This window comes from Humulus lupulus, chromosome 4, assembly GCF_963169125.1.
Source record: "Humulus lupulus chromosome 4, drHumLupu1.1, whole genome shotgun sequence".
Classification (NCBI taxonomy): Eukaryota; Viridiplantae; Streptophyta; class Magnoliopsida; order Rosales; family Cannabaceae; genus Humulus; species Humulus lupulus.
In genome coordinates, this window is record NC_084796.1 from 191,989,236 (window position 1) to 192,061,324 (window position 72,089).

The 72,089-nt window shown below is 40.0% G+C and overlaps 1 pseudogene; it reads right to left on the reverse strand.

Moving 5' to 3' along the window:
* Positions 1-26,383: 26,383 nt before the first annotated feature.
* Positions 26,384-54,114, reverse strand: LOC133832757 (nuclear pore complex protein NUP93A-like; annotated as a pseudogene).
* Positions 54,115-72,089: the final 17,975 nt, after the last annotated feature.

Sequence of the window (72,089 nt, forward strand, 5' to 3'; positions counted from 1 at the left end):
ACCTCCCCACAAATCTGGCATTAAAGTCTGCAAATAGAAGAATGGGGAGGTGAGGAAATAGAACTCTAAAAAGCTTTTTAGAATAACGCTGGTCGAGTATAAAAGTTAGGCTTTTATACAACGACATTCTATCAAAAAGCTAGTTTTTCTACACGAATAGTTTGAAAAGCGGATCAAAGGGTGAAAGTAAAAAGTTTTTCTGTGAGAGCTTTTTCAACTCCCCTTAGGGCGGGAAAAGTTTATTTTTCAACTGGCTTAAAAATCGAAATGTTACTTCGGTTTTACGTCCTAAAAAGCATGATCCTGGATTTTTAAACTAACTCGTAACTCTACTACGCCTACAAAACATTCTGTCTACAAGCATTTTAAACCAGAAACAGAGAGACTTAAACAGTATACCACCAGAAGCATGCATCACGAGAAATTAGAAGCATGGGGTTTCGAAAACTTACCAAGAAAAGTGATCGTGAAGGTGGAAGAAAGGTCTTCGGAGATTAAAGAGTCCGCGGTCTGAGTCTTGGAAGTGCAGGAAAATGGTCTCCGTAGAAGATTAAAGCTTTGGTTTTTAGGGTTTTCTGCAAAGATAATGGCGTGCGTAAAAAGAAAGAAGAGGCTCCGACGGTCTTATATAAGTTTGTCTCTGATATTAAAAAAGTGTCATCATTAGTTTTCCTTTTCAAAGTATGGGGAAACGTGATGGCCGTCGAAATCGTTTCTGGGGAACTGAAAAGACATGATTAGACAGAGGTGGGTTGCTTTTTTCAAGAACACACGAAGGGTTCTGACACGTCAGGAGGGGTTACCGAAGAGTCGTTCGTTCAAAGTTTATTTACTGTTCGTAGTAAATAAACTTTGGGGGGCAAATGTTATCCAATAAATTAGCATTGGTGACGTGGAAAATAATCTCTTGACACGTGGCTGATACCTGGAAGCGTCTGCTAGAGTATCGACCAGAAGACACAGTAGAAGCAGGGCAAGCCTGTCTTACCCGCGACCAGTCTGGTCGGTAGTTCCGCATACAAGGCAACATTTATGGGAAGATCTTTATGAATCCCGAATTTATCTCATACAATCTTCTGGATATCCGATTATTCAGGGAAGAATATCTGTAACAATCTCTTGTAACCCTCCTTGAGCCTATAAATAAGAAGAGATAGCACAAAGGAGGGGACTTTTTCTTGACTTTGGAATCATAGGAAACGATAGTAATTCTCCAAGTAAATCTGTATTGTTCTTTAGAGGAGAGTGAAACTCATTGAACCCTGGTTCTTTGATCACCCTTTTGATTTTATATAAATATTATTCTAAGTGGAGGTAGGTCATTACCAGGATCCTGGGGCTGAACCACTATAAATTACTGTGTTTTCTTTACTTTTGTCATTGCGTTCTTCTCTATACATTCGTCCATATCAATCACGTTTTGACTCCGTGTCAGTTGGCCAAATCTTGGGTCAACAGAGATACCCTTTGGATTTCAAATTCCACCAACTCCCATGGCTGTTACCAATGTTTAATTGGATTAATATGGAATTAAAATTGATATTTGGGAGTTATTTGGATTTTTAGAACCATTCAACACATTTGAAAAAAACTGAAAATTTGGCCTGAAATGCACTTGTGGCCACGGCCAGAGCTCATTTTCAGCACTTGAAAATGTGTTGTTTTTCCAAACGGTTCCAAACCCTCCCAAATGATTTTGTAACTCCCAAAACACATTATTGGGGTTAAAATCATATCTCCAATAGCCATATTTCATAATGGCTTTATGAAATCCAATCTCAAATGTGTAACATATAATATACACATTATTGGGTAATATTTGGGAGTTACAAATTTGTAACTGATTTTGTAACTCCAAAATATGTCACATTTGGGCACACACATGTGTCCAATTTTGTGACTCTCAATAATATGTTACAAGGTGTGACAAATCACATGTATGTGACGAATCACATTTTGTCACATTATTTAATATAATATTATATTATATGAAATAATATAACATTCCCCCACTAGATTAAATAATCACTTTTTGTAACACTTATTTAATCAATCAAACATTATATTAAAATATAATATTCCACCACTTGATTAAATAATCACTCTCTATAGAAACCTTTGCATTGGTGCATAAAGTAAAATGTCTTTCGACTTGAATTTTACCTTAGTGTAATTATCAAAAAGTTTGTTGAAATTTTGGTTGCCGAAGCATTGAACCACTATCCCTTGATAACAAACCGGTGATAACACACACACCTTTGCTATGTTCACTTGAGACCTCAATGTCTTGCTTTTGCATTGTTAATGGCCATGTGCACATTCCATTCATAGACTTTTCTTGAGAATGACTCCCGATTCTCATGAAGGGCGGCACCACCCGTAGGTCTATATAGGTAGAACTCTTACAGTATTTTGTTACCCTAAAATACTTGTCTTTTCAAGACTGAGTTCTATTAAAAAACCTTTCGGTTTTAACCCTCATTTTGGTAACACACTAGTACTCATATCTCAGATGGGACAAAATTTGAGTACTACTATCTATTCACTTGATTGACTTGTTATTACCTATTGAACCTAGTACTAGTTTGGTTACTAGTATTAAGATGGGTTACCATCAACCGTGAATCTCTTTAGGGAGTCTAAGTTCCACCCCTTGAAATGTAGAAATGATTCCATTTGAATCATTTCTTTTCTCATGTATGCATACTTAGACACTCACATTATTTTATTCAAACTTTGTTGCTAGCCATAGTTTGATTAAAATATTTACCCCTTTAAAATAGTGATTTTGACCATAGTCAACACCCCCACTATTTTATAGTTTAATATCAAAGATAAACATTTGAATATTAATTCTAGAAACCTCTTTGTTTCTAAAATTCTCCTTTATGTTTTAAATTAATTCCTTCTTGAATCAAAATATTACAAACAGTAACTTTAGACACCAAGCATGTCTAGATTTATCCATTCTATATATAGCGAATGTGATTTAGAATGTGGAATTCCAAATCACCTATTTGATAGGATGACCAAATTAATGAATTGATTAACAACAAAATAAATTGATTAACTTTGGAGCATCACCCCCACATTTCTCACATAGTGATAATAAAATACCACTTTAAAATAGTATTCTCTTTATTTCTAATAAGTCATTTATCCTCCAAGATAAATCTAGACCTATGATTCTCAAAGTTCATCATGAGTCCTTAAGCTTCATGATAAACACTCAATAGATCAAGATAAAAAACCTCAATGTTTATCTTGGTTCATTTACTTGCTAAAGCAAGACACACTTATTTGAAAGTAACTTTCACTTGGTTGCTTTCTTTTATATATTTCACAAAATAAAATGTGAACACAAGTGTAATGTGAGAATTTCTCAAACAAATAATCGCATTATGAAATAATAGGTCTACACACTTACCTATTATTTTAACAAGTTCATTTTGAAACTTTGTTAATGTCCCACACAAATGTCTCATAGCAAAATAAAGAATCGTCATAGAATAATACTTTAATTTTATTGATAGCTTTCAAGAGTACAAGCTTTATTACAAAATAACAATTTTCCCAATAAGGCACATAAACATGGTAATCATGCTAGGATCTCTTCTTCCTTTTCTATAGCATTTACCTCATTCTCATGTGGGTCTTTTCGATACCTACACACTCTAGCATAGTGCCCGGGTTTTCCACAAACAAAACAATGACCTCTCACGTCTTTGAATTGTCCATGATCTTTCTTTGGACCTAAAGGGTTCCCACTACCCCTTTTGTTGTTGTTGTTGCCCTTTGGATGCTTGTGTGAAGCCGCACTGGCCTTGGAAGTCTCATCTTTAGACTCATTCACACCCTTGTCTCTTATTCTCGATTCCTCTTCAATTCTAATGTGTTTTTGGATCTCTTCCAAAGTGTAATCCTCATTCTTATGGAGGATTCTTTTCCTATAGCTCCTCCAAGTTGGTGGTAATTTTGCCATTATTGCACCAACTTGGAAGGCCTCGGGAAGCTCAATCTTGAGAACTTTCAACTTGTTCACAATCACTTGTAACTCATGAATTTGAGGTAAAAGAGTTTTCCCATCAATGAAAGAAAATTCAAAATATTGAGAAATTAAGAATTTTCTTGTACCTTCTTCCTCAGCCTTGTACTTACTCTCTGAGGCATCCCAAATCTCCTTCGCAGATTTGGTATTGGTATAGAGATCATATAGCCTATCGGATAGAGCATTAAGGATATGACCCCTACAAAGAAGGTTGTCATCTTCTCTCTTCCTTCTTTTCTCCACCTCTTCGGGAGTGTCTTTGTCGGATGGCTAGGTTAGAGATGCCAAGGATGACTCAAGGATGTAGGCTATCTTGAGTGTTGTCAAAAGGAATTTCACCTTGTCTTGCCACCTAGTGAAATTGGATCCATCAAACCTATCCAACCTCACTAAGTCTTGGTTCATGATCTTTATGGTCTCTCCTTCCATTGAAACAAAAAGGAATAAACTTTTGATTGTTAGAGAATATATTTTATTGCTCAATGGAAAAGTGGAAAAACCAAAAATACAACTCTATGCAAAAAATACAATGGACAAGATGATAGATAAATAGGTTTACAACTCAATGACCAACAATACAAGTAAATGTAGAAAAGAGAGAAAGAAGAGAATTATTAGAACTAAAACTCTAAAACAAGAGATACCAATAAATATGTAAATAGAAATAGAAGAAGAGGATTACAAACTCAAAACAATAATAATACAAGAAGAACAGCTGAATAAAAAGATCAATGAAAAACACAAACTCACACCCAACCAAAGTGTAGAGTAATGGGGATCACCAACTTGAACAAGGTTCAAAACCTTTGTCCAAAAGCTTATTTCCCCCTATTCTCTAAGCACTAAGGGATCTCTCAAGGAAATAGCTCTCTGGAATAATCAAGCCTCAAGGTGTATTTTTCAGCCAAGTTCTTTGTGGATGAAAAATGGTGTGTCATACAAGTGAGCATTAGTCGATCGGTTAGAACCTCAACCCCGAGTTCTATGCCCATGTCACACCATCACCAGGAAACCATGTTTGATGATTTTCCCAGGGACCATCAATGAGTCAGCCGGCTAGTTAGAACTTTAACCCCAAGTTCAGCTCCACCTTCGAATGCACCCAGGATAGCTCGCGATGATTCAAGAAGGAGGTCTGGGGGGTGCTCGCATGGCCAACCTGCTCCGGCTAGCCCTCCCGCGAGCGATCGGATCGCCAGACACAGAGGGCTTGAGGCACTGGAGCAGAGAGACTGTGGGATAGTTTGGTCCGACCTGACGGAACTAGAATTGCATCACCGATCAGACATCCTCCTTCACCGATAAGATATCGATCCTCTCCTCATCCTACTCGAGACATTCCCACATATAGAAACAGTAGGAGGAATCTTCCTCCCGCTGCTCCTACTCATCCCCCACGAGCGCGCGGAAATGTCCCAGATCCTCACCCTCGATAGCAGGCCCTGAGCTTCTCTAACAGGAGTTATTGGACCAAAAGCCACCAAAGTGGCAGATTTGGTGGAGATCTGAGAAATCATCCAAGTTTGGCACAGAGCCCCCAAGCCGACCTGCGGAACGACCTTCGAGATCGCCTCAACTCGCAGAGGGGGGATCCGACCAGAAATGAAAGTCATACTAGCCGAGAGGATGGTCCTTCCGAAATACGTGACAACGGGAATGTCCCACCAAACCAAGCTCAAGCTTGGAGGGACAATAACCCGCCTAACGCGTACAATGGGACAGGGGCTGTTGAATAGCCCCAGAACAACCAAAGGATCAAAGACCAAACCCTTAAAAGGTTAGTTCAGATGGATGAGCTAATGAAGAGACTCCTATCAGAAAATGGAAAAGATGAATATGATTCGGGGGACGAGCCGAGTTTTTTGCCCCCAACATCGCAGTAACAGCGTACTCGCAAGGTTTCAGGATGCCCCATCTATCCAAATTCGATGGGGATGGAGATCCGTTGGATCACTTGGGGATGTTCAACACCCTGATGATGGCCCACAATATAAAGCCCAGAAAAATACGCTCTCTAGTATCCGTGAGGTCGGCATAAGTCGCGTAGATTGGTTTGAACTTCTCCACGAGCTGGAGGAAAAGATGGAGGTAATATTTCTTCAAAGCATGCATTGAGCGTATTTTAAAAAATTAATACCAGCCAGGATCATACATATGTAGATATATTAAATCAAACACAAATAGATTAGATATTACCTCTTGTAGCCTATCAAGAGTCAACAAATCTTTTTGTATAAATCAACGATCTTCCTATCCTTATTCTAAAATTTCACACGATGATCTTCCAGACCAATCCTCAAAGACACAAGGACGTGTATGGGTACGTAGGATTCAAAATATTGATTTAGACTCTCTAGATGTACTCAGCACAAGAGATCTAGAGGATTGAGAAGAGAGAGGCTATAAAAATTTCTAGAATTTCAGGTTTAGGAAGTTCTGTCGTTTCTTTTCTTGAGAGAGAGCTTGATAGTCAAAACAACTTCTGAAAACTTATACTTCTTAACTGAAAGTATCGCTTCTCTCAGGTTTATAAAGATAATTAACTAATTTAATTAATCTTTATTTGATTTAAAATAAAACTGATAAGTTATAACCTATTTAATTATTTTATTTAAATCTTTTTTAAAAAAGAATAATTATATATATAATTAAATAAACAAATTATTTGAAATTCAAAATTCAAATCCAAGGGATATTTCTATCCCTGAGTGGCACCACACACACTCACTGTACAGTGAGTGTGTCGTGAGCCACATTAGATTTTTCCCTATGGTATCCCCAAAAAACCAATGTAATGACGTGGCAATTTGAGGTGATAGGTGACAATGCATTTATACCAGGTGGCACATTGATGATAAAAAAAATGTGCTACCGGAGGGAGTGTAGAGAATTAGGAAATGACCAACTGGGAAGATCTTATATTGCATCACTGGCGGGAAAAATCACTGACCAATGATGGCAAGTATGGTTGATCTGATTGGGAAAATCACTGACTAGTGATGGCAAGTATGGTTGCCTCTGGTCGGGAAAATGTCGACCAGAGACTTCAAAAGAGCATCTCAGAGAACAGGTCGACTAGAGACTTCAGAATCTCAGGAGCTTACTGACCAGTAACCTCTTTTGTAGATCTCAACAACGTCTTCAGGAAAAATGTCTGTAACTACCCTGGGAATTATTCGCAGATATCCCGAAATAATAGTTCCTTTTATTTTTGTATTTGGAATTTGATTAATAATTTGAATTATTTTATTAATTAAAGGTAGTTGAAATGGCTGATGACTGAGTCAAGACTCAGGGCCTTTTGTATACGATCCGTGAGCCTATAAATAGAGGACTCATGGCTTCAATTGGGGAACTTTTGGATTTTTAGACTGAGGAGGTGTAATTTAATTCTATAGAGACATTCTGTCAAAATATTCCCTGCTTGTGTTAGGAACTAGTTTTCTAATACGCAGCGGAATAGTGATGCCGCCAAGTGTACAACAAAATTTTTGTAACATATTTAAACTACCTTTAAATATGCAGATCTATTAATATACATACATTAATCATAAGCAAGAATAAATAACATAAATCTTGATGCCTATCAAGTGTCCTTGCTATCGTTTTGTAAAATAAACGATCTTCCTATCCACGTTGCTCCTAGGTACTCACACCAAGATCTTCTACAACGTTCTCTACACCTCAAGAAGTGTGTGGGCACTTAGAGAATAAATGATGGTATATTTATGATTCAACTTGATGTACTTAACACATGAGATCAAGAAAATAGGTCTGAGATTGATTCTATATCTTTTCCAGGGAGAGATAGAAAAGTATCGTTCTTTTTCTTAGAGCGATTAAAATTCTGTATTCTTTTTTTTTCTTCTTTCTGATAAGTCTGAATTAAGTCGAAAATATTTAAATTTTAAAAAATAAATATGTAACCAATTTATAATTTATCTTTTAATAAATTAATTATCTTATTAATGAAAATATCAAAAACTAACTTTTGAATTTTCCATTAATTAATTAATTAAATAAATGAAAGTGAAAAATCTATTCCTGATTTTTACTGTAGCTCACGCCAGGGACTGTGTGTGTCGTGTAGCTCCCTATAAATTAGGGATATGAGATTTTTCCACAATTATTTAATTATTTATTCAAACTACCTTATTAGATAAAATCAACAACCTGATAATTACTTCAAATTTGAATCTATTATCTTTTTAACTAATTATCACATATAATTAATTGTTTGAATAAATATCAATCTTTTCAATTCAAATCCAATTTGAACTTATCAGATTATTATCTCCCACTCAAATAAATATATATAATTTATTCTACTAATTAATTAAAACCAATTTTAATTAAATACTAATTTCAAAAATTATAATAAATTAATTATTAATTTTGATAATTACAACTAATTTGTAATTAATTAATTAATCACTTTTATCACATAATTACATATTTGGCCCGAAGAACAAATTTCTTCTTAAATATGTCTTTTAACCATTTACCTTTTATATCAATTCTTGCCTTGAATAGTGTTGATAGAGTTGCTATGGGGACCTATAGACCTATAATTCAAAGCTCCAATAAATTTGAGATTATTAATTAAACTCTTTAATTAAATAATCTTAATTTATTAATCTCATGATTACTTCACTATAAATATGAGACTGCATTCTTGTAATTATAGACATTTCATTTACTGAGTACTTAATAATAATAAAGTGTCCATTGATATAATCATTACATACAAATTAACCCTTTAATAATGGTTCATAATAATCGGAAATAAAATTACCGTTTTACCCTTTTAATTATATCTTGTTTCCTTAAGTACCATTGACTTTACTAGTAAAGGTTAATTCATAACTAAATTATGAATTTGAGCTCAATAACCTTTCAGTCCCAAAAGTCAACCCTAAGAGAACCATTATTCAATCTCTTACGATAAGGTATATATTCCATATCTGTATACTATGTCCCCAACCATTTACATTAATGAGTTCCCAAAACTAAAGTTTCCAGCCTGATCATTCTGACAGACCCTAACGAGTGAATCAAAGAACTCATATAACATAAACAGGAGTTCATAGTAACTTCAGGATTAAGATCTATTTGTATATGATCATCAGTTGATATCTTTAATTAATACTTCGAAATGGTATATGACTAAGTATTAATAAACATATCTAGTCCAGTTCTATATATTCTCTAATATATAAATACCTCCACTAAAGTGTCCTACTACACTAGTAATCCGGATCTAGATCACATGTATTCATAATACTAGTGAACCATGTGTTGATGATAGGACATATCTTAACTCGTATAAATTTTGAACCGTCAAAAGTAAACCACTCAAACTCTTGGGTCACCGTACATTTTTTGTCGTTACTAGTAATTGTCTTAGGTCGCCATTAATAGGCCGCTTTTTCTTCAGGCGAGCTAAATCATGGCCACAACAAAGAAAAACGTCATGAACTCCTCTACTTAGAACAAGAATAAAGACAAGAAGATTGCATCCAAATCTCCAATTCCTCACTTTGGCCCAGTGGTGGAGAGGGAGATTGTTGTTGACCATGATGCTTTTTTTGAGGTCGAGCACATCGTGTCCCGAATAACGTCGCAGGGGAAGGTGAACAAAATACTACAGAGCCATGGGATCGAGATGAGAATTGATGGCCTTATTGCCCAACCTCTGTTGGAAGGAGAGCGGAGCTGCTCCCCTCTTCAAGATGACTTCAGGGCTTGGAGTGACAAGCACCTGAAGGTAGGTGCTTTCCTCCCCTTAGACCGGTACTTCATAGATTTATTGAACTATGTCGTTCCAGCTCCACCAAACTCGTATCGACTTTTGGCAGGGTTAAAATATCTGTTTTTGAGGCACAAGTGGGAGGTCCCCACCCCAGCTGATATTATGTACTTCTTCTGCCTTAGGCCAGTTCTGATTAGAAGGGGCGAGGTGATGGCTTTTACTACCTCACTCGCTTCCCCAACTTGGCCTCCATTATTGACCTCCCCAGCCATCCAAATGACTATAAAGACCAGTTCTTTATGTTAAATGGGTTCAAGAATTACTATCATCGATACTTCAACTACCCTCGTAATTCTCCTAACTTTCTGAATTCTGTACGCGAACTCTCTTATCATTTTCATTTTTTTTGAGTTTAATCCCTCTAATTGAGTTCGTTCCTTGTGCAACTATATTCAAGAGGACATAATGGTTTCAGACCCTTGGGGGTCAATACGAAACGCTATCCCATCTTCCTTCGAAGGAGACAGATTTCTGACAGGTAGTGTATGATGTGCTACCATGGTGGCCTGCAACCTGATTCGCAAAGGCCAGACATTGGCAATTAGGACCCAAGGTCCACCTCCCGTTCTTCCCGAGCTTCCTTATCCTCAAGAAATATTGCCCTCCATTGAAGACACCAAGGAGGAAGAGGATGTTGCACCGTTGGTGCGCAAGAGTAGAGCTCCTGAAGAAGATTAGGCTCCTGATCCAAAGCGACCTGCGTTTGGGGCAGTAGCCAGCACTTCCGGCCAAGGTAACCCATATAGAGAATTAGAACGGGCTTCTACCAGTTTTAGGCTAATTCGCTTCAACCCCCATCTGTTCATTAGCTGACATCCTACAGACCCTAACCTGAACACAACATTCCTCTAGTTTGTGGATCATCTGGTGATACGCTATGATCATAGCTACCCCAGATGCATCATTGTGGTTTACAACACCCTCCACTTTAGGTCCTCCATTTTTGAGGAATATGGGATAAATCATAGGACATGGCCATCCTTATGTTAGGATGTATTCTCCCTTGGCTTTAGGTAGTATGTAGATGAGTCCAACTCAGAAGAAGAGCCTCAACCTCTTTGGACCCAGGATGTAATAATTATAGACTCTCCCCCACCCCCGGTAGTCCAAGAGTTAGAGGTTATACCTAGTCCAGTTTATAACCCCGAGTTGATCGTAGTAGATTCCCCCTAGCTCGTAGGGTAGGGTTCTTGCTCTTGTTCTTTTCTTTGCATTACTTTGACTAACTATCCCTTGTATCTGAAGCTTCTGCTCATTCCTATTCAAGTGAAGAGATGGACTTTCCAGATGTCACGAGTTGGAATTTTGACAGTGGAAATGCCTGTGTGGCACCTTGACTCCTCTGAGCCAATGTCAATCTTCCAACCATTCAGATAACAATGGGCACATTTTTCACTCGACCACGTGCCTCTGCACACTTCCGTCGCTCGAACAACTCTGAGTCATGCTGTCAAGCATCTATGAGTGCAACCATGCATCAAGGCTATCTAGCCAAGACACTCACAATATCCATTGGTTTTGACTATGGGAAGGAAAATCCCAACATCAATGCACACCCAGACATTTGCAAGCCAAGGTAGCATGTGTGGCCAAGAGCCAACACCAAGCTGACGTGCCAACGCCTTTCGTCATGCCCCATTCGATACCTTCCAAATAGTTCCCATCACGGTCCAAGGACTCCCATACGTCCATGGTCCAATCCTCAAGGCATCGTGCCTTCACTCATGTTGGCAGGCCCTCTAGACTAGTTGCCATACCAGTAGCACACACTAGACCTCTATCTTACTCAAGCATAGTGCACCCTCAAATGCTTGCATCCTAACAAGTCCCACGAATGACTTCCCGTGCCATCTCGTATCAAGACTCATGGCCATGGCGCACCATGACATCTCTCAGAGGTTTTGGCCATGTTCCATGCAAGCGGCATCCTGGCAAGCCAAGGGAATCGTACCCATAAACCTCTGGTAGCACACTTCGATGCCCTACCAGGGTAGCCCGGTATTGTCCATGAGTACTCCTACTCATAGAGACATATGTGTCCCCTCGTGGTCCTCATATGCCCACCCTACTAGTCCTCCCAACTAGTAGTAGCTCACTTGACGCACTTGCGTCAGGGGGTGGTGGAGAGCTGACACCAAGTGCTCCCCCTAAAAAGAGCCTTATGAGTTGTTAGCCTTCTACAAGGAACATATATGATTTTTGCTTGGGAGACATATTTGACTCCCAGCTCACCAATTCTATGAATCTCCCAAATTAGATTTCACCATTGCATTCATTGAACCTTCAATATAAAACCTACCAAGTCCCGTCCATTTCTGGGCAATATTGAAGAAATTTATGAAAATTCCACTACCATACAAACTAGGCATCAACATGCTCACCAGCCTGCACCCTCGCGTGCGAATTTGACCAAGCACCAACCTAGCTTGTAACATGCCCTCAAGGCCAACATTTTACACCAGACTCCTTGGGTTTAAGGCTGGCAGGGCCGGAGCTTGGTCCATGGTGAAGAGGCCTAGATGGCTAAAGAAACACACCTCCAAGACTGAAACTTCCACCGAGTCTTCAATCAAAGACAAAGGTGCCAGCTCCACTCAGGAACAACAACAACAGACTCAACCCCTATCTCTGGTGACAACAGTCACAGTTCTCGAGGCTCCTCCTCCTCTCCCTCGACTTGTACCTCCTTCAGTTCCCCAAGTGATCCAAGGCGAAGCTCCCTCTGTTCAGATCCTGGTAAAGCCACTCGAGCTGGTAAGGATCCCCGACACCTTTCAGGGGACTGTATATGAGATGGTGAGCCATATGGTGGACCATGTGTATAAAGCCAATGTCAAGGATCTGAAGGCCATGGAGCATACTCCCGAGGATGTTCTCGAGTCCACTATGGGCATGAACCTCACTTTGAGCCCCTTTCATTCTTCTAGCATTTCTTTTTTCTTTTCTATCTCTTTTTTTTTACTAACCTTGTCTTCCCTTTCCCTTTTGCAGCCTGTCCTAGCTCAAATCCGTGTAATCGCTCGGGTTTGAGCTAGGAGTGATGAGCTCCAAGCCACCTTGATCGCCGTCCAAGAGAGCGAGCGGTTTTCCAAAGCCGCCCCGGTTTCCTCCCAGGAGAGCGAGTGGTCTGTAAAGGCTACCCTGACTGCTTCCAAGGAAGGCGAGCGAATTGTTAAGAATCAGGTCGTGGTAGTGAGCCGTCGACTGGACCAGCAACAGGTTGAGAATGAGGGCCTCAAAAAGGAGCTTGCGAAGTCATCAAACTCAATGGAGGAGATGCTTTACCAGTGATGGAATTTCAAATAGGAAGGGAATTTCACTTTCACCCAGCCAGGGTTTTGGGAGCCTTTTCTTGCCAAATTTAAGATTCGATTTTCACAGAAACCCTCTGAAACCATCGAGGCTTCCAATGTTGCTGAAGGGGATGGCGAGAAAGTGACATCCTCTGAGCAAGTCGATGAAGCTGATTGATTCCTTTTCTTTATTTTATATTTTGTAAAGTCCTTAGGGACTAAAACAATTGCCTTCGGGCTCAGATCGAGGTTTTTTTCCCTCCTCGAGATAACTATATGCTTTTGAATACATATTTAACTTTGTGATCTATTCATGTTCCCCTTAGTCTATTGTTTTCTCATGTTTGTGAATTCTTGGATTCTTGTACACTCAAAATCGTAGGGGTTGTCTTTAGATCGGGATAGATTTTTGATGGCTTGACTAACTAATTTTAGTCGATATCTTAGTTGTATCCAAGATTTTGCCCTCCTAACTGCGTTATACCTGTTTGACATCAGACCTCGGACCTGGTCATATCTAGGGGTTGTAGTCTTCTTAATAACATTGTACCTTTTAGGAATTAGGCCTCAGACCTGGTCATATCCAGGGGTTTTGTTTTAGAAATTTCTCAATCTTAGTTCATATTTGCATTTTGAATATTCAGGCTTTAAAAAGTTGTTGAATAATCAATTTTTCCAAACTCTAAGTTTCAGATTTCATTCGAATACACTGAACTCTTTTAAAAGCTCTCTTCGGTTATGTGCCCCCCATGCAACCAGAACTTATACATGTTCTAGGTTGCTTTTACAAAGTGAGCCCGCGATAATAAAACAAAAAAATTGATTACGTAATAATCCAATTATTATTAAAATGAAATGGATTTTATAGATAAGCCTTACATAAAAAATAATTCCAAAAATATTAAAGACAACAAAATTATTGATATTACTTTTGAGATGTAGGACATTCCATGTCCATGGAACTATTTCTCCACTTAACCGGGCAAGCCTGAAGGTCCCTTTGCGCAAGATCTCCACGATTTTGTATGGTCCTTCCCAGTTCAGCCCTAACACACCATCCTTGGGATCTTAATTTGCCAAAACATCCTCCAGAGAACCAAATCACCTAATCCGAGTCTGCGTCCTTTTACCTTTGAGTTGAAGTAACGAGTGATTTTCTGCTGATAATGGGCGAGCTACAGTTGTGATGCTTCTCATTTTTCCTCGATTAGATGAAGGGATGCACTGGGTAGCTCGTGGTTCTGATCTTGATCAAAGGTATTCTATATGTGGGTCGTCACCACCGTCTCAATCTGGAGCATAGCCTCACTTCAAAAGGTCAGAGAAAAAGGGGTATGTCCCGTGGAGGTTCGATGTGAGGTTCTACAGGCCCAGAGTACTTGCAGGAGCTGCTCGGGCCATAGTCCCTTGACTTCATCCAATCGCTTCTTTAAGCTCGTCTTTAGGGTCTTATTTTTAGCCTCGACTTGCCCATTAGCCTGCGGGTATGTACCGACGAAAAACTCTTGGTTATGCCGTATTTCTCACAAAAGTTTGTGAAAAGATCACTATCGAACTGAGTTCCAGTGTCAGACATGATCTTTTTTGGGAGCCCAAATCGGCATATGATATTTTTCACGAAAAAATCCAAGATTCTCTTCGAGGTGATGGTTGCCAGAGGTTCCGCCTCCACCCACTTCGTGAAGTAATCGATGGCGACAACAACATATCAAACTCCTCCTGGACAAGGGGACGAGATCATGGTTAGCTCAACGGGAGCTGCTCAGGAAACTATGGTGAAGTGTTGGCATTTGTCATATTTCTACACATACGAGATCGAGTCCTTTGTCAGCGTGGGCCAAAAATAGCCATGTCTCAGTATCTTTAGAAGCCTTTGTGTATTTCTTGTAAGATGGTTTGCACTTCCTCGGACAGAACACACCGTAGGAGAGGTAGCAAATGCCCTCGTCAATATACAATCCCTTCAACTATAACATATTGCGGAGCTTGATACAACAACTTTCTTGCACCCTTTCGATTGTTAGGTAACTTTCCGGTTGTGAGATACTCCATTATAGGGGTCATCCAGGTTGGTTTTATGTCAATCATTCTGACCTCAACCATTTCTGCTATTATGCTCGAGCTTTCCAAGAATTCCATCAGAATTACATTCAATGTATCCGCATCTTTGGTTGTAGCAAGTCGAGCCAAAGCATCAACATTGGAATTCTGCTCGCGGGGTACTTGCTCAATGGAGCTAAACTCGAATTCAGACAACTCTCCCTTAACCTTGGCTAAGTAGGCCGCCATCTTGATACCGCGAGCTTGCTATTCTCTCAAGATCTGATTGACTACGAGCTGGGAATCACTATAACATTGGATCGCCTTTGCATTTAGGTCTTTCGCCACCCTTAGCCCTGCCAATAAGGCCTCATATTTGACTTCATTATTGGATGCTTCAAATCTAAACCTAAGACCTGTATGGAATCGATGCTCTTCAAGTAAGATTAAAATTATCCCAGCTCCTAATCTGTTTTCATTAGAGGATTCGTAAATGATGATTTTCAACAATTCCTACACCGGTTCTCCTATCGGCCCGTCCTAAAAACCTGTGCACTCAGCCACAAAGTCAGCGAGGGCTTGACTCTTGATTGCTGCATGTGGCGTATATAGTATTTTTAACTGGTTGAGTTCGATGGCCCCTTTTAGTAGACCTCCCGACATTTCAGGTTTTTGTAAACTCTGCCTTAAAGGTTGGTTGGTTAAGACGTGGATAGTGTGGGACTGAAAATATGGTCTGAACTTCCTTGAAGCTAAAATAAGACAGAACGCGAGCTTTTCTATTAATGGATACCAGGACTCAGCTCCGAGAAGTATTTTACTTACATAATATACTAGGTCCTGCGCTCGATTTTCCTATCGAACTAACACAGCACTGAGGAAATTTTTCGTCACAGCCAGATACAGAAACAAACATTTCCCAGACGCCAGTTTTGATAGTACGGGGTGTTCAGCAAAGTGAGCTTTCAGGTCATGAAATGCCTGTTCGCATTCTTCGGTCCACTCAAACTTCTTGTTTCCTATGAGTAAGTTGTAAAATGGGAGACACTTGTTAGTGGATTTTGAAACGAAGCGGTTTAGGGCCGCCACCTTTCCAGTTAAACTTTGTACTTCCTTGCGTGACCTAGGTGAAGGCATTTCCAACAACAATATGATTTTCTTTGGATTTGCCTATTTCTCCCTTGTGTTGACTATAAACCCCAGAAACTTTCCCGAAGAAACTCTGAAAGTGCACTTCCGGGGATTTAGCTTCATGTCATACCTCTTTAGTAGGCTAAAACATTATTCTAGGTTAGATACATGTTTACTAGCATTATTTTATTTAATGAGCATATCATCGACATACACCTCCTTGTCTTTCCCGATCTGTTGTCTAATCGTTGGTATGTAGCACCGACATTCTTCAGCCCGAATGGCATAACTTTGTAGCAGTATACGTTATGCTTAGTCATGAAATACATGAGCTCATGACTGGCGGTAGCGTCTACCAACTGATCAATTCTAGGTAATGGGAAACAGTCCTTAGGAAAGGCCTTGTTAAGATCGGAGAAATCAATGCAAGTTCTCCAGTTCCCATTTGGCTTCAGGACTAGAACGGGGTTAGCAACCCAGATCGTGTATTTTGCTTCCCTGATAAATCCAAATTTAAGTAGACGAGCTACGTCTTCTTCTAATGCTTCTGACTGTACTCTCCCCAAAAGCCTTCGTTTTTGGGACTTTGCAGGCACATTCTTGTCCAAGTTCAAAGTATGCATTATTATACTCGAATTGATTCCCACCATATCTTCATGCGACCAGGCAAAGGCATCCAGGTTCTTCCTCAAGAATTCGAACAACTCTTTCTTCCTTTCAGCTCCAAGATTTTTCCCAACTTTTACAACTCTTGAAGGTGTTTCTGGGTTGATACCGATTTCCTCGAACTCCTCCACAACTTTGAGCTTAGATCTATATTCGCCTATTCATTGATCAATGTCGTCATGTTGGGTGACCTCATTATCCCCTTCTCGAGGTTATGCCATCCAATGGGTAACTTCCATTACTTGGGACTCCTCACCTTCTTCGTCTATGACCATTGCCTGCTGCCCGGGTTGTGATTTTCCCTTCATGGCTATGTTGTAGCATTCTCGGGCGACGAGTTGGTCTCCACATACTGTGCATATCCCCGAGGCTGAGGGGAACTTCATTTCCAAGTGTTGGATAAAGGAAATGGCTTCAAAAACCATCAGTGGGGGTCGTCCCAAAATCGCGTTATACGCAGCCAGACAATCAATTACAACGAACTCATGTATTTTAGTTACAGTTCGTGCATCATCCCCTAGCGTAACCACCAGACCGATTGTCTTTATGGCTGCTGTCCCTTTACCTGAAAATCCATACAGTGTCATTGAGGTCGCCTTTAGATCGGTTACGGATAATCCCATCTTTTCTAGGGTGGACCTGAAAAGCACATTTACTGAGCTTCCATTATCCACAAATATCCTTCGTACCTTTCGATTAGCGAGCTGCACGATTACCACCAACAGGTCATTATGTTGGAACTGAATGTGGCTAGCGTCCTCCTCCGTAAAAATGATTGGTTGTTTTTCCAACTGCTGTTGTTTTGACAACCGTTGCTCCGGGATAAATTCCATACTGTTATGAGTTTTTAGCTCCAGTATATACCTCTTTTGGGATCCATTGCTTGGGCTAGCGAAATGAGGTCCTCTGGAAATAGTAGTTATATCTCCTCCTACTATTGGGGGAGGATCGACTTGGTTCTAATTCATCTGAGTCCTCGGCTGACCTGTCGGAGTTTCCAGAACTAGACAAGAATTTTTCCCAGTAGATTGATTGGGAGCAACTCGGTTTTGGGCGTACTGGGCTAACGGTCCAGCCCGAATGAGAGTTTCAATCTCACCTTTCAGTTGTCACCAGCTCCCATCCTATTTTACGTGTTTGATGGGTTGTTTTCCCTCCAAGTTTGATCTTGGTTAGGTAGGAAATTCCCATTGTCGCATACGATAGACGGACCTCCTTCATGTTGAGTATAACTCATATCATTATTGCAAGTTGGATACCTCCTTTGTGAATTCAAATGATCATGTAGGTCGGGTTGTGGATAGAAACGAGGACTTTGTGCTGAAGTAAGATGATTCCTTAGATTTCTTTCAGACTTGCCCCCAGGCTGGCTCCTCGTCTAGTAATTTCCATTTGTGAAACTTACAGCCCACAGCTGAGATCGAGGACCTGGATTATAAGCATGTGGTTATGGGACGTAAGTTTCTACTGACAAGGGAGGATTTCTCCTACTATTTCCACAAGCTAGAGCTTCTCTTTGAGGGCGCGATGGTGTAGGATGTCTAACCGGTGATGGCAGATGTCATATCATTGAGGCTATCCTCGTTCCATAAGAACAAACTAAATTAACCCATCTCGGTTCTACCCCAATGTCCCGAGTTCTCTGGGGTGCAAAAGGATTCGCTAGGGTGTTTTGCCTCCGTGAATTTGTCCTAGCTCACCCTGGTGAGTTGTTATGGTCATTCTTAGGAATCTATGTGGAAGGCACGGAGTTGGGGGTCGCAGTTCTAACTAACTGACTGACATGCGGATGATGGTTCCTGTGATGATTAGTGGGCTGAGCACTTTGGTGATTTCGCTTTGATGATATAGATCTCGAAATGGCAGTCCTGACAGATCGACTGGGTTTGGACATATTATTACTGTGGGACTTATGGGACCCACTTTTCCTCCTTCCGATATTAGCATCAGTTGCAAGAGGGGGTAACAAAGCCAGGACCTCCTCGATCTGCCTGTTTGCCCTAGCGAGATGGATCCTTAATTGGGCATTCTCCATGTTGATGGCTATTAGATATCCTGGATTAGGATTTGGTGGGTGTGACGCTGAACTCCCAGTGTTTACTTGGCCCACTGGTTGCTTCCCCAGACGTTGCTGAACATCTGGGCCCCTTTCAGTGGGAACAGATGTATGATGTGCCTCCTGCCCACCAGGCTATTCCATTTCGTTTTCATGCATCAATCGAGTAACCACCATGATGAACGTCAAATTAAACTTGTAAAGGATTAAGCACTAATTCACTCTCAACGAAAGCACCAAACCATTGACGCAGTTTTTCGCCAACAATAGACTTAGAAATCTAATAAGAGTTTTAGTGATTATTTGCAAACCGTAATAAACTTATACGAACCCTTTCTTACACACAAAATTTCACGTGGTTCAGTAATTAAAATCCACTTAGTCCACGAGACAATATTATTGGTCTCTCATAATTTCTGCAGAGTTTCAGTATTACAGATAGGTAGTCCCCTTTCCTGTCCATTATCCCTAATATTTATAGTTGAATTTCCTAGACAATTTTGGGTAACCATGTGCATAAATATGGTATACACTTAATACAAATAAGTCCCTTTTATATAGGGATATGATTTCCTAACAAAATATACTCATGTTATCTCGGATAATAAATGAGCAATACAACCTGGGCATTAATGAGCGTATAGAGTGCCTCCGAGCCTCTTGGGATCCTTCAGTATGCATCATGACCAAGTTTCCACGAGCTGAACATATTCAGAGTGCTCTAAAGGGGATTCAACCGCTACTTGTCTTGAACTGGGCCGTTATCCTAAAAGGCGACCTGCCAATTACCTGAATGCCATGCTGCCAAGTCCTAACTCGAGCTTCTCACATCATCATTAGCTAGATGTTCTACTTGTCTGCTTTTTCCATATATTCATCTGCCAACTGTACCCCTAGATGAGTGATTAAATTTGTGCTAATTTTTAGGGTACAACAACAAGCATACAATCTATCATTTCCTAAGATACTTGAGAATGTGCTTTACTGTAATCCAATGTTCCAAACCAGGATTTGATTAATAATGACTCACAATTCCTACTACATAGCATATGTCGGGCCTAGTACACAACATAACATACATAAGTGTAATGCCCTACTACCTTAGAGTCATTATCATGTGATTTTAAATAGCTCGCTAATCGAGGCATTAGACCAAAAAGTGTGGTTAATTAAAATAAAGACTCATTTAAATAGGATTTTGGTAAAAAAGGTTAGACATTCATTTAAATCAAGAAAGTGTTACATTGGGATCCCAAAATACTGTTTAGATGCATATTTATAACTCAAAAGTTACTTTATAGTCGACCTAAGTGACAAAATCAACCATTTATAACACGCTCCTCAAAATACCCCAGTCGTGGCAGCCATGTTGGCTAAACATGTATGCACCGCTCCATGCCCTCCAACTCATGGTTGATCGACCTTTTCATTGCCCTTACCTGCACCGCAGAACACTCGTGAGCCGAGGCCCAACAAGAAAACTTCACAACACAACATACAATAATTTATATCAACAAATACATACTTAATCAAAGACAATAAACAATTTAAAAGTTTCTATTGTAATACACAACAGCGGCTTACGCCGATCAGGGTGCGTTACCAGGCACCACGTTCACGGTCTTAACCGAGCGGGTGTGTACAACACCCTTAGGGGGTCTCGCCCTAGCGGCCTGCATTCAACATGCTTAATATTGATCGCGGCCTTTGTCGTTCCTGACCTCTGTCGCTCCTGGCCTTTGCTGCTCCCGGCCTTTGCCACTCTCGACCTTTTCCGATCGGTCACAATCACATGTATGACGTAATAGTTATAAATAATACACACAACACTAAACACAACATAGCTCTATGGGCACAGACAGTTCTCTTACCATGAGTCCCAAGATAATAGCACAAGGCGATCTAGAGCACGATCCCTAATCCCGAGCCTTAGCGGTAACACCTAGTCACAACGTAATGATAAATAGCCATCACAATCTTAATTAATTAAAAGCCTTCGGAATAACATACTAGCCTTCAAGACATCGAATTCTACTAAACCAGGTAGTAGAATCCTTCTTGAGCCTTAAGATTTAAGTTCTCGAGCTTAAAACCCTATTTGGTCATTATTCTCTATTTGAGCCGCGATCCAGCCCCTTAGGGCCGTGATGCAATACAAGTCAGAGAGCCTTGGGGCTCCCTTATAGGGAACACAGGTTACGGCACGCCTCAGCATGCGCTACGATGCTTGGATGATTTCAGAGGCCCCAAGGCCTTCTAGGTTCATGCGAGCCGCAGCGCCTGAAGAACAGGGCCGCGGCTCGAGCCCCAAAACCCAGAAATTTTATGCATTTTCACTATGTTTTCCTCAGCCAAACTTACCATTTTGCACTCAATTCAGCCCCTCTACCCAGAATTAAACCTTGAATTCGTATCAAGGTAACCTAATCAGCATAAACACCTAAAATCTAACCCTTAGCCTTCCAAAAATCCAAAATCAGACTTATGGTTTGAACCTAAACAAAGCTTGAAAACCAAAGTAGGAAACTTTATAATTCAGTACCAGAAATTCTTACCTCAATTGAGAATTCGACCTGAGCTAATTCCAATCACTATAAGCTTCAAGTTCCTCCAACCTTCAGCTAGTTTTCCAAAGAATTCCTCAAGATTGCCACATACACCAAAGGGGAGAGAGAGAACAAGAGAGAGTGGGAGAGAGGGAGAGATTAGCTTGAGAGAGTTTTTGTTTTTCTTCTGCCTTCAGTTTCTGGTCAGTTCTAGTATCCTAGGCCAAACCAAGCTTATCCCTCAGCTGTAAAATGACCAATTTATCCCCAAGAACAATCCTAGCTTTCTAATACCACCAAGGGAAAAATTGTCTTTTGCCGCATTCTGCTAATTCCTCGAGTGTTCTTACAATTCCCCATTTAATCACCGACATACTTAAATCATCACTAAATCACTACCCATTACCCGGTAATCCCAAACATGTACTATATCCCCAAAATTCCCTTAGGCTCACCCCGAGCCCGACATTCGACCCCATTGTGACTATTCTGCTATTCTGCTCCCTAGAACCGTCTCGGATCACACATCACAAATAAATCTCCACAATTTTGTGGTCTCAAGCACAACACACATATAATTTACATTTATGCCCTCAACGGGCCAAAATTACAAATATGCCCCTATTAACCAAAATGGGCTCACATGCATATTTAATTCACCTAAACATGCATTTCTAATCACATACTCATTTATCCACATAATCACATGCTAATACACATATATCACACGTATAGCCCATTAATCGATCATATAATCCCAATTAGGCCCTCCAGGCACTGTAATCAAGACACTCAACCATAATAAAAGATTCGGGATGTTACAATAAGACTCACAACTGCTAAAACCACTACAAGAAAAAACAGTATTCATAACACTTAAAAACTGCTAACCGAGAGTATTGATAATGCTTCTGAAAATGCTAACATAGCCCTTGTTATTAAAAGTCCTGTCTTTTCTATAACAGTATTCAAATGTTATGTTCGATGTTATCTTAAACTATTCAATAACACATTTTTAGTTGCTATAATATTCAAATAATAACATTTAGTTAGAGTATTTGGTTATAAATTTGAAGTTTAATCTTATACTTTATGCATAACACTTTCCAACTGTTATGAAAACTGTTATATTTGATCATTTTATAACATTTTTAGTTCATTCTATTATATAAATCATAACTTTTTGTCACAATTATAATATATTATACAAAACAACTATAATTAATGTAAATTCTCCTAGTAATAACATTTTGTTATTTTTTAGTATGCATTTTTAATTGTTGTAAAAAGTTTTTATTATTGTATTTTGATTAAAAAAAATCACAATTGATCACAAGTGCAATATTAAATAGGTCAAAACATCTAAAATATTCTATATATATGATAAACCATGAGTATTTTTACATTTGAAGACAAACTACTTCAAACCATGACACTGTCCACTTCAAAAGCTCTTAGTTCTAACTTTAGTTTGAAAGCATACATAATAAAATTCTATAGTCTTGCACATCTTTTGCTTCAAAAGTAAAAAACAAAAACATAACAAGATACACAAAAAGTAAACTATGAAGCTTGCTCCACCCTCCAATTCATCATCCATTCCATTGTGCACTTGTCTTTGTTGTGAGGTTGATTTGCTTAGCTACACAAGAGTTTAAATAATTAATGCTTAAACTTAGAGTTAATAGTAAACTAAAAGAGTACAAAAAGAAAGAAAGTTAATAACCTCATTACGACTTTATAAGTTGGTCATGCAATTACACTAACTACAGAACATAGGCATGAAAGATTGAAGATTTATGCTTGGTAAAATACTCATTAGAAAAGTTAGCTCAAGGGGTAAATAAAGTAGGGTTAGACTTCAAAGTCTCAACCATGTTTCCTAATGAACAAGATACTTATTTACGTAGTCCAAATGTAGGTACGTTGTAAAATTCTCCATTCCAAGTAATCTTGTTTCAAAGACATCAAATTCACTTTAGATGACCCTGAAAGAAATAACCATGTGATGTTTCTAAACAAATTGCTTCAATTCACTATATCTATAGAAAAAAAACAAGAACCAAAGCTCTCATCACATTCTCTACAAGCAAACTATTCCTATATTGTCTTTCTAGACATTCTTGATTTTAAACCTCTTTCCACAAAAATATTCAGTTTGGCCTTGAATGGTAAGAAATCAAGTTTGTCTTCAACATCTCTAGATGTTCATAAAGGCTTCTTTGATGTTTATGTTGGAGAGAGCCAAAAGAGGAGATATGTTGTTCCCATTTCATTGCTTAAACAACCTTCATTTAAAGAATTGCTAGCCATCCAATGGGTGGCCTAACAATCCATTTTAGAGAAGACTTCTTTGTTGATCTTGCTTCACTCTTGAATGAATTGTGATCTACAAATCCATTACAATCTAGAAATTTGCATAGACAATTTTGACTCTTTTTTTTTCTTCTTCTTTTGAGAGAAGAAGAAAATGGTTTAGAAAATGATCTAGCCACTAATTTTGAGAGGTGTGTGTTCACGTTCTCTTCCATTACTTTCCGAAGTTTACTACACTTTACTTAAAGTTATATATTCCAAAAAAATTTAGTACTGTTTCATTCACTTATTGTATATTTTGATGAAATAATTTCCTTTTAATGAATAATGACCTAATTACTTGAGTTGAGATTATTAAGCTTCTTGAACTTTGATTTAAAATGTGAACTCTGCTAGAAAACATTCAGGCAAGGGTTACTTTAGTTTTGATAAGAAAATGTGTGTGTCCCTGTGGATATGGGACATGCCTAACACATCTAATTGCAATTGTATCATGTGATTGCACAAGGATTATGCCTCACTAGACCCCATCTAGCAAATTTCCTCTATATAGTCTAGACCATTCATTTCAATACAAAAGATATATCTGTTTTACATATCTTTTCAAGGTTCTTGAATATAAATACACATAAACTCAAGATCACTACCATCCCAAGTCCTTGAATTCCCAAGTATCAAACATTCTTTCTTTGCTTGACTTAAGCAGTTGCTGAAATAAAGTTACAAATCTCATCTTTTGGCTCTTTCTAAAAAACAAACTCTGCTGCCTTAGCAAAATACTTGGCAGTACTATAGTCAAATTTCATAATCTAATTGTGATATACATGAAAAAAGAATGCTGTAAAGTTCTGGAAGACTATAAAAAAGTTTTCCTGTACAAATCAGATTGATCACAACTTGCATTGTTTGTGTATACATATGTATATATATATATGCACATAAATATGGAACACTATTCACTCTGAGGTAGTTTGGTTAAAAATATATAAAACATCTCACAAAATGATGATGTGTTGTCTCTCAGCAATCTAAAAAGAATTTGGTTTGAGTAATTGAATCTGTAGCATTGTTAGTTTCACATGTACAACCACTTTGTAGAGAAGAATTCATATGGGAAAACCTCACTTATTAGTTTTGTTTGTGTAGAAAGAGGCTGTGACTTTTGTGGCAAGTCAAATGATATTGGTATTGAGATAAGTAAGCAACCCTTGGTATAGCAGATAATGACATGTCCTATTATGCATCAATAAGATTGGAAGAGAAGATAATGATTTTAAATGGTTATGGCTGCTCTAATTTTGATATGAAAATATGTCCCTTCAGATATTAGACATTCCTAAGACATCTTATTACAAATTTTAAATTTTATGTTCTGAGGTTGTTTGGTGGGGTTGGGGTTGGGGGCCAAGAAAAATGAACTTATATTTTATTTTAGGCCAAGCAAACACAATTAAATTATAAAATAGTTATACTAGATAAGTCTATATAAAATCAAACACTATTTCCCCTAGACTAGCAACTAACCATCCGCAAATATCAATTCAACTAATTCAAAAACACATGCATGTTTTCTTCCTTATCTCGCCACATCACACAAATTTCTCAGATCCTACTTCACTAAGACACACAAGTTCTCAACCTTCCGTTATTACCGCAGCACACAACAATGATCTCAGAACCTGCTTCACTATGGATGAATATTTAAGATATTCAAACTCCTCTAACATTTACATAATATTAAAACAAAGGTAAAAGGCATACCTCTTGCAAAATGCAAACAAAAGTAAGAGTCTCTCGTGAGAGATTGCTTGCACACAAAGTATCTTGCCTCTTCTCTTGGAGGCAGCCATAATACAACAAATAGAATTGTATTAAAAAAAAATTCAAATTTATATTAGTTATAACATATTGTGGGTCTTGTAGAGACCTAAAACTATATAAGAATATTTATTGTAATATAGAATATCGGTTTTGCTTCTTGACCATTCTAGTGATAGAGAAAAGTAGGTACAAATTCAATAAAAAGTGAAAAACACCTAAAACCAAGGAAATAAAGTATTAATATGAAATATATACAGACTTACACACCTTGGCATGACCTATATAATAGCCATTTGGTTCAGCAAAGGGAGGTAGAACTTTCCCTCCGGTCTCTTTCAAGTGTTTTTGAAGCAACTTCATTGGTATTGCAACATCTTAGAATGGAGCCATCACTCAAATGAGCCCGATCAAACACAGGGGAACTCAAACCTTGTTAAAAAAATTAAACCAAATAACAAACTCACTATAGTGTCCTTAGATACTACAACTCACAAAAGTTAAATAATAGCTAAAGTTTAAAACACAAAGGCCAGAAGTTGGGAAAGTAGCTAGCAAACTGAAAAAAATAATAGTAAAGACCAACAACAATACAACAGATGTATCAAAAGTAGTTTCCAGATGTATCAAAAGTTCAAATGGAATATTGCAAGCACGGGGTCTAGGAGAACATGTACATATAATATTATATTTATAATATAATCCTATTGTGTCAAGAAAAGAAATGAAAAAATAATATATAAATGAATAAGAGAAAGAAGGCATTCCCGTTGCTCTCCGAATTCTTCACCTTTATAAATCTTTTCATTACCTTTCTATTTTTAAGAATTAGGACTCATTTGTTATAATGACATAAATGACGATATTTATTAGTAAGCATGCCTTTAATGTTTAGGATTCTCTAAACCTTGAAAACCATTCTACAGTAAGCAAACTCAAACGAAGGAAACCAAGATATAGTTGGGAATGACCTGACTTCAGGGTGATATTTGTATGTCTCCACGATCTCATTTCCAGAATGAATAAGGCCAGAGGTTCAAATTTCACCATCCAATCTACCATGTGAGATGGCACATATTGCTTCAAAGAGACAGTTGTTAATTGTCCCCAATGCCATTAAGAATGCCCCAATTCTTTTTTGAATTTCAATAGACTGAAAGATGAGAGATTAATAGTTACAATAAAATTCAAAATAAAACAAAGAATAAGGTCATGAGATAGTTAACTCAGACTCTAACCACATTATTCAAACTTTCAAAAAGTTCTACAAGACAGTAGAAAAATGAGTAAGACCGCAAATAAAATGCAGATGGTGGTGAAGAATGGTCAAATTTGAGATATCAAAATGAGTATGTTCTACGTCAAAAAGTACAAATTGAAATGCTGGACCCAGTATGTAGTTAACAATAGTAACATTGAACAGATATCCAGTTACGTAAGGAAATAATGATTAGAATAGCCGGTTTGATATCAACCCTCACCACGGTGGTTCAGTGGCTTCAGGGACCCTTGAAAAGGGTATATGAATAAACCAATTCCAATGATGGAACCTTTTTACTATAAATAAACCAAGCATTTAAGTTCAATTTCTTCGTGTTCATCCTAGTGTCATCATATTGTATTCTACTAAAATATCATAAATTAAAGAATGCTAGTAGTCATCACCCTCTGCCACCATAATTTTTCATCACCCAAAAATGAAAAAGAAAAATGCCTTGGCACTAAAAAGGAAGGTTCGGAAGTCCAAAAAAGTGCTACTGCCCATGTAGTATGAGCACGTTATGACATTTGAAGAAGAAGACAAAAAAAAAAGAAAGTAAAACAATAAGAAAGATATGTTTCTTTTCAAACAACTCAACTGAAGTCTAGATGTGGCTAAAATTGAATATCATAGAGGCAAAATCAGAAGAAAAATAAGTATGAAAATTATATTTAAGCATTGCTGCAAAAAAAAAAAAAATGCAAGCATTACCTTGTCATATAATCCAGCTTCCCGACACTAGTGAGCAGCTTCAAGTAAGAATTTCTTTCTTGAATTCTCATCGTTCAAAAACCGGCTTAATTGACCTTCTTCTCCCGCACCTCTTGTACCAAGTAGCAGATAGATCCCACTATCTTTCAACAACAACTCCTTTAGGAGTTGTTTTAGCATCAAGTTTTTCTATCTTCGTTGATCTACAATACCCCTTCCAGACCATGACAACTGCCCACCACCAACTGCTGTAGTAGCTTGGGCATAATATTCTAATGCCATTGGAAGATTACCAAGATGAAGATACAAAGCCCCATACTGTCTAATCAAGCTGAATGCCTCTGCATTGGCATCCATCACCCCCATTTTTTGTCCACCCCCAACACCTTCAGAAAGGATTCCATTGTCGGCCAGGACAATTGATATGTGTGCAACATCAATATTATAACCTTCATCTCCTGCTTCCTTAGACAAGTATAGGATAGCTGGTATCAACTGAATGCTTAAAAGCAAAACATATGGGTATACTAGGGGGTCCTTTCCATTTTTGGTATAATATGAGGGATCAAACTTGTTTAGGTAAACCTGCAAATCATCCAGAGTGTATGGAACTAAGCTGTCACTTATAACAACTGATGGGGGACCAACTGCACAGTCCCGGACAGCTGATAATTTAAACCACAAGAAGTCCTCAATGGTATTGAAAAGTGTAGGTAAATCTCTCAACAATCGGTCAATGTGCTTGCGTGACCCAGATATGATAGCATATAACAAATTTTTCTTGTCATATGCTGCTCGACTCATGCGATCACCCATTCTTAACATTTAGTCAAATTCTTCTAAGGCAGCAGCTGCAACTTCTGTAGGCACCATACCCCCAGTGTTGATCCATTCTGTAAGCTGTTAATTTTATATTTTTAAAAAAAAAAATTAAGAAGAATAAACATATAGCCACAATTATCAGATATAAAAGGGATGACACAAAATTATATATATATATATATATATATATATTTATACTAGAGGAGCAAACTAGTGTGAAGAACAGGACTGGAGAGCAACATTTCTTGCTTCATCATAATACCCAATTCTCAGGCAAAAGTATATCTGTCTCAGACAACAAACAAGAATTAGTATGAAAATGAATCAATAACACCTAAACTCAAATAAATTACGCACTAATACATATGTCATACAAATGCATCAAACAAATTCAAAAGACCATTGGTTTGTCTATTTTGTACTCAATGTTGGCCTTGGCATACAAAAGAACCCCATTTTCTGAGCAATCAAGTTCTTATGATATACAAACATGTGTGACAGCATCAGTGTACATACACAAATTCTAAGCAGTTAGGAATTAAAACACTCGTGTAATTACTAGAAAAGTGTAAAGACCAATAAGCAAGAAAATTTATGCCTAAACAGCCTGTTGCACAATAAGAAGAGGGCAACGTAAAGAAGAACAAAGTCAGCCAGACTATTGAGAAAGTATCCCCATTTTATTTTCCACATTCTCAAATCCAACGCCAATACAACATAGCCTCATATGAGTTAAACACAAGTATGAGATGGTTAATATTAATCAACCAAAATATTTAGAAAATAGTTTGAACTAGAACATTTATTGCAGACATGCTGCCAAGTTGTATCAATAGGAGGCTGCCTTCGAGAATCACCTGCATCAAAATCTAGAACTCCATGGTCCCTCAAAAAAATCTGTACTTTTAAGCATCAAATACATTAGACATGAAAAATGCAAGTACTAAAGGTTAAGAGAAATATGCGCTAACCCGGAGGAATGCACGAATTCTTTGCATGTTTCCAACAACCCCACCAAGTTCAGCCTACAATGAGAGTAATCGTGAACATCAAAATAGCAAGTTACCTAAATCAATGTAAAACACAATAGCAGAAGAAAAAATTTGAGCATAAGACATGAGCAAGTAAGGATCAATAAAGCTACAGAATTACTAGAATCTAGGCTACACTAAGCATCATTGGAAAAAATAATTCCCAAAATATTAAAATCCTGCTAGGCAGCAATAAACTGTCATGGTAGAATATTAAGTTATTACCTGGGCAGGATGACTTTGGATAGTATCCATTACATATTTTTCATGACCCCACTCAAGATGGCGCCTTGCACCAATAATTAAAGACATCTTTTTTGACACGCTTTTTGGAGCAGATGAGTCTTCACCAGTTAATGCCTATAGAATAGTGGGAAGAAAGAAAAAAAGACCAATAATTAAAGACATCTTTTTTGACACGCTTTTTGGAGCAAACGAGTCTTCACCAGTTAATGCCTATAGAATAGTGGGAAGAAAGAAAAAAAGATAACTTCCCCTACGAAGAAAATCACAAAACAAGATTGTACTAGACCCTCAAGGGGCAGAGCACGCAATCAGACATCATTTAAGCACCTACACATCTGATATACCTGAATAAGGTGCCAAATCTTCTGAAAATGAACGAATTTTCCACCAGATGCATCCAGACCTAAACTTTCATAAGCACCCTTGAAAGCTGTCGCAGGCTAACAACAGAAACAAGCCATTAGATAGGAACTTATCTCACTCAGCATAAACAAAACTTGAAAACAATCTCTAAAGCATCACTCCGTTAAGGTATCTTTTTCATAAAGTGAAAATAGAATTTAAAGCAGCAACTTAATAATTTGTCAAAAAAACTAAAACTTCACAATTCAAAGCAGCAACTCAGTCATTTGTCAAAAAACTAAAATTAACAATCCACTAAAGATTAAATGCCTTTCATTTAATGGTAGGAATCAAATATATAATAAGATCGATTGAATACAGGGAAAAAATTGTTTCAACTTACTTTAAATGGTAATCCACAATCTCTTGCATCATTCAGATTCTTTACAACTTCAGCATAGACAACTGCCTTTTTCTCAAGGATAGGCTTGTTAGCAAGAGGTACAATGTAACGCCCTACTTCCTTAGAGCCGTCACTAAGTGAGTTTAAAAACGTGCTTTCATCTCGCTAATCGAGGTTTTAGATCAAATAGTGTAATTAAGCTATAAACAGAGGAAAAATCTTAGAAATAGTAGTTTCCATAGAAAATCATAAAAGGTTTACACTTGGGATCCCAAAATACAGTCTAGAAATGTTTACAACATATTAACTAAACCAAGTCGACTAGACGACAAAATCAGAGTTTATTTACAAGCATCTCCCAAAATCCTCTGGTCGTGGCAGCCAGGCTGGCCAAACATGTACACGCCGCCCCACGCCTGCTATACTCACGGTTGGTTGATCATCTCTTTACCCTTACCTGCACCACAGAGCATCTGTGAGCCGAAGCCCAGCAAGAGAACCCACACACAGATAACATATGCAACACATATAAATAGGCCACCAATTGGCTAAACACATACGGCCTAGCTGTCCGAGGCGTTTACCAAGCCCTGGATTTGCGGACCACGCCGTGAGGATATCCCAGGTATCCTTCTAGGGACTCGCCCTGGCAACTCGCACTCCACGTGCTTAACGCTGCTCCCGGCCCCTTGCCGTTCTCGGCCTTGCACTCAACGTGCCCAATTCCATTTCCGGCCCTTCCCCATTCTCGGTCTACACCGTTCCCGGCTCAAGCCGACCATTCACATCATAATACACATAGCATAACAAGCAAGTATAGATTTCTAGCATAATCAGATAAAGGGCTACGCCCCGTAGTTCTAACATATTGGGCTCGGCCCTGCATATCAATCCATTCAAACACACTGAGCTCAGCCCTACATATCAGTCCATTCAAACACATTGGGCTCAGCCCTGCACACAAGCTCTATGGGAACAAGGGTTCTCTTACCTGAGTTCCGAGCTTTTTGAGCACCGATGCCCCGAGCACAGTCCTCCAACGTGAGCCTCGTCAAAACCCTAGTCACAACACATTAACAATGTCCATCCATCAAATTCTAATCCAACAAATAACTTAGAGCCATAACCCTAACCTCCGGGTCCTTGAATTCTATCAATCCGGGTGATATAATCCATCCCGAGCTTTACCCCTTGAGTTCCCAAGCCTAAAATACCCTTAAAACTCAAACTGGCACAAAGGGTCGCGACCCCCACCCACAAGAGCCACGGATACCCTCGAAACAGAGGCTAGCACCTCACTGACCCCCACATGGGCCGCGGCGCGCATGAGCTTCTCGGCTTCCCATGGCCGCGAGCGCACACGGGTCGCGGCTCTCACCTCCGAACCCAGATTTTCCACCATTTTTCCACACCTTTCCTCAAGCTAATTCACCCAAAACTCACCTATCAAACCTAGATATTTAACACATACATACAACCTCAATATCAACACTAAAACCCCATCAAAATCTGCTCCAAAACCCAACTAAAATACTCAAGAACATATCAAACTTAACTAGCATGAATATTCTAGCAAACCAGCAACAATTCTCAACATAATCCCAATAATTAAAGCTTACCTTGCTGAATTCAATCCCTGTAGTTGATCCTTAATCCTCAAGCTTTAATCTCCTAGGTTTCCTCAGTCCAATCCCTTGCTTAAGCTAGCTTGCACCAAAAATTCCCTTTGATATGCCTTAGAGAATGAAGGAGAGAAAGATGTAAATGGTGATATGCTATCCTTAGTTCAGAAAGAGAAATATAGAGGCCGGTTTCCCAAAGCTTCGAAGTAAATCCTCCTTTTTGTTTTATTCAGCTTAAGTCTATATGGTTACCTCAAGGCTCGGGGTACCAAAACGTCCCCGAGGGTAAAATGGTAAATTTCCCCAATATTCCCGCCTAGACATTCTATCCTCAAATATATCTCCAAATATTTATTTTCATGTCCCGATAATCCCATAACACCTTGTACCCAAATTACCCCTCGACTCACCCCGAGTCCGAATCTCAACCCCGTAGTGATCCTCTGGCTAAGCGCTCCCCAGGACTGTCTCGGATGGTGTTGCACAGACATATCACACATATGACATTTATCACATTCATGCCCCTAATATCTAGACGGGGCCCACATGCACATTTAACCCACTAAACATGCATCACTATCATATATCCATATTAATTCACCCATTAACACATTAAAGCATAATAAATCATTTATTGCCCTCCAGGCACACTAATCAAGGCCCCAAGCCCGATTAGCAAATTCAGGTCGTTACAACTATCCCCTCCTTACGGGAATTTCGTCCTCGAAATTATCTGAACAACTCGGGATATCGCTCCCTCATCTCTGTCTCAAGTTCCCATGTCGCCTCCTCAATCTTGCTGTTTCTCCACAGCACTTTCACCAAGGCGGTGGTCTTGCTCTGCAAGACTTTGTACTATCCCCTCCTTAACATAATTTCATCCTTGAAATTTACTTGAACACATCAGGCTGTATACCTCATATCTCTGATGACATTCCTGAAGGTTCAATGCCTTTACCCTTAATCATTAATAATACCCATGCGCGAGTACAATCTTGTTCCACAAGATCTTGTTTGATAACCATACTTTCTTTAACTTTTACCTATACATTAAATCTACAGAACTCCAGTGTCTGCTTAGTACACATTAGTCTCTTCGTTGATTATTCTCAATGTCAAAATACTTATGAATCATCATCCTTACCAGGATAAGATCAACTTATAGGCCCGCGGCCAAATCCTTAGTACGACTTTAGAACTCTTGTCGAAACAAAAATCATAACTCCCTTTTTCTTTCCTCACTATCATACTCTTCCTCGCTGCTTAACTTGGAGGAATATACAACTCCCATTCTGGAACCCCGTACTCCAAAGTTAACAGTTTATAGGTTCCTATAAACTTTCAGATAGGCAGACATCCCCTGCCCTAAGAATTCCAACATCCTTTTTGCTTTTTCTCTTAATTATTACTGAACCGCAGTGTCCACTAACTCTTAATTCTTCGCTTTTATCTTACCAAGTCTTATGCCTTGTCACCTTAGCTGTACTCCAGCATCCAATACCGTGACTGTCTCATCAAAGAATACACCTCCTTTGATATTCTAAAAGTTGCACATTCGATGCTTAAACCCTTAACATAATTGTTAAGCCCTCAGATTGATATCCTTTCTGCAATCAATCAGTAATTCCAGATTACTACTCTGTTTTCTTCGATCTCAGGTCCCTTTCCATAACTTAGAAACCATAGGGTCTCAATTCATCATTACCAATGCCCTATTTCATTACCAATTTATACAAACCAGAGTATGCTATCTTATTCAGCTGAGTCACAACTCCTCCCCTGATCCATCACCTTATTTACTGTCTAATGTGATCCATTCTTATGATCCATCATCGTATCATTTTACTTTTCAATATTCGAGTATCTCAAGTTCTACCATTAGTCAAAACCTCCCAGTACTACAAACCCTAGGAGGTAGAACAACACCCACTTATAATTCCTATCTCCACCCCAAATTCTCTTTGGACCATTCATCCGGTTCTTGTACCTTATCTTGTATAATACTCGTAGGGTTCTTCCCTGTTTCCACAAAACCAAAGCTCTGGATTCCATTATCCAAAGAAAACATATGTGTCCATCACCACACACTAGCACTATACCAATTTCAATTGTTATCCTGTCTATTCCTTTGTAACCTATGGCGCTCTTCTAACTGACACACACCTTCCAAGTAAGAGATCCACCTCATATTAAATCTCCTCCTCGCACAATCGAAGACTTATAACATCAACCTTCCATCTGCTGCGTTCCACTAAATTTCAGTCTCAAGATTATCTTTCTTACTAACAACCCAACACTCAAGTACCTTATGCTATGCATAACTGTCAACTTAACATTCCAAGTATATCAACCATGTTCCATTCTTTCACCTCCCGCGAGGTTCGACCCATCCTCGCGCCAATCTGAGCCTGGGCGTGCCCAACCTGTGGTGCACCCCCACGGTTCCATACACTCATCATAGATTAGGTCCTTTATGCTATCCCTCTATACTTAACCATAACACACATATTTCTGCATCATCAGATACCAATCAACTCTTTCCTTGTCTTCTGAATTCTTATTTGACACCATTCATTCTGTTTAGCCTCAAGTTTTACTGTTCTTCCCATCTCTGATGTAGTTGTCTGCGGAGATACTTATGTGATAGATGACGCGCTTGCCAGTCTTGTTATGCTTTTTGTTCTTCAGACGTTCTTCATTAACTTCTTCGTGACTTCAGATCAAATCTTCTCATACCTATCCTTTCTTCTTGTAGCTCTACTTTGAATACTCCCAACGAAACCCAAACTGACACTTCGTAGAATCTTACCTGTGCTGCTGTAGCTTGAACCATTCTAGAATCTTTGTTACCAACTTCTCACACCTTACTCAGTACAAAATAAAACTCTCGAAATGTCTCTTTCCTTGATTTCCAGTTGGTAATAACCAGGTCATAGATCAACTCCTGGAGACATTGCCCCATCTTGTACCCAATATCAAACTTTTCATTCTTAACCATTGATGCCAACAATTCTCACCATATAATGCTCTGACTAATCCAAGGTCAAGTTTCTTTAATTGCTTCAGGTAATTCTTTCTGTTAGCCAGTGCCATCTTCCACAACATTCTTGATACCAAATCTACATGTAGCCCGACTTTGTAATAACCCCAATCTTTCCTTATATACCTATACAAGTTTCCCCACTGGTTAGCTCAGTTTCCATTCAGTCTAATTAAAATACTCGAAATGATATCCCTTATAATCCATGGTTGTCTCTTAACAGATCCACTTTCACTCTGCCTCTTGTTGAGACTTCCTTAAAACGAACTCTATTGTTCTCATTATGAACTTCTTAATTACTTGTATCCCAATTCATCTGCCAGAAGTTCCTTATTCCTCCTCAATAAATCCTCTTATCCTCAGCTTCTCACATAGCACCCTTGAGGCAAACTCTCTATGTTTAACTCCCTCTCGGAACATTCTCAACACCGTGTTCCTCCAGCTCGTTACATGAATAAAACATAAAACATCCATTTAAGTACTCATCTTCGAGGAATTGGCCTCGAACTTTGGGTGTAACGAGGCTTTCTAGTCTTTTGCTCCCTCACCATGGAAAATCCATCCCAACATACTGAATTATTTCATTTAGAAGTCGTGCCCTCACTCGACATCCTCTCAGGTGGCATCCTCTCCCTCAGGTGCATACCAAATAACCTCCCTGGTTCCTGTCACCATCTTGTTAACTACCTTTTCAATCACAAATCAGGTGCCCTAGCACTGTCTGGGGTCCTTCTACCTCAAAAATTAAGAATTTTTCCTTACTGAATTCTACCAATAGAAGCACTGTCTTCCACATCCATCGCCACGTAGCACTCATGCTCTTTACCTCATTCCACAGATCTCAAATAACATGGCTCTCTCCGCTACTCAAATACCACCGAAGATCTAATACACTGGAGTGGTCCTGTCACCCTGAACCATTCCAGAATTTAATCCTTACATGGGTCATTATTTCCAACCACCACCACTTGCATAAATTTCCAAAGTAAGGTACCCAACTCCTAACACTCACTAACACAGGTTGTCATTGTCTTATCATTTCAAATCAAGCTCATAGATTTATTAATCTCCTCGTCCTTATAACTTCTTTTATCGAATCCCCATTTGAGTACTTTCCAACCCATCACGCCAATATCTCAACCTGCACACCACTTTCTAGTATCCTCTTGCCACACGTACTTAGCACAATCCTTTAGTTATGACCTTTCACCTCCGTATAACCAAGAATGAAGTTAGCTTTGCCCATTCACTAAACAATTCCTAGGTAACCCAAACTTTCCTCACCAACCAGACGTTAACACCTCTTTAGTCTTCCAGTTACTATTCTTTATTTGTCTGTATCCTTATACTGTACCAATACCATATACTCATATGCTAGCGGACATCTCCGGACTTTCAGGGTAGATGGAAATTTCCAACCCCAACTATCATCCGCAACTCCCCTGCATTACGATGCCAAGTCTACTTAACCATCTCAGATGCAAACAATCTGAATTCATCCGCCACCGCTGACTAAACTTCTCTACCTTGAGGTTCACACTCCGAACCAAGCCACATCCAGGTCCAAAAATTACAATATTCATACACACATAAAGCATATTAAACCAAATCCACAATACCAAACATTTAGCTACTCAATTATACCACAACTAAGTATACTCATGTTTCATTATGCCTCCTACAGGCCAATAAAAAGATATTACATATGGATTCAATTTAGGCAGTTAACCACACACACTCAGTATGCAAACCATTATCCCAATATTCATCCACATGCATTAGCAACGCTATTCAGCACACTTCAATCTCTTGATGCAATAATCAAGGGCCAGGCCCTATCAGTATCTCATGCATATGTTAATTCATTCATCATGCTCTATATATAAAATAAGCAGGCAAACAGGGCATTCAAATACATATTCAGACATATTAACCAATCTTACCAACCAACCCCGAGTTAAGCCTGTCACTGACTGCGTGTGTACATGTTCGGTCAATCTCTAGAACCAATAACCTTGGCTCGCTCTGATACCAAGTTGTAACGCCCTACTTCCTTTGAGCCGTCACTAAGTGAGTTTAAAAACGTGATTTCTTCTCGCTAATCGATGTTTTAGATCAAACAGTGTAATTAAGCTATAAACAGAGGAAAAACCTTAGAAATAGTAGTTTCCATAGAAAATCATAAAAGGTTTACACTTGGGATCCTAAAATACAGTTTAGAAATGTTTACAACTTATTAACTAAACCAAGTCGACTAGATGACAAAATCAGAGTTTATTTACAAGCTTCTCCCAAAATCCTCTGGCCGTGGCAGCCAAGCTGGCCAAACATGTACACGCCGCCCCACGCCTGCTACACTCATGGTTGGTTGATCTTCTCTTTACCCTTACCTGCACCACAGAGCATCTGTGAGCCGAAGCCCAGTAAGAGAACCCACACACAGATAACATATGCAACACATATAAATAGGCCACCAATTGGCTAAACACATACGACCTAGCCGTCCCAGGCGTTTACCATGCCCTGGATTTGCAGACCACGCCGTGAGGATATCCCAGGTATCCTTCTAGGGACTCGCCCTTGCAACTCGCACTCCATGTGCTTAACGATGCTCCCGGCCCCTTACCGTTCTCGGCCTTGCACTCAATGTGCCCAATGCCGTTTCCGGCCCTTCGCCGTTCTCGGTCTACACCGTTCCCGGCTCAAGCCGACCATTCACATCATAATACACATAGCATAACAAGCAAGTATAGATTTCTAGCATAATCAGATAAAGGGCTACGCCCCGTAGTTCTAACATATTGGGCTCGGCTCTGCATATCAATCCATTCAAACACACTGAGCTCAGCCTTGCATATCAGTCCATTCAAACACATTGGGCTCAGCCCTACACACAAGCTCTATGGGAACAAGGGTTCTCTTACCTGAGTTCCGAGCTTTTTGAGCACCGATGCCCCGAGCACAGTCCTCCAACGTGAGCCTCGTCAAAACCCTAGTCACAACACATTAACAATGTCCATCTATCAAATTCTAATCCAACAAATAACTTAGAGCCATAACCCTAACCTCTGGGTCCTTGAATTCTATCAATCTGGGGGATATAATCCATCCCGAGCTTTACCCCTTGAGTTCCCAAGCCTAAAATACCCTTAAAACTCAAACTGGCACAAAGGGCCGCGACCCCCACCCACAAGAGCTGCGGCTAGCCTCGAAACAGAGTCTAGCACCTCAATGACCCCCACACGGGCCGCGACGCGCCCACCAGGCACCGCGGAGCGCATGAGCTTCTCGGCCTCCCATGGCCGCGCGCGCACACGGGTCGCGGCTCTCACCTCCGAACCCAGATTTTCCACCATTTTTCCACACCTTTCCTCAAGCTAATTCACCCAAAACTCACCTATCAAACCCAGATATTTAACACATACATACAGCCTCAATATCAACACTGAAACCCCATCAAAATCTGCTCCAAAATCCAACTAAAATACTCAAGAACATATCAAACTTAACTAGCATGCATATTCTAGCAAACCAGCAACAATTCTCAACATAATCCCAATAATTAAAGCTTACCTTGCTGAATTCAATCCCTGTAGTTGATCCTTAATCCTCAAGCTTTAATCTCCTAGGTTTCCTCAGCTCAATCCCTTGCTTAAGCTAGCATGCACCAAAAATTCCCTTTGATATGCCTTAGAGAATGAAGGAGAGAAAGATGTAAATGGTGAGATGCTATCCTTAGTTCAGAAGGAGAAATATAGAGGTCGGTTTCCCAAAGCTTCTAAGTAAATCCTTCTTTTTGTTTTATTCAGCTTAAGTCTATATGGTTACCTCAAGGCTCGGGGTAGCAAAACGTCCCCGAGGGCAAAATTGTAAATTTCCCCAATATTCCCGCCTAGACATTCTATCCTCAAATATATCTCCAAATATTTATTTTCAAGTCCCGATAATCCCATAACACCTAGTACCCAAATTACCCCTCAACTCACCCCGAGTCTGAATCTCAACCCCGTAGTGATCCTCTCGCTAAGCGCTCCCTAGGACTGTCTCGGATCGTGCTGCACAGACATATCACACATATGACATTTATCACATTCATGCCCCTAATATCTAGACGGGGCCCACATGCACATTTAACCCACTAAACATGCATCACTATCATATATCCACATTAATTCACCCATTAACACATTAAAGCATAATAAATCATTTATTTCCCTCCAGGCACACTAATCAAGGCCCCAAGCCCGATTAGCAAATTCAGGTCGTTACATACAAGCTGCATGCTAGATGCACCAGATGAAGCTTGAGGGCTAGAAGTCATCGACACTATCTGACCAGAGCGAGCACCCCCACTACTGCTAAGTATCATGTTAGTTCTAGGTAATGTGGAAATTCGACTCAAGCTTTGAAGACTATCTTGTTTTTCTTTTTTCCAATCCTCCTACAAAGCATTAAAATTTAAAAACCATTAGGATTAAAAGCTCAACAACAATGATAATCACTGCATAGCATATATTTATGCACACATAATTTGTCTATAATTTGTTCATTATTTAGCTCAATGCTATAAACACCTTATAAAACTTCAAAAGAATTTAAAATATATTAGATTAATAACCAAATATTATTCATCACGTATGGGCTCACAATATCATTGATTGATTAGGGTAACATTCTGCATATCCCGTGTGTCATACTGACCTTCAACACTTTCAACATGTAATCATTAAAACTTCTGAGGTTATCCTTTTGAGCTTCTTGAACAGCTGAAATAATTTCCATTTCATGGACCTGGTGCATAGGTATGATTAAGAAATCATTATCAGTCACAAACATGGCCAAAGTATATCAAGTTGTTAGAAGAACAACTATTTTCTCAGAATCAAATAAATTTTTAGGCTTGCTTGCGGCTATATATTGAATGATTCTCTCTTCTTAACAAAATATAAATATATATTATAGAGGAGAGAGAGAGAGAAAGAGACTACAAAACTAATTCACATGCCAACAGTCAGTACCAATGACTTGAATAAACACTTGTATTTTATAAAATTCGAATAATTGTTTTAAGTAGCTAAATTTGTTATAACACTATGCCAACACATTCAAACCACTCTAACAAAATTAACATACAAGGATAGTTACTCCTGAGCAAGTAGAGAAAGCAAAAAATATCTTTTAAACAAACAAGAAAGGATAACAAGCACAGATTCTAACAATTTTAAGACTAACGTACCTGCTGCAGATATTCCTCAACAGTTGTTGCCTCCGCAGGGAAAACATCCTCAAATGTTGTCTTCATAAAATATACAGCAGAGGAAAATCAAATGGCAAAGCAGTTATAAATTTTAAAAATACTGCATAGTTGTTATCTGAAATTCAACAAAAACACCAAAGAACAAAAGTAGGGAGAGCTTCAAAAAGGACATGTTTTACTACAAGAGAAAATAAAAAAGGAAAGTAGTTGAATTTGGATCCAATACTTTTGCAAAAGGTTGTTGAGTTGAGGAAAAGATAACTAAAGAATAAAGGTACAACAACAAACTTATTTTAATTAGTCCTATAAGTCCAATTAAATTTTTGAAAGATACAAAATCTATTTGAGATTTAAAGTGGAAATGGGACAACTTTTTTTGCAACTAATACTTGTCAATAGTTAAACAAGTTTGAACCCACCTCGAAAAAAAAAAAAAAACTAGAACCCATGGAGCAAGATTATATAGAACATGAAACAAAATGTCAAGGAAAGTTCACTTTCAATTCAAAAGACTTCAGATCCCACGCAAGCTGCTCTACATTTATTCCCTCTCGAGCAACCAGCCTTCAAAACCACAAAGATACATGAAAAAACATTTAATTCCAACTTTCAGAAAACTAATACATGAAAATTATGAAATCCTAATATTTGAACAGTTACACCAAACTCACTTTCTAAATCCAAGAAAGACTCACCTGAACTACTCCATGAAAGACATCACCCCTGAGAGCTTTATTAGTTGCAGATACGAGACAACTGTGATACCCAGCGGTTCCTCTACGTCGCACTTTGAACCAATCCCGAAGGGTGTTGCATGCTTCATGACTAGAGCGTCAGAGCTTGGAGTTTGCCAAGACTACGATGGAGAAGGAGAAGAAAAGGAAGGGAAACGGACGAAGGCAGAGAGACAGTAAATAAGAAGAGAAAGAAAGAGTTAACCAAGAAAACATAATATAATATTATTAGATTGAAAGGATAGTGAATGAGAATGATGAGTAAAATAATGGGGGGGGGGGGCAGACTAAAGGCGCCATTATTAATTCACTTGGCACCAGAATTTCGTTCCCTTTTGGCTCTGTGTTTTATTTATTTATTTAGCAAATCAGTAATAACACTTTTAAAAATGTGTAATATTATATTGTGATATTTAGTACAAATTCTTGTAGTGAGCATAGGGATACTTTCTCATGTCCTCTTCCTCCTGAGGTGTCTTTGGACATTGCTCTTTGGAGAGAGTAATTCCATGTCTAGTCGGTAACTGACCTTTCTTGGAATTCTCCACAGGGAACCTTTCAATCACCTTATCCTTATAATTAGCCAGAGAAAGTACCAAGATCTTGTTCTTCCTATCCCTTAGGATTTGGATTCCTAGAACATAGCTCACCTCGCCCAAATCTTTCATTTGGAACTTTTCGACTAACCACTTCTTTACGCTTGACAGTGTCTCTACATCGTTGCCAATGAGGAGAATGTCATCCGTGTAAATAACTAGGAAAAACACCACTTTTCCTTTGATATATTTATGCACACATTATTCTTCGACATTCTGTTCGAAGCCATATGTATTAATTGTTTTATCAAAGGTGATATTCCAAGATCTAGATGCTTGCTTTTATTCTTAAATGGATTTCAACAACTTACACACCTGTTGATCTTCCCCATTCTTGATGAACCCTTTTGGTTGTACCATATGGATACTTTCATGAAGACAACCATTAAGGAAGGTTGTCTTGACGTCCATCAGTGATATCTCATAATCATACGTTGCAGCTATGGATAAGAGGGTGCGAATGGATTTCTACATGGCCATAGGAGAAAATGTTTCTTCATAATCAACACCTTTTCTCTAAATGTAACATTTTGCTACTAGCCTTGCTTTGAATGTCTCCACTTTCCCATCTACACCTCTTTTCTTCTTGTAGATCCATTTGCACCCAATGGGCCTGACATCTTTAGGTGGGTCTACAAGTTCTCAGACCGAATTGGAATACATGGATTCCATTTCTTTGTTCATGGCTTCTTGCCAATTCTCCTTTTCAGGCTCATCCATAACTTCTTTGAAAGTTATTGGATCGTCCTTTTCTATATCAGAAACAAGGACATGTGCCTCATGCTTGTAGCGAACAATTTGTTTCACAATCCTCGCACTATGACGTTGCACTACGGTTTTATTTTTAGAAATAGTGGTTTCCTCAATTTTTCGTTTATCATTTAATGATAACGATGAAGGTGATGGAATCTTATTAGCTATGAGTTACTCCAAAACTACTTTGCTCTGAGGTTTATAGTTATTCATATAGTCGTGTTCAAGGAAGGTCGCATTTGTTGAAACAAATACCTTTTGGTCCTTGAGACTATAGAAGTAACCGACTCATGGTTCTGGAGCATAACCCACGAAAATGCATACTTCAGACCCTGAATCAAGTTTCCCTGATTTAGTTCTAAGAACATGAGCAGAACAACCCCAAATGTGGAATGGTACAAACTAGGTTTGTTTCCATTCCACACTTCAAGTGACATTTTGCTTATGGTCTTAGATGGGACCACATTCAAAATGTAAGTCACCGTTTGACGCACATCTCCCTAGAATGAGAGAGGAAGTGAAGAGTAGCTTAACATAGACTTGACCATGTCCAACAAGGTCCCGTTGGGATAGAATATTGTTTACCCAAAAAACGGTTGCTGATGACGTGGCAAGAATTTCTCGCACGTGGTTGACACGTGGCGGAAGTGCTATTCGACTATCGACCAGAGGCACATTGCTTCGTCAGAGCTTAACTTTTAGATACGAGCAGGCTGGTCGTATAATTTGATTTATTTACTTCTAAGATTGTAATCTTATAATAATTGCATTGAATATTTCCTCATTATTACCTTGATACGCAGTTATTAAGGAAAGATATGGCCCATTGGCCCGTGTAACCCTCCTTGAGCCTATAAATATGCATGAAATAGCTCAAGGAATGAACTTTTGATCTCAGAATCATTTTTGCGAAGTATTGAGAGAAAAAGAGCTATAGTCTATTATCCATCGTTTTATTGTAATTCTTTCAAGGTTTGTGAAACTCAAGAACCCTAGTTCTTTGATCATGGCTTTGAGATCTGATATTAATAATAGCACTTAGTGGAGGTAGGTCATTACCATTCTTTGGGGCCGAATCACTATAAATCCTTTTTCATTAGATCAAATTCTTAATTGTCGTTTCATCTTTTGTCGTATATTTGACTCCGTGTCGTTGACCAAATCAAGGGTCAACATTCTGGTGCTTTCATTGAGAGTTTGATGAAAAACTGTAAGAAAATCTAATGGCGAAAACATCCAAGAAGACTGGACAGGCTGTTGGCGCTGCACCATCCCAACCTCCTCCCCCAAATGTGGCTGAGAATGAACCACATTTAGAGTTTGAAGAGGAGGAGTTAGATTCTGAAACACTGAGGACAACGCTAGGGGTGTTGCAGGATGAGTTGGCTAATCTGAGGGCCAATCAGGAGAATGCTACGGAGACAATGGCGCTGTAGCAAAGAGAAATAGAGCGCCAGTGCCAGGAGTTGAGTGAGTGGCAGGCAGAAATGGATCTTCAGCAGAGGGATGCCATGGCCGCTCTTGAGGCAGCCATCCAATTGGCTCGAAGTCAGACTGTGCCAGCCTCCCAGCCAGATCAGCCACTGAATATGCCACCTCAAAGAGGTCCCAATCCAAGCCCTCCGCTCCAGCCAGCAAGCCTCAAAGGCCGGAGCAGCCGCCTGTGGCTCAGGATGATGTCCCACCTAGGGATCCTGAGCAGCAGCCTCCGTCCCAGGATGGTCGAGGTAATCCCCAGCGCCCGAGGCAGAATAGGGCCGAGCAACCGCCCCGCAACCCTAGACGCCCAGGGGATGAAGAGCCAAATCTACCAGGTAGGGGGTAGCATCCTTCTGCCAACAGAAGGAACACCGATTCAGGCTTTACGGTCAAGGGCCCCCCACGACATTACAATGCACGGGGAACCAACGACCAGCGCATGCCTCCCCCTGACACTCGAGAAATTCTAGGCCGAGGAGGAAATAGCGTAAACAGCCGGTCACGCCGTAGTTAGCCACAATTTAGAGATGGCCATGAATATAATGAAGCCGATTCCGGCAGAAGAAATGCTGGTCGGAGAAACAAGGAAAGAGGTTGTAACGCCCCAACTCCAGGGACCGTTACGGTGTGCCTTGTAAACAGTGCTAAACTCGCTAATCGAGTCATTTGGCCAAAAACGTGTAACTAAGTATGATTAGTGGTTTAGGGATTAAACATTTTGGTTAAGATGCAACGTTTCACTAGAACGTTTAATATATACATTGGGATCCCAAAAACATAGTTTTAAAGTCTATTACAGAAAGATATTTACAACAGGCCGTTCTATGCGGCAAAATAGGGTTCGACCCTAGTTCCTCTTTCAAACCTCACCCAAGTATTGGTCTAGCAGCTGCATATGTACACGTCATCACCTAAGCTCTCCAACTCAAGGATGGTCCAGCTTCCTTTTTCCTTTACCTGCACCACAAAGAACCCGTGGGCCGAAGCCCAGCAAGAAAACTCATATGCTCACAAATAGTCATATCATGATCTCAAATCATGTCTGGCATGCCTAGCATTCATAGCTCTATTCAGCATGCAGACGAATTCAAACAAATGTCGGGGTATCCTGGATAAGAAATCCTGGCCTTCTGATTGGAGGACTACAAAATCAGTCCTAATCAGATGAGTGTCGCAACACTTGAGGTTTCGATAAACCATGCTGAGTGACCGACGAGCGAGTCACTAATTCAAATGGAAGGGTGGCTGTTGGGTAAGCCTCTAGCCTTCAAGCGCTTATTTCAACCATCGACCCTCGAGGTCGGTCTGGCATTAATGCTCTTTGAGTCATTCAATGCTGATAGTCGATTAGATCTAATCTTTGATGGCTTGCGTGATACACGCTAAGGCCGTTCTGACTAATGAGTCAGTGCAACGTGACCAGTGCCCAGTACCACTGCCGAACCTGACTAATGAGTCACAGCTTCACAGTTAATACTAGAACCTTTGCCAAATCTGACTAATTAGTCAGTACCATGCACAAGTAAGCAATGCTATCAATGTGTATCATATGCCAATTATCCAAGAATAGGGCATTCAACATGCTTACTAAACACTTGCTAGCATAATTATGTTCATGCACAAACTCAGAGACTCAAGCTCTGACCAATCTCATATTCATCATTCATGGCATGCCTTAACCTCATGTCTCTCGTGCATCACATGCATCACACTTGATCATCCAGCATGCCTCAATAATAATCATATGCAAATGGGCAAGATTGCCAAGCATTAATTATGCTATCAATGTTTACATTTAAACATTCAACATGCATCAAACATAACCATGCATGTTACATATGGGGTGCAGTTCTCTTACCTCAAAGTCGAGCTAGAATGATTTAAAGAACGACCCTTGAGAACGATCAACTTTTAGTCCTTTAGCGGTCACCTAGTCATAACCAATTATAATCCATTAATAAAATAAATTAATAAATGGTTCACAATCTAAAACCACACTCCCGAGATCAATCCCCCATTCTCGGGAATCTTAATATACTCAAACGGGGCAAAGGAACCAAACCCCGAGCCTTAAGGATCATTCCGAGCCCTAAAATAGGTTTGCTGAAAAATGGACTAGCGATGCAGCCCTACCAAATGGCAGTGCAGCCCTATCAAGTGGCACTGCAGCCCTAATAAATGGCGCTGCAGCCCTATTTCCAAGTCAGAGAGCCCAGCTCTGAGCCCTGCCTAGTGTTGTGCGCCCTAAATGGCGCTGCTGCACCAATTACAGACCAGAAACTTTCTGGTTCATCTTCTTTGCGATTTCTCTTGAAACCAACCCTCCAAATCAATCCCAAACATCACCCAAACATCCAATTCAACCACAAAACATCATCTACAACTCACCCTCATCATAACCCAAGTTAAACCTCAACTAAACTTCCAATAATTCTCAACTAACACATCAAAATCCTTAACTGAAAACTTAATAGAAAAACAGGGTATAGCTCAAAACTCAGGTCCAATTCCTTACCTTAAACTGGTTTGAATCCTTCCCAATGGCTGAGCTAAGTCTAGAATCCCAAAGCTTTGATTTCCCTAGCTTGTTCTTTAATTGGCTCTAAAAAAAAATGAAAGGAGGATGAAGGAGAAATGGTACACGAAAAGGAGAGAAGCATAACGATAAGGATGCTCTGTTTTTGTTCTGTATTTTCTACAGCCTTCAAGTCATATAAATCCTTATGGTCAAAAGACCATAATGCCCTTAAGCCAAATAAATCCCTCTAAAGGCTTCCGAGGGTAAAACTGTCCTTTCCCGCCTATCTCGTTAATTATAATTAACGCTCTCCAATTCCTGCTATTCTCAATATTCTCACATACCAATAAATCATATCCCATTACCCTTTTATTCCCGGCAATGTTCTAGTCATCAAGATGACCCCAAGACTCACCCCGAGCCCCGAACTTAAACCCGTTATGAATAGACCGAACACTTACATCTCATGATCGTCTCATGCCGAATAGCTCGAACCAATCCACCTTATAACGTGGCTATATTAATTAATCACAATCATGCACCCAAAATACACAATTATGCCCACAGTGGCCAAATTACCAAAATGCCCTCATAATTAAAATATGAACCCATATGCATGCATCCACCATCATATAATAATATAATTCACGTAAACATTCATATAATCATTAAATACCATAATAAATCAATTATGGCCTTCCTGGTCTCCTAATCAAGGTCTTAAACTTCATTAGGAAATTTGGGGCATTACAGAGGTGGAGGCAGAAGCCCCCCACCTAGAGAAAACAGGCAAGCTAGCCACAACGATGGGGGGCAACCCAGGCAACAGAACGTCTTTAGTCGGCTAGGAGCTAGCGAGAAGAGATGTAGAGACGATGATTTAAGGGACGTACTTAACAACCACCGCGAGAGGCACGCCGAGTATGCTCCCCCTGCACCGGTGGCCCCAGCAGTCCCAAAAGCTGTTCAGGCTCAGATTGATTTTCTGAACCAGGCGGTATAGCAAATGGTCAGAGGACGAACGTCCCATATTGAATACGATAGGAGGAGGGGCACCCCCTTTGTACAGAGGATTGCTGCAGCTGAAACCCCAGTAAGTTCAAGATGCCAACATTGCCGAACTTTGATGGGTACGGAGTCTCAGTATCTCATGTTAATAAGTTTGAGATACAAATGGATATATAGAAAGTGTTGGAAGATGCCCGCTGCTGGATCTTTCCAGCTACATTGTCTGACACCGCTTAGGAGTGGTTCTTTAAGTTCCCTCCTGCTAGTATAGTATCTTGGGAAATGTTCGTAAAAGAATTTTACGGGAAATTCTACGCGGGTCGCGTACACCCCACAGAGGCCAATCAGCTGGTCGAGATACGCCAGAATGAGAGAGAACCCTTAAAGGAATATGTCCAACGCTTCATGCGAGCAGCAGCTGGAGCCAAGACGGTGGGCGATGAAGGTAAGATGATGGCTCTAACTACTGGGGTTAGGCGCCATTCACCCCTCTGGAGTAACCTCAGAAAGAATGGGGTAAGAAGCACCCAGGAGTTTTTGGATCAGGCTGATCGATATATCAAGCTCAAAGACGTGATTGCCAATGAAGGAAAATCGCCAAAAAAGACAAGGGGCCAAAGGAAGAACCCGCCAAAGCCGCCAACAGATCGGAAAAGCCTAATGGCAACGAAAAGGGCAATGGGAATGGCAATGGTAGGAACAGTGGAAAATGGGCGAACAATGAACCCTCAGCTTCTGAGAATAAACGCTCCAAAGGCAATCGATACGAACCGAGATTCACCAACTACACGGCCCTTGTAGAAAGCTGAGCTGAAGTCTACCAGGCGACCAGCTCAAGCGTGCCTTACAAACGACCCGCAACTATAAGGAAAGATATCTCCAAGAGAGATACGACGAAGTTCTGTCATTTTCACAATGACTACGGGCACGACACCAATGATTGTAACCAGTTGAAAGATGAGATTGAGTTCCTGATTAGGCAGGGACATTTAAGAAGATACGTGCGAGCCCAGGAGGGTCTCAGCAAGAGGCTAAATATGGCAACGAGAAGGCGCCGGCACGCCAATGCTCGCCACCTCTACAGCCAGCTCCTGTGGTAGGCACTTTACTCACCATCTGCGGAGGCCCACCTCTTGCGGGAGACATTGGGAAGGCAAGGGAATGATACGCTCGAACCCTACACCAAGAATAGGACATCGAGATGATTAGTGTGGAGGATCGAGCACCAAAAAAGGCTCGAACAGAAGAGGAATTGATAACCTTCTCTGAGGAAGATGCCTAGCATGTGTGATTCCCACACTCCGATCTGCTGGTCGTAGATGTACAAATTGCCAACATGATGGTGAAAAGGGTGTTGGTCGACACAAGAAGTTCGGTCAACATCCTGTACAAGTCTTCGCTAGAAAGAATGAAGTTGTCCGTCAAGGACTTGGAGCCATGCAACCAAACCATCTATGGTTTTTCCAGTGAAGGGCTCGCCCCAACAGGGTCGATTAGGCTTCCAGTTACAACAGGTACTGCACCTGCTAATAGGACATTACTCACTACGTTCATAGTAGTTAATTGTCCTTCAGCATACAATGCTGTAATTGGGAGGCCAATTCTGGTCGACCTACAGGCCGTCACTTCAATATGGAACCTTGCCATAAAATTCCCAACATATGCATGGGTAGGATGCGTATTGGGATATCAGCGGGAAGCAAGGGTGTGCTACAACGCCTCGATCACCAAGGAAAAGAAGGGTGTATCGAGAGATGTTCCCAGAAAAGAGTTATAAATGGAAATTGATGCTAAGGCCCACTCAGGTGATAATGTCACCAAATAGGACGTCGCCCAAAGTGAGGATAGAGACTTGGATCCTCGCTTTGGGGATTTTGAGGAGGAAATAGGACCCATTGAGGACCTTGAAGAGGTCCAACTCGATGAAGAAAATCTGACCAGGGTTGTGAAAGTTGGTAAAAACTTAGAGACAACAACAAAACAAGCACGGGTGGAGTTTTTAAGGAGGAACCAGGAAGTCTTCGCCTGGTCGCACAAGGACATTGTCGGAATAAACCTAACAGTCATTAGCCATGTCTTGAACATCGACAAGAGTTATCCACCGGTGCAACATAAAAGAAGGCTGCTCGACAAAGATAGATCAAAGGCCTTAAAAGAAGAAGTCAAAAAGCTGAAGGAGAATGGATTCATCAGGGTGGCATTTTATCCATCATGGGTCTCTAATCCCATGCTAGTTCCCAAGCCGAATGGCAAATGGCGAACATGCGTGGATTTCACAGACCTCAATAAAGCCTGCCCCAAGGATTGTTTCCCACTCCCTAGGATTGACCAACTGGTTGATGCCACTGCAAGGCATGAGATTCTCTCTTTCATGGATGCATACTCCAGATATAATCAGATTAGTATGCATCCCCCTAATGAGGATCACACTAGCTTTCGGACTAATACATGGCTTTACTGTTACAAAGTAATGCCCTTCGGTTTGAAAAACGCTGGTGCGACTTACCAGCGACTAGTCAACCACATGTTCAAAGAGCTGATCGGGACAAACATTGAGGTCTATGTCGACGATATGCTGGTAAAGTCAAAGAAGGCAGAAGGGCATATAAAGGATTTGCAGGAGTGCTTCAATGTCTTGAAAAAATATCAAATGAAGCTGAATCCCCTAAAATTCTCCTTCGGAGTACGATCAGGGAAGTTCTTGGGATTTATAGTTAACTCGAGAGGAATTGAAGCCAATCCCGAGAAAATAAGAGCCCTGATCGATATGAAATTTCCAGCGAAGATTAAGGATGTTCAAAGTTTAACCGGAAGAGTTGCCGCTCTTAGTAGATTTATTTCAAAATCAACAGACAAGTGCGTCTCGTTTTTTAATCTACTTAGAGGCAACAAAAAATTTGAATGGATGGAGGAGTGCGAGCAAGATTTATAAGCATTGAAGACTCACATGGCACAACCACCCATCTTGTCAAAGTCGGTCGATAAGGAAACTTTGTTCATCTACCTGACGATCACGGAATATGATGCTAGTGCCGTTTTAGTAAGGGAGGAAGAAGGCGTGCAGAAGGCTGTTTACTATGTAAGCAAGAGGCTAATTGGAGCAGAGATGCGGTACCCACCTATTGAAAAGTTAGCCTATTGCTTAATTTTGGCCTCTAGGAAGCTGGGGCCTTACTTTCAACTCACCCAATCACCGTTTTGACCGACCAGCCTCTACGGCAAGTTTTGTGAAAACCAGAGGCTGCGGGTAGATTGTTAAAATGGGCAGTCGAACTTGGGCAGTTCGATATCTCTTACTTTTCGCGAACAATGGTAAAAGGGCAAGCCCTGGCTGACTTCATTGCAGAATTCACCGAACTTACAGATAGCAAGTAGAACGAAGAACCGGAAGAGCCTGAGTCACAAAACAAACCTCCCTCATGGAAGTTATTTACAGACGGCTCTTCCAATGAGCATCATGCAGGGGCAGGGGTGATCCTGATTACGCCTGAATGGCATCAGTTTCACTATGCAATCAGGTTCGACTTCACTGCTTCCAACAATGAGGCTGAGTATGAAGCGTTACTCGCTGGGTTACGATTAGCCAGGGATATGAACATAAGAGCGCTCGACATCTACAGTGATTCTCAGCTGGTGGTGAATCAAATCATTAGAGAGTACCAGGCACGAGGTTTAAATATGGTTGCCTATTTAAACAAAACAAAAGATCTATTGGCTCAGTTCGACAAATAGACCCTCCAGTAAGTACCTCGTGACCAGAATTCCAATGCTGATGCTTTGGCCAAGTTAGCAAGCGCGAAGGATGCTGATACTCTGAACATAGTACCAGTTGAACAACTATCTGTGCCAAGCATCTAAGCAGAGGAGACCACTTTGGTGATCCAGATGGCGGATACGTGGATGGCACCATACGTAGAGTATCTGACGCAAGGCGTGTTGTCGACGGACAAAAACAGAGCTAGGACCCTTCATCGATAGGCTGCTAGGTATGTCCTAGTAGATGGAATCTTGTACCGGAGGGGATACTCAATGCCACTCCTCAGATGTGTTTCGAAAGAGAAAGCGAAAGAATTGATGAAAGAGGTACACGAAGGCTTTTGTGGGGACCACGCTGGGGGGCAAAGCTTGTCAAAAAAGATCCTGAGGCAAGGATACTTCTGGCCCACAATGAATGAAGACTCGATGGAGTTTGTACGAAGATGCGACAAGTGCCAGAGGTTCTCCAAAATCCCACGAGTAGCCCCTAATGAGCTTAAACAAATGCAAAGTCCGTGGCTATTTGCAGTTTGGGTATAGATCTAATCGGATCTTTGCCCACAGGAAAGGGCGGCGTCAAGTATGCTATGGTTGCTGTCGAATAGTTCACTAAATGGGCTGAAGCTGAGCCACTCCCAACCATAACGACCAAAAAGGTGTTGGATTTCGTGATCAAAAACATCGTTCGTCGCTATGGATTGCCAAGGAAAATCATCTCGGATAACGGCACACAGTTTGATAGTGATTTATTCACAGACTTTTGCGAACGGCATGGGATTATCAAGAGCTTTTCTTCAGTCGCTCATCCCCAAGAAAATGGACAACTCGAAGTAGTCAACAAAATGCTAAAGGATACTCTGAAGAAAAGACTGGAAGAAGCTAAGGGTGCTTGGCCAGAACAATTTCCTGAAGTCCTTTGGTCGTACATAACTTCTCATCGAACAACAACAGGCCATACTCCATTCTCTTTGGCTTATGGGTATGAGGCTATGTTGCCCGTGGAGTTAGATCTGCCCTCACATCACAGAATAACGTACGATCAAGGCTTGAACAGGCATCTATTGATGGAAACCCTGGACTTGATCGATGAGAACGTGAACAAGCCCAACTCTGAGTAGTTGCGTACCAGCAAAAAGTTGCCCGGTATTTCAATTCTAAAGTGCGAGAAAGGAAATTCAATGTCGAAGATCTAGCAATTCAAAGAGTCTTCCTAAACACCCGTGACCAAGCTGCTGGAGTACTCAGACCTAATTGGGAAGGGCCTTACCAGATTGAAGAAGTCCTCCATCCAGGCACCTACAAACTTCCTCGCTTAAATGGAGATCTCATTCCTCGCTATTGGAATGGAGAACACCTGCGCAAGTACTATCAATGAACAATTCTTCTTAAAGGATTGGCTTGTATTAATTTTACTTTTTACAAGTTATGAAAAAGGGTTGGTCATTTTATGTGACTAATCGCTTATAAGTGTAAGATCTTATTGATCACTCGTACAAACACTTTTTGTCCATTTATTACGAGAAATATAAGGGACTGTGCGTTACCAGTCATTCTTGCCAATTATTGTATTTATTACAAGTATTTTCTCAATACGTGTGTTGTTTTGCTGTATTATCGTTTTAATTATTTGCTCCGAGCAGTAATGTTCGAACAGGTTTTGGTCAAGGCAAGTGACCAAGGACCTAAAGCTCCTCGATCACTTGGGGGGCATATAAGGTATCTAGTAAGCAAAGCATATCGAGAGGTATGTAAACACATGATCAAAATAAGTGAAAGCATGCTAGGGTACTTAGAGTATTTTTAAAAAATTTTGTTAAATCAAACCAAAGTACTATGTTAAGTTCGGTCATGCAAACAGATGTTATAATAAAAGGCAAATATTATAATATCAAAAGGAAACCCTTTACACTGCGAGCAGTCTGCTCGGATGTAATTTTTTGTTAAAAGAAAAAAGTAGCTGCCCATGCAAAAATAAAAATTATATTGTCTTTACATCATGACCTGTAGGCCGTGTAATTAAAATATTAAAGAGTAAAAGAAAAAAAAGTAGACTACGAGGCTGGAGGATCTTGAGGGGTGTCCTGGTCGACAATAGTTGTAGCGTCATTGTCTACCCATTCTACGCCAGTGGCGAAGGAGATTTCAGGCAAGGCAGGCACCCTTGCTCTCTCTTCTTCTGCCAAGCGAGCAACGCAGTGGGCTATCTCAGCATGCCTTGTGCACTCAGGAAGATAGTTGAAATTAGCCTCTTGGTTGTGTTTCCAAAAGTCATAGAAACACTTAACCGTGACATTCTTGTACCTTTCCAAATTGCTGGCATTGGCTTTTTCAAGCTTCTCGATCTGGCCCTCCAATGTTGTAGTCTCTTGTCTGCTCGCAATCAAGTCATCCTCGAGCTTTTTAGCCTCGCGGTAGTTGACGCGGTTGGACTTCTTAAAGTGGTCTCTTTGCTCAATGGCCTTGTCCAACATAGTCTGCTTCTCCCTTAACTCCTTAGCCAACTTTTTTTTCTCCTTGAGCAGCGCTGCATTTGTCTTCTGGGTTGCCTCAAGCTGTTCAGCGTATTTTTCTTCGGTAGCTTTGAGTTCTTCAGCGTGCAGTTGCTCGGAAGTCCTGGACTGCTCGGTGATAGCACCCGAGCGGAGCCGGCCAGTAGTAACGGTCTGCATTGCCTGTGATCAGAGCGAAAGTTAAACTGACTGTAATGTAAAAAAGGGCTATCTCCACAGAAAAAATGACTTACACTGGCAAGCTCGTTTAGTCTGTGGGTTAAGATTTGGTCGACGTCGATCGTCTCTGTCCCCGCCATCGCCTCTTGGCAATGTTCATGCTTCAAAATCTTGGCCATCCTGTCTTTGGCTGATCCTAAGGCACGACTCGATATGTCACCCCCTGTGGAAGCAGGAGCAGCCTGCTGAGTCTGGTCGGTTTGAGTCGGTGGAGAAGGTGTCGACCTGACAGGAGCAGGAGGAGTTTGCTGCTCGAGAGGAGAAGGAGGTGGTGTTGCATTTGTTGACGGACCGCTGCTGAAGGGTCTACAGTACGGGATTTCTTGGCCTGAGGCGCTTTACAACTTTCCCCCTGATGCCGCCTGCTCGATTTCTTCTTGATCGTAGGAGCTTAAGTAGCCTCAGGAGCATAGTACATGTCGAACACATTCTCGGAGTCCATGTCTGTCAGAAAACAAAATACACAAACAGTGAGATAGTATAAACAATTGAGTATGTTATGTTAGGAAAAGAAACAAAGAAAATTGTAAGTAAAATACCTGAGCTATCATTTCTGATCGCTACATTATATACTCTACTAGTGTTACACTCATTCTCTGGCATGAAGAAGTCTGAATTTAAAGCATGAGGATATTTAAAATTGCCATCCTCATCGAAGAGGTAACAGGGAATAGGCAGGCTATCTAAGAGCGAAAACTCGGTACCATTCTCGTCCGACGACTCAAGAATAGACTCTGTGGCCTTCTTCTTTCCCTTCCCTAGAGGGGCCGGTGCAGCAGCAGGTCAGGGGGCACCAGTTGGCTCATTGATGGTCACCCCAGTTGCCCTCCTCGGAGGAGGTTATGACACATCTGGCTGTTGTTTAGGGATTTCAGTACTGGTAGCACTTCCCACAGTAGATTCCCTCACATCCTGGTGAGGAGCCAAAAGGTCGAACAATCTCAGATTGGCCTCTGTGACCAGCTGTTTGACACTTTTCTCTATGTCGGTCATGCTGGCTATGAGGGCTGATCGGATCACCATGTCCGCGGTAGGGTCTGGTCGCAACCATGGGCCTGAAACGCGCTAAATTTATAAGGGAAATGCATCAAAAAATTGAAGAAAAATAAATGACCAGTGGTACAAAGACTTTACCTCCTTGTGTGAAGGCCAAGTTGTTCGCAACCATGTCAGTCATCAAAAAGTACTCCAGATGGTACCTCCCCACGTTTGAGATAAAAGTGGTGTCAGATAGGAAACTGCGGCTTGTTTCTTGGTGACAGAAGTGGAAAAACCCTGTGTTTTCCTGGTTGGGGTTGGATTTAAGGTCGAACAGGTAGTTGACCTCATGTGGTGCAGGGACAGACAATTTTTTTATGGCTATAGAGGATATAGAGTGCAGAGAGCATTCTATATCCATTGGGGGTTATTTGAAAAGGGGCAACCCCGAAGTAATTGGCCATCCCCTGGAAAAAAGGATGAAGAGGCAGGATCGCTCCTGCCTCGATGTGATACCTCGACCAGGCGCTGAAAGCACCTCCAGGCAAGTTCGCCCATTGGTCTTGGGTGGGTTGGACTAGAGTCACCCCAGGAAGTCCATATTTTTTAATGTAATTGGCAATCATCCTAATCGTGACTCGGCTAAGAGGGGCGACGTACCATTCAACATCTGGTTGAACGACGTTTCGAAGCTGAGCACGAGTTTGAATGTTGGGGTCAGGGATATTTATTTCCCGAGCACTAGTCGAGGGAATTCTAGCCTGAGGAGTAGGCTGATTTGAAGGGTTGGAAGGTTTCTTTTTATGGGCAGTGGATTTTACTCTACCCATGGCTGGAACGTTTGACTGAGGTCTATTGGGTGGGGTACGAGAAAAAGGAATTTCTGGTATCAACAGCAACGGTTGCTCCTCATCTTCAAGCAATTGGGCTAGCAAGTCGTCGTTGATAGGCCTTTCACCTCCCCACGGATCTTGCATGAAAAGCTGCGAACAGAGAAAGGGGGAGATGAGAACATAAAGCCTAAAAATCTGTGTTGAGAGTTGGGATAACGTTGCTCGCGTATGAAAGTTAAGCTTTTATACGGCCAGCAACATTCTAACAAAAACACTAAATTTTATTCAAGCAGTTTGAGAAACAGATTAAAAAGAAAAAGTAAAAAGTTTTTTCAGAGAAAAGTTTTTTCGACTCCCAAGGGTAGGGAAAAACCTAGTTTTTCAACTAGCCTAAAAATTGATTTTTTACTTCGATTTTACGCCCTTAAATCTACAAACTCGACTACCAAACTGGCTCCTAACTCCTACGAAATGTTACTTCACTACCCTATCAAGCATCTATCGAAATACACACAATCCCCATAACAGTTTCAGCCAAGAACATTCAAAGATTCAAAAATAAAAATAAGTATGAAACATTTTTGCATGGCAACTCAAATGTCTAAAGAGTTCGTGAAACTTACTTAGATGAAAAACAGAGTCTGAACATGAAGTCTGAACACGAAAGCTTTTGAACGTCCGGATGTGAGTTCCTGGGATTTCTGGGCTCTGAAGATGGAAGTTCTTCGCAGTTCTTGGAGAGGAGATGGCGAGTGAAAAGTGAAAAGTAAAAATGAGGATTTGAGATATTGTATATAGTGACTGCGACACGATAAAAGAGGTAATCATGAATTACTTTTTCTGAGCATGAGGAAGTGTGATAGCCGTCAAACAAGTTTTTTGGAAACCTAAAAGGTTTGATTAGACATGATTGGTTGCTTTTTCCGAGATAACATGGGCGGTTCTGACAAGTTTGGTGGAATAAGTGAAGGGTCAGTTTCATAAGTTTACTTATTGCTGGTCGCAATAAATAAACTTGAGGGGCAAATGTTTACCCAAAAAATGGCTGCTGATGATGTGGCAAGGATTCTCGCACGTGGTTGACACGTGGCAGAAGTGCTGTTCGACTATCGTCCAAAGGCACATTGCTTCGTCAGGGCTTAACTTTTAGATACGACCAGGCTGGTCGTATAATTTGATTTATTTACTTCTAAGATTGTAATCTTATAATAATTGCATTGAATATTTCCTCATTATTACCTTGATACGCGGTTATTAAGGAAAGATATGGCCCATTGGCCCGTGTAACCCTCCTTGAGCCTATAAATATGCATGAAATAGCTCAAGGAAGGGACTTTTGATCTCGGAATCATTTTTGCGAAGTATTGAGAGAAAAAGAGCTATAGTCTATTATCCATCGTTTTATTGTAATTCTTTCAAGGTCTGTGAAACTCAAGAACCCTAGTTCTTTGATCATGGCTTTGAGATCTGATATTAATAATAGTACTAAGTGGACCTAGGTCATTACCATTCTTTGGGGCCGAACCACTATAATTCCTTGGTGTTTTCTTCATTTTCATTAGATCAAATTCTTAATTGTCGTTTCATCTTTTGTCGTATATTTGACTCCGTATCGTTGACCAAATCAAGGGTCAACAAATACCATTCTCAAACATGAAATCTTTGAATTCTAAATCTAAATATTCACCACCTTGATTTGATCAAAGTTTTTAAGAGTCTTACCTAATTATTTCTTAGCCTCATCTTTAAATTCTTGAAACTTACCAAAGGTTTCAAATTTCCTAAGCATTAGATAAGTATAACCATATCTTGAGTAATCTTCAATAAAAGTGACAAAGTACTCATACCTACCTCTTGCTTGTACATTAATTGGACCACAAACATCTATGTGTACACACTCCAAAGGTTCTTTAGTTTTATTGCCATTTGCTGAGAAATGACGTTTGGTCATTTTTCCTTATAGACAAGATTCACAAAAAAGAAGAGTTCGAACTCTTAGTTCTCTCAAAGGTCTATCTTTTGTTTACTAATTTATTATGTCTAGTCCTATATGACAAAGTCTAAGATGCCAAAGCTATGTGTCATCCTCATTTGAAACTTTTTGTCTTTTGTTTCCTTTTGGTTTAGCCACTTTAAATAATTCCAAGTTATTTAGCAATTGTTCAATTAATGAAAGCGCTAAACTCCGAATATTCATTTGCATGTCTAAAGGAAAAATAAATAATAATCAAATTATAAGAGTTTGAGTTCGATACATGGGATCCCTATAGAGTTTAAAACCGTTATAGACTTAAAATGAATACAAAAAGCCGACCTAAGTGGCAAAATCAGGGTTCAACCCAAGTTCCAACGAATATCCTCGACCGTGGCAGTCGAGTAGGCCACATATGTACACCCTACCTCTAAAGCTCTCTAACTCATGGCTGGTCCAGCTTGTACTTTCCTTTCCCTGCCCCATATAGTATCCGTGAGTCGAGGCTCAACAAGCAAACATAACCATGCTCATAAGCAGTAAATCATCAGGTCATAGAATTATATTTAGCATGCCTTGCAGTAATAACCCTACTTGTGTATGCATTCAATCCATATAAGTGAATATAGAGCCAAACTAGGGCCCATTACTCTATTCTCCAGATGAGTGACTATAGAGCCACACTGGGCCCATTGCCTTATTCCCTGTATAACCAGCATTAGGGCTGGCCAAGCGTACCAGTGCTTTATCTTTCAGGTGGCCATAGAGTCGTTCAAGCATATATCAGGCTTCTCGGTTACCTTAACCACCTCGGCTTGCATTCAGTACGTTGTTGCCGCCCTTAACTCATAAGTCGAGCCTTTAAACCCTTGACTCATAAGCCGAGCATTTAATGATGTACAATAGATAAGTCCTCAACTTATTAGCCAAGCTTTTCAATCGAATATAATTGATAAACCCTCGAATTATAAGCCGATCCCTTCAATCAGATATAATAAATAACACTCGACTCATCAGCCGAGCTTTTCAATCAAACATAAGAAATAAGCAGTCATTACTTAACACAAGTATGCACAACACAAACAACATGTTTAATAAAACATTCTAGGCATGGTTATAACCATGTTCTATAACCGGGCCAAACCCTAATCAGAGATTGAGTGCAGTTTTCTTACCTCAGGTCTTGAGTGAAAAATGTATGATGACCCCGAGTATGGTCCTCTCTTCTTGAGCCTAACGGTTCACCCTAGTTACAAACATAACAAGGAATAACTATCATGAAATGAACTAATAAAGGCTTCCGGATCGAGTCCTAGCCTCCGGGACCATGAACCATTCCCGATTCTTGGCTTTTTCACATTTTGAGCTGCGGCGCCCCGTACTAAGGGTCATGGCGCTCAATAAGTTAGAGAGTCCCGTGCCCAAATTCACTGGACACGCGCCGTGGCACAACCCATCTAACACCGTGGTGCCAAGGCGGTTCGAGGCATCCCCTGCCTCTCTGAGTTCATGAAGGCCGTGACGCGACCGTGCAAACCCAAAAACTAGCAATTTTAAGAATCGCAAACCTATCCAAAATCGTCCTAAAACACAATTTTAACCAATTTCGACCATAATATTGGTCCCAACAACTCAGAAACACAGTAACTTAAAACACAATTGAAAAATCAAAATTCAATAAAATTTCAAAACTTCAAAAAAAAAAAAAAAAAAAAAACAAAACTAAGAACTCAAAGACTTGAATTACCTTTGTTAGAAATCGATTCCCAGCAGTTTCCCTAAGCCTTAACAACTTCCAAATCCTTTAGCAAGCATACTTCCAAGCCTTAGAATAAAAAATCTCTTCCAAACTCTAAAAACTTAGACAGAGACAGAGAACGTGAGAGAGAAAGAGAGAGTGTTTTGCTATGTTTTTCCTTCTTTATGAGTATATCATCCTAATGGTCCAAAAGACCAAAATGCCCCTAAGGCCAAACTTTCCACTCAAAGCCCACTAAGGGCAAAATCATCATTTTGACTCTCTAATCCCGCATTACTCAAAATTTCCAAATAATTTAGATATACCCGAAATATCTCTATTTTCTAAAAAATACGATTCATACTCCAATGAGTCCTGGTAACTCACCGAATTACAAAAATACCCCTTGGCTCGCCCCAAGCCGGGTATAAATCCTCGTTGTGACTAAACTACTATCTTCCTCGAAAAGACCAACTCGTGCCGAATATATAAAATATATCCACATAATAATGTGGTCTCAATCATATAACAACATATAATCACAATTAAACCCTCATCGGATCAAAATTACAAATATGTCCATTTAAATAAAAGCGGGCGTATTTTGAACATTCAATACACTTAAACATGCATAATCAAGTCGCATGGCCCCCTATTCAAAGCACTAAGCATTATTAGGAACTTTGGGATGTTATAACTATCCCTTATAGAAATTTCGCCCTCGATATCCACCTGAACAACTTGGGATACTGATCCCGCTTGTTTGACTCTAATTCCCAAGTCGCTTCCTGAACCTTGTTGTTCCTCCATAATACCTTAACCGAAGGTATGGTTTCGTTTCTCAATATTTTTTCCTTCCTATCCAAGAGCTGAATTGATCACTCATAACTCAACACATGAGTTACATCTGACACATATTTTCGAAGCATCGAAATATGGAATACGTTATGAACCCATGACAACGATGGGGGTAGAGCCAACCTATAGGTTACCTGACCAATCCTCTCCAGGATCTCAAAAGGTCCCATGAACCCAGAGCTTAGCTTGCCATTCTTCCCAAAAACTTCACCCCTCTCAATGGTGAAACACATAGGAAAACATAGTCCCCGTCCTAGAAATCTGTCTTTATGCTTGGGATCAGCGTAGCTCTTCTGTCTACTCTAAGAAGCGAGCATCCGAGCTCCAATCTTCTCGATAGCCTCATTAGTCCTCTGAACTGCTTCAGGACCCATATATTTCCTCTTACCCATTTCATCCCAATGGATGGGTGATCTACATCTCCTACCATACAACATCTCATATGGAGCCACTCCAATAGTCGACTAGTAGCAATTGTTGTAGGAATGCTCGTAGCATCTACTATAATATCTATATTGTCCTCTCAGATTATCCATCTATCTAAGGATGATAGGTGGTAGTAAACTTCAATTGTGTACCCATAACCTTCTGCAAACTTCCCCAAAACTTGGAAGTAGAGATGGGATCCCTATCTGACACAATTGACCTAGGAGTCCCATGAAGGCATACTATCTCCTTCACATAGAGTTCAACGTATTGATCCACTATAAAGTTCATCCCCAATGGCAAGAAATGTGCTGATTTGGTATACCAATCCACAATCAACCAAACTGAATCATACTGACCTACGGTCTTGGGTAATCCCACTACGAAGTCCATAGTAATCTCCTCCCATTTCCACTTAGGGGTTCCCAAAGAGTGTAATAGCCATGCTGGTCTCTGGTGTTTAGCTTTCACCTGTTGACATGTTAGGCACTTAGCCACATATTCAATTACAATTTTCCTCATCCTAGGCCACCAATATAGCGATTTCAAATCCTGATACATCCTTGTGGTGCCTAGATGGAGCGAGTACGGTGTGGTATGAGATTCAGCCAGAATCTATCATCTAATAGCAGAGTCCATAAGACCATAATCCTCCCCATGTATCTCAATAAACCCTTCTCTGAAACGGTGCAGTCCCGAGCCACTCAAGCTAGGACATCCTCTTTGTACCTCATCAACTGAGGATCATTCATCTGCCCTTCCCTAATTCTCTCTAGATGATTAGACTCTAAGGTGATGTTAGCTAATTGGCCCACCAACAACTCTATACCTGCTCTAGTCATCTATTCTGCCAAATCCTTTGATATCTTTTTCAAACTAAATAATTGTCCCGGACCCCTCCCCCTCCGTCTCAAGGAATTTTCCACCACGTTGGCTTTCCCTGGGTGGTAAAGAATCTTACAGTCATAATCTTTTGCCAACTCTAGCCAACGCCTCTGTCTCATGTTCAAATCTTTCTTGAAAAAGAAATACTTTAAGCTTTTGTGGTCAGTGTATTTCTCACACTTCTCTCCATAAAGGTAATGTCGCCATGCCTTTAAGGTCAAGACCACCGCTGCCAATTCTAGAACATGTGTGGGGTACCGTTGTTCATAATCCTTTAGCTGTTGTGTTGCATAGGCAATCACCTTTCCAGCCTGCATAAGGACACAACCTAACCCTTACTTTGATGCATCGCAGTAGACCACAAACTACTCCCAATCTGAAGGAAGACTCAGAATTAGATCAGTGATCAACCATCGCTTCAACTCATGGAAACTGTTCTCACACCTATCTGACAACACAAACTCTAGGTTCTTGCGTGTCAGCTCCGTCAATGGTGTTACAATCCTTCAGAACCCTTCCACAAAACACCAATAATACCTAGCCAACCCAAGGAAACTTCTGATATCTGAAGCACTCCTTGGCCTCGGCCAATCCCTATCTGCCTCAATCTTGGATGGATCCACCTTAATTCCATATTTACTGACTATGTGACCAAGGAACGTCACCTAAGGTAACCAAAACTCACACTTCAGGAACATCACATACAATCTGTGCTCCCTCTATACACTGGATCTATCCCTAGTGCCAATTCAATAACAAATTCTATCTCTCTGTGGGGTGGCAACCTCAGTATCTCCTCTGGGAATACATTTAGAAAATCACAGACTAATCTGGTCTCCTCAGGTCCAACTGGCACAACACTAGTGGTATCCACTGCGCTAGCTAGGATTCCTATGCAACCACCTCGCAATAGGTCTCTTGCCTTTAGTGCTTATATCATAGAAATACGGGCTCCGTGCACAGTTCCCACAAATATGAACATGTCCTCATCCTCAAGTTCAAAGGTTACCATATTTTTCTCACAGTCTATGGTTGCCCCATACTTGGCTAGCCAATCCATACCCGGAACCATATCAAAGTCATCCATGAACAGCTCAATCAGGTCTACTGATAACTCTCTACTATCCACCTCTACCTGTAATGATCTGACCCATATCCTAGAGACTACCAGATCCCCAGTAGGTAATAAAGTCCAAAATCCCACTACATAATACTCACATGGTATACACAACCTATCAATCACTCTACTAGATATAAAGGAATGTGTAGCTCCAGAATGAATCAACCTATCAATCCCTAGTATAAAAAGTGCCAGCACTAGAGACCTGACCTGCCATTACTGAGGAATGAGCCTCAGCCTCTGACTGCGTCAATGCGAACACTCGGGTTGAAGCCAAGCTGTCCGCCTTCCTTGGTTCTTCCTTTTTCACCCTAGGCAATCTTACTTAAGGTACCTAACTATACCACATAAAAAGTAGGCCTTCACCTGTCACTCTCCTAGATGATGTCTCCTGCATCTGACACATTCTAGACAAGTCCTCCATCTCTCATCGTTGCTTTAGATGCCAACCTATATACCCTGTGGCCTCTTGTCTGGGCCTGTAACTGTAATAGTGTCTGGGGTCTTCTTCTTCTGGTCACTAGGGCCTCTGCCCTTACCAAATCTAGTAAAGGGAGGTCCTACCCGCGTTGTATCCATTCTGTCCGCATTCTCGTGCCAGATCTTGTTCTTTGCACCCTTAGTAGTAAGGGCTTTCTCCACTACCTGAGCATAAGTCGTCACTCTAGGTACCGAAATAATTTTAACATCCTAGGATATCATAACATTTAGCCCTCAAACAAATCTTTCCTTTCTTATAACATTAATTGGCACCAAGTCTGAAGCGAACTTGGCCAACCTATCAAATTTCAGATCGTAATCAGTAACAGTCATGGTGCCATACACCAGATTACTGAACTCATCTGCCTTTGCAGCTCTGACTGCATCATTAAAGTACTTTTCATAGAATACTTCTCTAAGCTCTTCTCAACTTAGAGTCTTCACATCTCTGATCTGGGATACCACCTCCCACCAAATTCGGGTGTCTTCCTGAAACATAAATGTGGCACAGGCCACTCTATCATTACCTGCCACCCCCATAAAGTCCAGGATGGAAATGGTCATAGCCATCCATTGCTTAGCTCGCAGTGGTTCTGGCCCTCCCTCAAAGGTAGGAGGGTGCTACTTCCTCAAGTGCTAATAAAGAGGTTCACACCTGTTCTTAGCACCTGACTATTGCTGTAAGACTGGAGCCACAATAGGTTGCACAACTGTTGCAATGTTCCTTGCTAGAACCTGCTATTGTCTCAATAGGCGGATCTCTTCTTCCTGCCTCTGTAATCTGGCTTGCATGTCAGCAAGAACCTATTGCTAGTTCTTAGAAGCTGGTAGAGGGTTTTGATCCAGGTCATTTTCTCTGACCTGAATTTCAGCTTGGGCTGGTTCATATGATTGACATGGAAGCATACTTCCAAGTCTATCTACAATCAATGAATATGCACATCAGACAACAATAATGTTGCTCAGTACCTCCACACGGTCCAAGACCAAAAAAATAAGCATACACATGCAATAACAGTGCCAATAGGCACTTCAATAGCTTTCACATACAACAGTCATACTAATAATCGAGTCAGTTCATATTCATGCTCAATCAGGGTGCCAATAAGCACGTTCTTAGTATTAATATTCATATAACAAGGCTAATAAGAATTATATAGCTTTCAAAAGCATCAGTAGTGCTAATAAGCACACACTTAAGAGTTATAAATAAATCAAAGTGCTAATAAGCATTTCTTCAATATTTATAGAAGCAATAATGCTAATAACCATGTCTTTTATCATTCACATAACAGCCAAGAACCAGGCTCTAACAGTATAACTCATGCTTTCTATTCAAGAATGCAAATAAGACATTCATATATCAAATAGGCATGTAAACTTATATTCACATCAATAGTTACCAAACCCTGAGTCGAGCTTGTCATTAGCGGCGAGTGTACATGCCTAGCCAATCTTCAAGAACCCTTAAACCTAAACCGCTCTAATACCAACTTGTAACGTTGTAACGCCCCCAAGATCGTTACGATGAACGTTGAACCGTGAATTTAATTCGCTAACCGAGTTATTTCGTTATAAACGTGCTTCTAGGTGCTATTAATAGGTTAAGGTGGAAAATCAATTAAAAGGAAAGGATATATTTTATTTAAAACATAAAATTGTTCATAGGCCCATAAAAAAAACGTTTACAAGTTGTTTACAATACAAAATGGCCATCACAATGTAAAATTCACAACCCACCGATCTAAGCGGCAAAAATAGGGTAAACCCCCTAGTTCCTCTGAGAATTCCTTGGCCATGGTGGTCAAGCGGACGCATATGTACACATCACCACCTAAGCTCTCCACTCAAGGCTGGGTGAGCTTTTCTTTCCCTTTACCTACACCACATAGCTACCATGAGCAAAAGTCCAACAAGAAAATTCAATACTGCATGAATATAATATCAACAATGACCATAATAATCATTCAGGATTTTCAGTCCAAAATAGAGGAGTGACAATTGCAAAAGTCACTAAGGTGGATTCCGTTCCCATTAGCCATGTGACGATTGGGTCACCTGGGATTTACAAATAAGTGATCCTTTCACTAGCTTATCAAGATAGGTATTTGATGACACAACCACCATCATAACCTACCGAGTGACCATAGAGTCACAACCATGGGATTCCGCTCCCTAGCCATGTGACAAAACAGTCACCTAGGCCTTTGGCCTTGGCTCTGAGTAACTAGTATTAGACTAGTCAAGTGCTTATAATTTTCATCGACCTTAGGGTCGGTCACTGATATCGATTAGATCTAATCTTTTATCGACTCTGCGTTCATGACGCTTATGCCGTTCCTAACTCTTAGGTCAGTAATACGCGACCAATGCTGATTCTGAATAGTTAGTACCATACACAAATAAGCAAGATTTTCTAAGCATTTAATATGCAATCAATGTCCACATTTAACAACCGACATGGCTCAATAATAACCACGCATGTCACACATATGGTGCAGTTTTCTTAACTCTGGTTCGAGCAAGAATGATTAAAAGAACGACTCTTGAGAATGATCAACCTTTTAGTTCCTTGACGATCACCTGGTCCTAACCAATTATGGGATTCCATCAATAACACGAATAACAAAGGTTCCCGAAACAAAACCTAGCCTCCGAGACATCGAATCCTACTAAACCGGGTAGTAGGATCGATCCCGAGGACTAAGGCTTAAATCCCCAAGCCAAAAACCTATTTCTGGCCAAAATTCCACTAAGGGCCGAAACCCTCCCTGGCCATGTTGCGGCCCACCCCTCAAACAGAGGCAGCCTCCCTTTAGCTCCCGGCACAGGCCGCATCCCTTCCTGCCCATGCCACGGACCTTCAGCCTCTTCCTCCTACTTTCTCAAGCTTGGGTTGCGACGCTCTAGAACAGAGTCGCGGCCCCACCTAAAACTCAGCTAAAATCCATGTTTTTCTCCCTTCGAACTCATTCTAAAACCTCATTAAAACTCCCCCAACATCACCAAGCAAAGCCAACAATTTTTTACTACAACTTACCCACCATACAAGCATCAAAACCCAAGTGAATTTCCTCCAAAAAATTCCATTAATTCTCATCTAAACACTATAAATTTCTCAACTGAAAACCAATAGAAAAGCAGTCTATAACTAAGGTTTCATAGATGAATTCTTACCTCAAGCTGGATTTAAGTCCTCTTCAACGGTTGAACTAAAGTCCTAAGCTCCAAACTTTGATTACCTAGCTTAGTTCTTCAAATTGAGATCAAAACTTCAAAGGAGGAAGGAGGAAGAATAATGATTGGTTGAAGGAGAAGAGAGCTCTATTTTGGGTAAGCTTCTATAGTCCAAATGCTGATATATATCTTAGGGGTGAAAAGACAAAAATGCCCCTAGGTCAAATAAAGGAATCTAACATCTCCCAAGAGTAAAGCCATCCTTTCCCTACCTATTTCATTAATCATAATTAACACCCTCCAATTCCAGCTATTCTCAATATTCTCAAATACCAATAATTCATATCCTATTACCCTTTAATTCCCGATAATGCTCTAATCATTAAATCACCGCGAGACTCACCCCGAGCCTCGAACTTAATCCCGATATGACCAAACCGCTAATTTGCACTCAAAGATCGTCTCATGCCGAATAGCTCTAACAAATCCACATTATAATGTGGCCTCAACAATATATCACCGACATGCATACAAATATACTATTACGCCCTCAACGGGTCAACTTCCCAAAATACCCCTGTCATGAAATGTGGACCCACATTCATACATTTAACATCATATTATAATATAATTCACATAAACATGTATATAATAGTTTAGTAGCATAATAAATCAATTGAACCTCCTTAATTCTCTCCAACAACGTAGACTGTATCGTAATATTGGCCAACTGGCCCACCAGCAACTCTATAACAGCTCTAGTCATATCTTCAGCTAACTCTCTGGCTATCAGCCTCGCACTATAAATCTGCCCTGGACCCTTCTGGCTTAAAGCATCTGCTACCACGTTAGCTTTTCCTGGATGATACAAAATCTCACAATCATAATCTTTTACTAACTCCAGCCAAGGCCTTTGTCTCATATTCAATTCCTTCTGTGTGAAGAAGTATTTTAAGCTCTTGTGGTTTGTATAGATCTCACACTTCTCCCCATAAAGATAATGCCTCCATATCTTTAAAGCAAAAACCACAGCTGCCAACTCCAAATCATGAGTGGGATATCTCTTTTCATACTCCTTCAGCTGACGTGAGGCATAAGCAATTACTTTCTCTGACTGCATCAGAACATAGCCCAAACCCTGATGAGAAGCATCACAATAAATCACAAACTTCTCCTGTTCTGTTGGAAGACTCAGAAATGGAGCTGTAATCAATCTCTGCTTCACGTCCTGGAAGCTGTTCTCACATTTATCTGACTACACAAATTTCTGACTCTTGCGTGTCAGCTCAGTCAATGAAGTAGCAATCTTTGAGAACCCTTCCACAAAATGCCTATAATAACCTGCCAATCCAAGGAAAATTCTAACCTAAGAAGCATTCTTTGGCCTTGGCCAATCCCTGACTACCTCAATCTTCGCTAGATCTACCTTAATCCCCTTCTTACTGACAATGTGCCCAAGAAAATACACTTGAGATAACCATAATTCATATTTCTTGAATTTTGCAAACAGTCTGTGTTCCTTCAGTCTCTGTAGAACCAACCTTAGATGCTGCTCATGCTCTTACTCTGACTGAGAATAAACTAGGATATCATCGATGAAGATGATCACAAAATGATCTAGATAATCCTTGAACACTCTGTTCATCATATCCATAAAAGCAGTAGGGGAATTAGTCAATCCAAATGACATAACTAAGAACTCATAATGCCCATGCCTGGTATGAAAAGCAGTCTTTGGTATATCTCCCTCCTTGACCCTCAACTGATGATAACCAGAACGAAGGTCGATCTTTGAGAATACCTTATTACCTTGCAACTGATCAAACATATCATCTATCCTTGGCAAAGGATACTTGTTCTTGATTGTTCGCTTATTCGGTTCTTTGTAATCAATACACATCCTTAGAGAACCATCCTTCTTTATCACAAACATAACTGGCGCTCCCCAAGGTGAGAAAGTAGGTATGATAAAACCCAAATCCAACAGCTCTTGCAGCTGTACTTTCAATTCTTTCAACTCAGCTGGGGCCATTCTGTAAGGTGCTCTAGACACTAGCTCCATCCCTGGTGCCAGTTCTATCACGAACTCAATCTCTCTGTGTGGTGGCAACCCTGGCAAATCTTCTAAAAATACATCCAGAAATTCACAAACTAATTTGGTCTCTTCTGGTCTCACTGGCATGACCTGAGTGGTGTCAACCACACTGGCTAAGAATCCAATGCAACCTCCTTGCATTAGATCTCTAGCCCTCAAAATAGAAATTAGAGGTATGCGAGGTCCATGCACAATACCAATAAATACAAAAGGATCCTCACCTTCAGGCTCAAAGGTGACCATCTTCCTTCTGCAATCAATAATTCCTATCCCATTACCCTTTAATTCTTGGCAACTCTCTAATCATTAAATCACCCCGAGCCTTGAACTAAATCCCGTTATGACCAAACCGCTAATTTTCACTCAAGATCGTCTCATGCCGAATAGCTCAAAAAAATCCACATTATAATGTGGCCTCAACAATATATCATCGACATGCATACAAATATACAATTACACCCTCAACGAGCCAAATTACCAAAATACCCCTGTCATGAAATGTGGACCCACATGCATACATTTAACATCATATTATAATATAATTCACATAAACATGCATATAACAGTTTAATGGCATAATAAATCAATTATGGCCCTCCCAGCCTACTAATCCGACCATTAAACCACATTAGGGACTTCAGGGCATTACAAATGTCCTCCTAATCCAGGACCGTTACACTGTATAATTTAAAATAGTGCTTAACTCACTAAACGAGTCATTTGGAGTTAAAACGTGTAATTGAAACTAACACCATGTTTAGGTACTAAAAATTCCACTCAAAAGTCGACCATTCCATTAAAAGAGTTTGAGTTCGATACATGGGTTTCCAATAAAGTTTAAAACTGTTACAGACTCAATATGAATACGAAAAGCCGATGTAGGTTGAAAAATCAAGGTCCAACCCTAGTTCCAATTGATACCCTCGACTGTGGCGGTCGAGCAGGCCGCATATATACACTCTACCCTTGAAGCTCTCCAACTCATGGCTTGTCAAGCTTGTCCTTTCCTTTACCTACACCATATAGCACCCATGAGCCGAGGCTCAACAAGAAAACATCACCATGCTCATAAGAAATAAATCATCAAATCATAAAATTATATTTAGCAAGCCTGGCAGTAATAACCCTACTCGTGCATGCATTCAATCCAGAAAAGTCACTATAGAGCCATACAAGAGCCCATTGACCTATTCTCAAGATAAGTGACTATAGAGTCACATCAGGCTCATTGCCCTATTCTTTGTATAACAAACCTTAGGGCTAGCCAAGCATACTGGCGCTTTATATTTCAGGCGGCCATAGGGTCGTTCAAGCGTATATCACGCCCTCGATTCATAAGCCGAGCCTTTAATCAGATACAATACATATATCATTGACTTATAAGCTGAGAATTCAATAAAATATAATTGATAAACCCTCGACTTATAAGTCAATCCCTTCAATCATATATAACATATAACCCTCGACTCATCAACTGAGCTTTTCAATCAAACATAACAAATAAACAGTCATTACTTAAAAATATATGCACAACACAATCAACATGTTTAATAAAACAGTCTAGGCATGGTTATAACCATGTTCGATAACCGGGCCAAGCCCTAATCAAAGACCGAGTGCAATTTTCTTACCTCAACGTATGACAACCCTGAGTACTATCCTTTCCTCTCAAGCCTAACGATTCACCCTAGTCACAACCATAACGAGGAATACCTATCAGGAAAGGAACTAATAAAGTCTTTCAGACCGAGTCCTAGCCTTCGGGACCCTGAGTTCTACTAACCCAGGTAGTAAAATCATTCCTAAGCCTTTAGGTTTGGTGGTAACTCCAGAAAATAGAGTTATCAAAGGCACTTTTGTAAGAAATACATATTACAAGATCTTTGTTTATTTTCATGTAATTTACATATTATCAAACAAACATGCAAATTCCTAGAACATGCTCCTATGAAATTGATACAAATACAGAGTAAAGTAAAACTTACATTACGCAGCAGAACTGGAACAACTCCTTCCTTCAATCTCTCTAAGCCTTGATTCTTTTATGTAGCAGAGTATTATCAAGAGATTAAACTAGACCAGCAACATAGTCCTCCTATACAAGCCTTTGATCAACCTAGAAGTAGTGTGGGCTGGTTCTCAACATATGACATTGAGATATAGAAGAGAAGAAGAAAGAGTAGCTAAAAAAGGATTAGATTGTCTAGGTTTTCACTTACCCAATGAATAAACTAAGATTGACTTATAAAAACCCTAGATATCATATTCCTTATATAGGACTTAATGGACTTTATTTAAATTTAAATTAATTAAAATAATAAACAAAAAGATAAAAGTCTTGGGCTCCCACAAATGGACTTGGGCCTAATCTCTTTGTTTCGAATTTAAATCCCAATTGGGCCTAAATTCAAAACCTTTTATTCATTTTTTATTAATTAATTAAATCCTTATTCAAATTAACTAATTATAATTTGAAACTTAATTAAATATTATTTATTTATATTGACACCAATTTATCAATATTAATAAATTTACCCAAAGATTCTCTTTTATTCTTTAAATCTCATATCTCTGTAAATTTTCTGAAATTGACCTAATCATCTTTAAAAATCCTAACTGATAATTAAATCAATTAATTGAGACATTCTAGATGATTTACACAAAGGTGATGCGAGGACCATGGATCCATGAAATCAAGCTCCAATAAGTTGCTGCAAATTTATTTACGAATAATTTCACTACCTTATCAATTCCTCGTGACTCCACTATAGACTCGAAATTGAACAATTGAATTCATAAGAACGTATTTTCCAATCCATAAATATGTTATCCATTTTTATAACCACTACAGTCAATCAATCCTCTATCAATGACTTATTAACGAGCTAGGTGCAAAATTACCGTTTTACCCCTCATCAGTATTTTATCCTTAACTTCCACTAAGTTCTTTATAAATGATATTTCCGTGAACTTAATCACAGAAATGAGATCTCAATCATTTAACCTTTTGAACAAAGCAATTAAGGAAATAATTTTTTCAATTCTCAAACAAAAGTTATAGATTTCATATCTATGAATAATACTCCCACTCAATTACACTACTAAATGTCCAAGATGTAAGTATGGGCTAGATCGTAGGGTAAGCTGGTAACGAACAAGTCAAAAGATTTAAATAATATAATTAGCAGAATATTATCATTTAGAATTAAGATCGACTTAACCTATGGTCAACGTTGCGACATTGATTAGACTCGATAACAACAATACTTATTTATCAATCAATAATCAATATCGGTCCTAGTCTGATGTATCATATACATCTGATCTTATATACTTGGTCAATGCCTTGGATAAGACATCACGCCACAAATGTGTAAGTAGATCATATCATAGATTACAAGATCAATGGACATCACACCCCTATTTAACTGTATTAAGGTTGATTTATATGTTTTGATTGAACTAGTGTCGCTACCTTGTTAGCACTTGTATT